The following is a 72,089-nucleotide window of genomic DNA, read 5'->3' as shown; positions in this document are numbered from 1 at the left end:
AGTAGACAATGACGCAAAGACCATTAAATACAATGACGTAATGACGCATATAAATACAATGACGCAATGAATCGAGTGATAGAAGAGGCAAGTCGAAAACTCAGAATTTTCAATCAAAAGATGTGAGCGCGAGTAGAAAAGAGCGTTACACACCATGGAAGCTACTTAGAGAGCTAGAGCTTTTACAGCACGGAGCAAAATTATTCAAATACAATATTTGTGGCTTTAAGAGATCTCTCTCTCATCCTCGCATAACTCAGCATAACTTCCTATATCTATATAGAGCTCTCCGTTTAAACACATATCCTCTGTTTCATTTTGTAGCTCCTCTGCATGCACCCCATATAGAGTAGTAGCATCTTGATGCTCGTCTAGCACCACCGCAGCGGCTTCTGATTGAGCATCTTCTCTGATCTCCTCCATTGATGTCGTTGTGATTGGCACATGGTAGCCTTCATACGTCCTTGCACTACGAGGGGCTACCTCTATGATGTACCACCAGTTTGATGTAGACTTTGTAGGATGAAATACTACCTGCCAGAGCCACATAACTTACATGAGAGCTTTCAAGCACATAACTTGTAAAAGGGGGATGTTAACTATTTATATACTTACTTGTTCACAATGCTCGGGTAGTACGAAAGTGTCTCTTAGGTCAGTCCATTTCTTAGTAGAATCCACCTCAAGAAAACCAGACTCTCCTCTACGCACAGTAGCGTTTCGACCCTCCATGATTATCTTGAACCATTGCACGTCGAACAAGTCGACAAAAAATCCTCTGTAATCGATCCTCAAAATCTCTTGCAGCGTGCCGAAGTAAGTGAGTTCCGCCACCACGGGATCTGCATCAGAGGAACGTCGTCGACTAGACTGTTCAAATTTTGCCATGATTCCACAATCTTGAGTAAAACGCTTTTTGTCGATTCGTTCCACCCTAAAATGTCGACCTTTACACCATGCTGCTGTGTATGACTTATACTACAACGAACAAAGATTATGAGTGGCCGTTCAAACGTTTATAAATAAAGTCACTTGCTAGTCGTACATTGCAAACTTACCTTGGTCGCGCAACCCCGAGAGTACTCCCACTCTTCTTCAGTCACTTCGTCACCGCATTGTTGTGCGCTTTTCAATTGGTTGTGCAACCATCTTAAGCTCATGAAGGTTGGTAGGCTCTCCAGAACCGCTGGATAGTGCATCGGTGGTCGTCTTCCCCGTCTCCACTCGATTCGTGCCCTTTGTCGCTCTTGCTTTGCATCCTCATATTGTGAAATCCACTTTTGCATCACTGGATTGTGAAGCATGCAAAATCGGTTGATTTTAGCCTCTAGATCTTCCGTCATCTTCTTCTCAACACCGAGATTGCACATGACAATCCCAGATATGCGCTCATCATCTATGGTTCGCCATAGCGTGTCCCGGGATTTATCAAATCCGTCTAGCCACTCTCCAATGTACACTAGGGACTCTGATACCAACCAACCTTCTGCCATGCTACCCTCCGGACGTGCCTTTTGACGCACATATCCCTTAAGCGTTTTCATGAAACGCTCTAAGAAGAACATCCATCTAGAATGAACTGTGCCAGCTATTTCCACCTCATCAACTATGTGAATAAGAAGATGCACCTGAATGGTTAGTATTGTAGTAGGAAAATGTTTCTCAAACATGCACACAAGCTCCGCAGCATTTAGTTTGGTGAATGGTATGGAGTCTACGTCGATCTCCTTTTGTGAGATCCATTGCACCAGCTTTGCAAGTTTGTAGATTGTGTTACGGATGTCGAGAGACAAACATCCCTCAATGGCAACCGGTAAAATAAACTGTAAAGTATGTGCAGCAATGATATTAAAGTCCACATTTTATGCAATGATATTAAAGTCCACTATGAACGTACCTGACACATTTTATGCCAATCGTGTGACTTCAAACCGGTAAGCTTTCCTTCTTTAGTAAAACACGTTCGGAGCGAGTGGATTACGCCAGTGGGGGTCCGCAAAGATCGAATGGCCTCTTTTACTTTGCGTTCTTGGGCTCCTGTGAAAATCCATGGTGCTTTAGGAAGTTTTATCGATCCATCAGACGCTGTTTGCGGCCAATATTGCTCCATACGATCCACATTTCTAAGGTCAACTCTGGCTCCCAAAGTATCTTTCTTGCCGGTCAAATGATCCCATAGTAGATTACCCACATTCTTGAATATGTGCATTGGATCGAGCAAGTGATTGATCACGAGTCGGGGCCAGTATGGTAACTCGTACCATAGAGATAGTCTCTTCATCCCTGGAGGCAATCCGTCATCGCACATCTCCTTCTGCTCTAACCATGCTTGTGCAGACATCCTTGGTGGCTCTCTTCCCAAAAAGCCGTCGCGTAACACATGATTCTCCGGAAGATACGCTTGATGACCTTCGTAGATTTGCTTCTTCAGTGAGGGTGCCCTACGTGCATTCAGTCTAGGTCCACATGTGACACATGCTCTGTATCCGCTTGTTTGAAGCCCTGCATGTATACACATGATAATAGATCAACTATGGGGAAAAACAAGATTTACAGTGTCTGAGAGAGGAGTGTCAATAGATCACCTGAGCATTCTGTTAGCCCGGGATAGTCATGCATGGTCCACATTAGAATACCTCTGATCAAAGCATTCCGTCGTCCTGTGTGTCGGCTCATATCCACCACCTCTATGCCAATCCACAATTGTTGTAGCTCTTCCAATAGTGGACGAAGATACACATCCATATTCCCCACTTTATATCGCCCTGGCACAATCAAGCTTAGCCATAGGTGCCCCTTCTTCGTAGTCAACCACGGGGGAATGTTGTAGTTAACGATGACAACGGGCCATACACTGTAAGATGTTGATCTTTGACCAAATGGATTTACGCCATCCATAGCCAGGCCTAAGCGCAAATTTCGAGCTTCCCTGGCAAAATCCGACCATGTTCCATCTATATGTTTCCAGGCTGCGCAATCTGCAGGAATTCGTAGCACACCATCCGAAGATTTATTCTCCTCATGCCATGATGCTAGGGCGGCCATGGACTTACATTCGAAGAAATGCTTGATGCGAGGAAGCAAAGGAAAATGTCGCAAAACCTTTTGTGGAATTTTTGTCCCGTGGAGATCTACTCGATATCTTTCGGAATCACATTTCGGACACTTCTCCATGTCTGTGTATTCCCCTCTGAAAAGAATGCAGTCATTAGGACAAGCGTGGATAGAATTGTAATCCATCCCCAAGTTTCGCAAAATCTTTCTTGCTTCATCTCGGGAATCTGGCATCACATTGTCAGCTGGTAGAATGTGCTCTTTCAGCAATCTACACAACATAAAAATATGATACAGTCGTGTAAAAATCTATCAGATCATTATACATTTAGAGTTCTATTAAAGTAAACTAATTGTAATAGATCACCTGAAAAGCGCTGTGACGCTAGTGTCACTCCATCCAAACTTTGCCTGCATGTTGAGAAGAACCAGGAGTGCTTTCAATCTAGACATACGTGCTCCATTATACAATGATGTATCGGCTTCACTTTTCATATCATCATAGATAAGCCTTTCTGAATCCATGATCGTCTCGATCATTTCATCAATCTCGGGCTCAAACATTGCCTCGTTGGGAATGTGCTCTGCATGATCATCCCCCGAGCTGTCAGAGGCTACATCTTGTGGCCTCACATATGCTGCTTGACCAAAGCGCCTGCGAATACGTCTATTGGGTTGCAAGATTGCTGCTTGTTGGCCAACGTCAGAGTCCGACGAGTTATAATTGGCAACAACTCGATCTATAATAGATGGATCGAACTCGCCAAATTCGCGGACGTGCTGCAAAGAAACACGTCTTGTCCGTCGCACAGCATGCTTGCATTGATTACAAGGACATAAGACCCTCGTTGAGAGATAGGTGTTTCGGTTGGACGGTCCCACATCCTCGTCGCTACTCATAATGAGGATAAAAAACTTATAACCTGGACAACAAATTTAATATTCTATTGGCATTCTTCGTCTTATCTCTCTCTCTCTCTCTCTCTCTCTCTCTCTCTCTCTCTTTACCTCACATTCTCTAGTCATGTCCAATCCCCGCACACCTCGGTCTAGAGGTGCACGGAGATCAGAACCACCGGGTTATAATCTCGTCTTTATTGGTCAATACCTATATTTGTGGGTACAAGAAATCTACACACCCACGTCTACATGATACTGCATGTAGTGGACAAAACCCCTTTGCCTCTTCTCTAGCTGTAGCACTTCACTTCATCTTAACATCTTTTCACAATAGATATTTTCACTGTTCGTCTAACTCTAAACCCTAAACCGTAAGTAATTCTTGCGTGGACTCGATCTAACGTAAATAAGCGTAAATCTAAATAAACGTAAATCTAACTAAAAATAAAGCTAAATCTAATTTAACGTAAGTCTAATGACTAGAGGTTGTCTAGATGGTCATTGTGTCGGGGATGTAGTGACTCTTGCCGCCCTGAAGATCCACCTTCTTCCCTATCTTCTGAAGACATTTCACCAGTACTTTTGGATCGACGGAGCCCACCATGAGTGAAGGCAGCAATACCCTATATTCCATTGAGGGCTGTCTTCACCCGCTTCATGCAGGCATCGCAGTCTATGGAGACCCGCATCTAATCTAATATAACGTAAATCTAAATCTAGCTTAAATAAACGTAAATCTAGTTAAAAATAAACCTAAATCTAATTTAATGTAAGTCTACATATAACCTAATCTTTAACGTCTTTTAAGATAGTTTCCTACGACGTTATAACTCTCTTCTTCCTGTGTGTGTGCGCGTGTGTGGATGTGTGTGCCAATAAAAAGAGATAAATGGTATAACCTTTCTATTACCCATGCCAAGTATGATAGATTGATTATGCCATTTCTCTCTTGAATAATAGGTCTTCAGTTCAACTCCTCGTCGGCTAGATCTTTAGGTCTTTTAATTTTAATTAGTTTCCTACGACGCTCCCTTAGTTTCTCTTTCTTTCTCTCTCAATGTGTGTGCGTTTTTTTGGATCGTATGCATGTTTTCTTTCTCTTTTCCTCTCTCAATGTGTGCGTTTTTTGTTTATGCATGTTCTCTCTCTCTTTTCCTCTCTCAATGCGTGCGTTTTTTGTTTATGCATGCTCTCTCTCTCTCTTTTTCTCTCTCAATGTGTGTGTGCATTCTTTGTTTATGTATGTGTGTGCGTTTTTGCACTCTCTCTCGCTCTCTCTCTCTCTCTCTCTCTCTCTCTCTCTCTCTCTCAAAAACACTATGTGTGTGTGTGTGTATGTGTGTGTGTGAGAGAGAGAGAGAGGGAGAGAGAAAGAGGGGAAGGGAACATGAGAATGAGGAGAGGGAAGGAGCATACCTGGCTCTCCTTCCTCTCCTCGTGTGTGTGTGTGTGTGTGTGTGTGTGTGTAAAAGAAAAAGAGAGAGAGAGAGAGAGAGAGAGAGAGAGAGAGAGTGAGGGAGAGCGTTACCTGCTCTTTGCTTGAGGGCGCCGAAAAACTCAGATCTGAGATCTGAGTTTTTGGGCGCGCTCGGTTATTTTTTTTACCCCAGCTGGCGTCGCTATGACCGTCGCTATAAGCGTCGCTATGAGCGTCGCAAATTTCTTTGTAAATTTGCGACGCTCATAGCGACGCTTATAGCGACGCTCATAGCGACGCCGGGATTTTTTTTTTTGAGCGTCGCTGTGTGAGCGTCGCTAATATGAAGAGCCTCTTGTAGTGTAATTGATGCTCTTTAAAAAGATACAAAAGAATATTTAACTTGTAAATTGTGTGCATTGAGATTTTTTACAGAGAATTTATGTAAATTAAGCATTAAAAAGCGATAATGCTTGAGAGTCCTTTAAAAAGATTAAAAAAGAATATTTAACATGCAATTTGTGTGCAAATACTTTTTTACATATAATTTATATAAATGGAACATTTAAAATAGCGATGATTGATGAATAAAGTATTATTTTGAATATGATTAGCTAGTATATAATTTCAAATGAGGACAATTAAAAACAACAAAATCAAACAATTCATACATTTTGTATATGAAATACTCTTCACAGCTGCGTTACCGACCAAGTATTTCATATACTTAATACTTAAAAAATTAACTGCACATGCACAAACAAATTTTATGACGTTCGTACGGCCGGGTTAACAACATGAATGCCACATTTATGCAAAAATAGATGCTTCTAACAAACGACACTCTATTAGCCGCGTTACTAACTGAATGCCACCTGAATCTAAGGAAAAAAAATGGCTTGTATATAAACATCATATAGCCGTGTTATCGATCGATGCCCATATGTTTTTTGGGAGAAGGGAAGGGAAGTTGACTTACCATAAGTATACTAGATTCGCCGCTGTGAGCGGGATGAAAACACACAGAGCGCCTCTATAACGACCCGACACACACTCTTGGGAAGATACACACACACACTATGGGGCACCACTCGGCTTACACAACACACCTGGCCGAGACAGGGAACACACCTCTGGAGTGAGAGGAGAGAGACTATCCACTTGCCCACTCCACGCAGACACACACACACACACACACCCAAAAAACTCAGCTCAAAAGAGGAGAATTTCTGATGTTTACATACAATTGAGCTTGGGCCAACACCAATGGGGCAAATACCTCACACAGTATGGGTAAAATAAGCCAGATATAATCACAAACTGGAGCAGAAACTTCGCTCATAGGAGAAACTTACACAAAAAAACAGCAGAAAAGAGTGAGGAATTTGGCAAAATGGACAGCGCCATCGCGTCCGGAACGGCCCAAAACCCCAGTCTACAATGTCAAAGTGCTCAAATCCGACCTCGGATGAGCAGTTTACGGCCAAAACAAGCTCCAAAATGAGCAAAAACACACCTGCGGCTCTTCCTCCTCTCTTCTCCACGTTTTTTCTGGTCTTCTCTCAGTTTTTTCAGTTCCCACACTTAGCTTTTTTAGTTGGGCACCCTTGGTCTTTTAGATGAGGAAGAGGACGTTGAGTAGGGTGACAAATGTTGCAAAAAGATGGTTACCATTTTATGCCACTCATATTAGCCCTCCCCCAAGCCTAGAGATATTCATATCTTTAGGAGGACGGTGTTGCTTCTTTTTCTTCTTTTTTTTTTCTCTTTTTTTGTCATTTTTTCTTTTTCACTTTTTTTTTTTCGATAGGAGGAGTGTCTTGCACTCTTTTACTCCATTAGACCTGCTTTTCATTACCTCAATCCCATAAATCGGAGATGTGAGGGTTGCCTTGGGTATGTTCAGATTCGAAGGCTGGTTCTTCTTTGCACATCAAAGCTTTAAAAATAGGTGGAGCATTTGCCAAGCCGAAGGGAGCCATGTCAATTTGGAGCTTAGACGATGTAGAAAGATGACTGCCTATCAACGGATTGATACGTTGAAAGTAGGGCTTTAATCTCCATCCATTGACTCTGGTCTTGTGGAGTTTTCCTGATAAATCTGCTAATCTGTAACTACCATTCCCAAACTTTGTTTTTATCATGAAAGGTCCCTCCCATCTTTGCAAAAACTTTTTGTCAAGTCGAGTATCAAGTCGGTTATCATAGCGAAGAACCAACATACCTTCCTTCAATCCTTTCCCCTTGAGCTTCTTGTTGATTTTATCCCTTTGGCTTGTCGCTTTGGTGATGTAGTGATCAATGGACTCTTCTCTATCTAGCTCAAGTCGTTGGAGATCTAAGATCCTTTCATGTAGAACCTCTTTTGGTTTTTTTGCCACTCTTGCAAGAACGCGCAAGCTTGAGAACTCTACCTCAATGGGGAGAAGTGCCTCCTGTCCATAAACTAGATGAAAAGGGGTGAATTGGGTAGATACCTTGAAAGATGTCCTATACGCCCAAAGAGCAGCCGTCAAATGGCGATCCCAATCATTAGGACGGTCCACAACCTGCTTAGAAATGATCTTACATATCATTCCATTCACTTTTTCCACCAATCCATTGCATTGAGGATAGTAGGGTGTGGAATGCAGGTGTTTCACTTTTAACCTCCTCAAGAGATCATTCAGAAGGTCAGACCTAAAACCCGGGCCTCGATCTGATAAGATTTCTAGGGGTGTTCCAAACCTACTACAAATATGATCAAAAATAAACTTTGATACCTCTTCAGCTGTGATTCGGGTTGTGCTTGTTGCTTCCGCCCATCGTGTCATGTAGTCAACACCCATGATGATGAAAACCTTCCTTGTAGAAGTACGAGGTAGGGGACCTATTGCATCCACACCCCACTTTTCAAAAGGGCCATAAGATATTATTGGGACTCGAGGCTCATATGTTAGTCGTCTATCCCCAACAATTTGGCATGGCTTACATGCTTTACACCAATATTGGACATCACGATGTAAGCTCGGCCAAATAAACCCTGCTTGTAAAATCTTCCTACTTGTAATATCTTGAGAAAAGTGACCACCACAGACATCATCATGACATGAAAGAAGAATTTTCTCTATCTTTTGCACACTTGGTACTCTCCTCAAGACCAAATCTTTCCCTTTGTGATATAAATCATCCCTGATCAATTGGTAAGGTGTGGCCTTCTTAACTAGTCTATGTCTTTGCACCTTGTCTAAGTGTTTGGGACACTCACCTGCTTGTAGAAAGAAGATAATGTCTTTTAGCTCCTCTTGACCTTGATATTTGGGTTCATATAGTTTCACACCTCCTACCGCCATTTGAAGCTTTTCATTTGCGAGTAAGTCTGCTTCCTTGTTATGAGTTCTCACAATGTGTTGTACCTGTGTTGCTTTAAAACCCTTCATCAAAGCTCTTACACTACTAAGACACTCAAACAATGTACGATTCTTGCACCTCCAAGTCCCTTGGATTTGCCTGACCACTAGCAAAGAATCACCTTTTATAATAAGTCTTTGTATGCCTAATTCTTTGCATTCTTCTAACCCAAGGGTTAGAGCAGCATACTCGGCCTCATTGTTAGAGTGAACATTGGGTAGAGTGATACCTTTTATAACCATTACCTCCTTTTGTGGGTTTAAAATGAGGATCCCCCCTGCTGCTTTGTCTTGTTGGCGTTGATAGGCTCCGTCAAAGCATAAAGTATGGGCATTATCAATCTCCTTCACTTTGAACTGTTTTGAGCCTTCCTCTCTTTGTAGTCGTGATCCTTCCCTTTCTCTCACTTTGTAGGTGAGAATGTCTGCAAGTCCTGCTCTTGTGCTATCTTCTACAAGGAAAGTGTATTCAAATTCTTGGAGTTCAAGCACCCACTTTGCTATTCTAGATGAGTGGCTCATGTGTTGTACTACATATGGTAGATTGTGCTCTAAGGTGAGAAAAACAAATGGCACAGGGAGAAGATACGATCGAAACTTCCTTACCGCAAACAAGATTGCAAAGACCACTTTCTCCATTTCAGTGTATCCCTTCTCGGCTGGAGTTATCACCTTGCTTGCAAAATAGATCGGCCTCATGTATGATGTTTTAGGATCTTTTTGCATCAAAACAACACCAATTGCTTCGAAACCTACACTTGGAGTGACATAGTAAGTCTCCTTTGGATCTTGTGGCATTAGGATTGGGAGAGAGCTAAGAATGCCCTTCACTTCCTCAAAACATTTTGCATGTTCCCTCCCCCATTCAAATGTAGATTGGCTTGCCAACCTATGCAAAGGGGCGATGGCTTCTGCTAGGAGATGGATGAAGCGAGACATGTACCTCACTTTGTGGTTGAAGGTCATTAGCTCCTTTGTTGTTGTTGGTGGAGATAATGACAAAAGGGCCTCTACTTTAGAGGGATCCACTTGAATTCCTTGTGAAGAAACCACATGGCCTAGCAAAACCACCTGAGATTCACCGATATGACACTTCTCTGGGTTGAGTTGTCCCCCAAATTGATGGAGCCTCTTAAGCCCCTCTTCAACCTTTTGGCAATGAAGTGATCTACAACTATAAATACAGAAATCATCCATAAAGACTCTTATAGATTTTCCAAAGAATGGTTGAAATACAAATATTGTGAATCTCATGAAGGTGCTAGGAGCATTGGTGAGCCCAAAAGGCATTACTCTGAATGCAAAACATCCCCAAGGTGTGATGAAGGTGGTTTTTGGTTGGTCCTCTTCTGCTATTCTAATTTGAAAATATCCTGAATACCCATCACACACAGTGTAGCATTCGTGACCTGCTACTTCATTCAAAATTTCATCTTGGAAAGGGAGAGGGAAGTGGTCCCTCTTTGTCGCAGCGTTGAGGGGTTTGTAATCCACGCAGACCCTCCACTTACCATTCTTCTTGGGAGTGACTACAATAGGTGATACCCATTCGGAGTTGGATACTGGATAGATGAAGCCAGCCTTCAAGAGTCGATTCACTTCCTGTAGGAGAGCCTTTTGTTGCACAGATCCTAGTCGCCTTAACTTTTGAGCCATGGGTTTGGTCCCTGGTTTCAATTCAATTCGATGCTCTATTACATCTACACCTCTTATTTGTGAGTAGTCAGTGATAAACAAATTGGGATACCTCCTTAACATATTGATGTAGGACCTCTTCTCCTCACAAGTAAGATCTTTTGCAAGCATCTTCTCAAATCCTTCTTCAAGGTGGTGGCATCTTTCATCCCCTCGTGTGTGATTGTCTGTTGGCTTTTCTTCTACTGGAACATCTTGAGTGTTGGCGTTGAATACAATTCCCATTACCTCCAAAGAAGACTCCTCTTCACTGGTTGATGCACTGGTTGATGCTTCCTCATCACTTGAGTAGGGACTCTCCTCCTTGCTCTCTTCATCTGCTGTGGTTTCATAGTTGATATCTAGTTGCTTTCCTTCTTGCCAATCATACACCACCGGTTGACCCTTCTTAAGAATCAAACGACCACTTCCCCATTTTTGATCTGCATTCACAGCAATGAGCCAAGGCCTCCCTAGGATGATGGGATAGCCCTCCCCCTTAGCTGGCATGACATACATATCCACTCGTGCATCTATGTTACATACAGAGACTTTTAAATTTTCAATGATCCCCAAACACTTCACACTTGAGTTGTTGGCTAGCCTAGCTTGACAATTAGAGGACTTTGTAATTTCAAGCCCTAACTTGTTCATTGATTTTTCCGTGATCACACACATTTGAGCTCCACCATCAACATATACATTAGACACCTTTTTACCCCTTATGTAAGCATCCACAATGGGTTCCACATCTTTTTGTAGCTTTGAGGCCACAACCTTAATGGAAAGATTTTCTTTCTTTTTTGGAATTCTTGTACTTACCAACTTTGGCCATTGCCTTCTTACTTTGGCTGATAGGTGTAGAAGTTGAGGCCATGAAATGTTTGGCTTTTGGGTTTGTAAATCCTCCAAGATGTTGTAGGGCTCTAGCTCCTTTCCCAATGGGAAGTCGTTGATACCAATTTCCCTTCGCCTTGATCTTTTCTTCCTGCTACTTTCAGCTTCTTCCATCTTTGACTTCTTCTTCTTATTCCTTCTGGCTGAATTTGTTCCTTCACTTCTCATTTCTTCATCCTTATCATGTGCTCTTGTGCGTTTTTCTGCCGACATAACATCAAAGTTTAGAGTATGCTCATCTATTACCTCTTCTAGCTTGATGATGTTGACTCCTCTTTCTTCCTCCTCATGTGGGACGGGAGGTATATTTGCTGGTGGTGGTGGTTGTCGAAGGATTTGTGGGCCTTGAGCTTGTTCTTGTTGCACAGTGAGAGGAGGCGGTCTAGGGGGATATATGTCTCCCGGAAGTCGCCTTGGATGTGGACAATTGTACATGCCATGGCCCATTTCATTGCAATTCCAACATCGCAACTCTTGAGCTTGTCTTCGTTGATTGCGATTCCCTTCTCTTGGTTGTCGTTGTTGAGGTAGGCCTTGTACTAGATTCAGAGTGAGGTTCTCAAGCTGTTGAGTTAGCCTTTGTAAAACCTCTTGTTGAGAGTTATCTCCTATTTGTGAATATTGTGCAAGAGGGGCCCTAATTGGTGCTTCCATGGTTTGTGAAAACTCCCTCTCACTCACTTCATTCAAACCCCTTGCTCTATGTGCTTGGAAGTGTAGTTTTCTAAACTTGATGATGGCTACCTCACGTGCTTCTTCGAAAGTGGATGGGAATTTTAGCTCTACTTTAGCCTTTAAAAGTGGATACAAGCCAACCATGAATCTCTCTTTTTTTAGAAAGTTAGGTGCACCACCATGATTTTCTAATGTAGCCTCCCACCTACCCCATAGATTGACAAAGGTTGCTTCATAAGAGGGATAGTCTTCAAGTGATACCTGCTTATGCCCAATAAGACATTTCCATAGTCCTTCAGAAGTATCACCTTGCCCGAACTTGGAGAGGAAGCTTGCTCGCAGTCTCTCCCAATTGGACTTGATTTGGGGTTGCAAGGTCTCATACCATGCTTTAGCTTTTGCTTTTAGAACCAACGGGAAGGCTCGTAGCTTTACTTCCTCTTCATCTCTCCCGGATATGAGATGTGCCATCTCCAAGTTGTCAAGAAACTCTTGCGCATCTTCCCCACTTCTTGCATAGAACGTGGGAAAAGAAGTTGACATTTTGTTTAGACTTTTTTAAATCTCTTTTTTTAAAGAACTTTTTTCCGCACAAGATTATTGACACTATAAATCTTATTACATTAAAATGAAGATGTACACATCCATTGTTAATTCGTACTTTATCATAGGTAGAATAAATGGATTAATTGAAGCATTGATTTCATTGAGGCGAGTGGATCCAAATATCCTCCTTATGATAGACTGAAACCTAAACTTAGTTGCAATGATTATATGAATGGATTGCCGAGCAATAGGCCTAAAAGGTTCATTATTTTGATCGTGATTCATGTGCTACTCCTCGTTGTTGGTTTGAAGACCTCGTTCCTTCATATGGCCCTTGAGCACCCTTTCACCACTCCTTGTTCCTGTCTTTAAAACAAAATGAAAACGTGAACATCAAAAGAAGTTTCATAATTGATGATTGGAAGTATAATTGGATAGGGTGATGCCAGTATTTCTCTAAGTCTTTCTGCACCAAACATAAAAACAATGCGTTGCTGGAAAAAGACTTTTCTATCTATGTGAACATTTACTCTAATGTGTTGTGCAAAATGAAATGGATAGATGGGAACTCCATTGTTCATCACTAAAGAATTTGAAGGTAACTTGGAAATATGTTCCTCCGTGGGGGCACCACTTTATGAGGGCGAGCTTTTTGAAATGGGGCCTCTAAACCCAAACCAATGGGCCTACCCTCACAAAATGTTCGTAAAGAGGTATGCACACTACTTAGGGCACCACCTTCTTTTGGGAGTGGAGAAGGAAACCAATCAAAAAAAAAAAAAAACACTTGCGCTCACCCACCCAAGCAACACACTTTGAAAACCCCCTTACTCTATATACACTTTGGACACTTGAACACCATCAACGATTATGCAACCCAATGCCGTGTATCAAAATGAAATATGCAATTTGTGGAATAGCATTCACCTTCTCCCCATAAGAATACCCATAATACATCCAAACTCTTCCTCTCTCAAGCACTCATAAAAAAAAATCATGCGCGCAAAACTTGCCTCTCAAACACACAAGAGAATCACTTACATCAAACTAACACACTTTGCATAGAGAGCTCATCTCCATCTATGCAATGCCGTGACACAAATAAAATCATCATGAGAGGTAGCCACATGCATATGTAATGAAGAGAAAGAGATTTGGAGTGAGAAATTTCTTTAGACAAATTGAATAAGTGTGGAGAAACAAACCAATAGTAAATTGAGAATAGAACACTTACTTGATTTCTCGCACACCTTTTAAGGGGAGGATAGACGCAGGCTAACCATCACGAATTGCGACACTTGAAAGTTTTGGAAGATGATTTCATGATCATTAACATAACCATGAGAGAGATCATGATGTATTTGCAAGTTATTGAGGTGCTACAAATGATTTATTGGGTTGATGGAGTAAGAGATTGTAGAATGGAGAGAGTGGAGAATAGAGTGGCACTTCCTCCAAAGAGGAGGGTTAGGAGGGAGGATGTGAAAGAGGGAGAGTTGGGGTTTTCTCTACTATTGATCAAGAAACAACATGAAGTTGAAAATATAGGTGTGTGTGTCCTTGAGTCTCTCCAAGGGGGGCTATTTATAGTTGTGTAGGAGTGGGATTATGCTACACTTAATTAGAGTAAGTGATTAGACCTAATTAAGTGTCCTTTGACCACTCATTGAATATTGGACATAAAAGGGACTATTTATTCACCAAAAATATCATTTTAGACCGTGAAGTCTCCATAGGGGTGCATAATGTAGGTGGGCCCCACCATGAGGCCCTACGGGTGGCTCCTGCGGGGTATCTCAACTTGTCTGTCTTGGCATTTAGAAAGCATCTTTAGGTTGGTCCCATCACATGAAAGTGACCTTGAACACTCATTGCTCTTCTAGAAGATGAGTAGGGGAAAAATAAGATCTCACTCTCTTGATTTACTTGATTTACAGTTCCCTTTTGCTGCGAATCTGACAGATTTACACTATTTTGACCATAACATTTTACCTGTAGCTCGGAATGACATGCTTCAAAAGGCAAAATTGACCTTCTCAACATGTTTGATATGAATTTGGACTATTCTTCACGCCCATGCACCAAGGAATTCGGTTTGGAAGGTCCACACTAGGCTAGGGAACCTTTTGCTTCAAAGTCTTCTTGTATGGGCCCTTTGCTTGTGTGCATCCAAGGGGAATCATGCTTTTTCAAAAGGCTATGATGCTTAAACAAATAGAGGAGGGCCCAATATTATTTGCTTGTGAAAAGAATATACAATTGGAGTCTTTTTTGAAAGGAGAGAAACTATATGTATATTCTTAAGAGATATTGGGCCACCTATGTAGGGGGCATAGAAGACTTGTAGAGAGGGACTATAATCTTTGGTAAAGACAAGTGGAGAGTTGATTTCCATGGGAATTTATCTATAAGGGGTGGAAGATGGATATATTATTTTCCTACTACTAATTCACAAGAGGTAAGAAAGTTTGGGGGTATATAATTGGTTATGTATGCTTATTCTATTTACAAAGCAAAAAAGAAAAGGGTGGTAATATAAATATATGACTAAGGTGACATTTTTGGGAAGAGTATAATGTATGTGTCGCCACAAAGGTTAAACGAAGAGGGGGAATTTACTCTAGATAACTTAATAGCATAGAAAATATATACACATATGAGGAAGAGGACGTTGAGTAGGGTGACAAATGTTGCAAAAAGATGGTTACCATTTTATGCCACTCAGCGCAAAACCAAGTCATGTTTCTTGATACCCTTACTTTTGACCTTTTCATTTATCTTTGTCAAAGCCTTATCCTGCATCTGCCGCTCCAATGCGCTCATCCTATCCAACTGGACCTCTTGTAACTGCAAGAGCCTCTCTTTGAATGCATCACTAGGCGGCCCAAGCAACTTCTCTAACATCTTGACCGCAGGCAACTCTACCTCCATAGGCAATAGTGCTTCCTTTCCATACAGCAAATGAAATGGAGTAAACCCAGTACCTGTCTTCACCGAAGTACGGTAAGCCCATAATGCACTAGGAAATTCCAAATCCCAATTCTTTCCTTGGTGCTCTGTCACTTTAGAAAGAATTTGTAGCAACTCACCATTGAATCTTTCATTTAAGCCATTACACTGCGGGTAATAAGGAGTGGTATGCTGGTGCCTAATCTTCATCTTTGTGCATAAGAAGTCTACCAGTTTAGCTCTAAATCCTGGCCCCTTATCTGAAAGTAGCTCTAATGGCACCCCAAACTTGCAACATATTTCATCATACACAAATTTTTCCACATCCTTTGCAGTGATCTGTTTTACTGCTATAGCCTCTGCCCATCTAGAAAGATAGTCCACTGCCGTCAAGATATAGCTTTTGCCCCTGCTTGTGATAGGTAACGGGCCTATTGCATCAATCCCCCACTTTTCAAACACATCAAATGCCATTATGTTTTTTCGTAGCTCTAGCTTCAACACTCTCTTCCCAAATGCTTGACATCTATTGCAAGACCTACACCAATGGTGAACATCCTTGTGCAAACTAGGCCATACATACCCCTCTTGCAAAATCTTATGCAAGGTGATCTTTAGAGCAAAATGGCCACCACATGCGCCTTCATGATTCTCTTCCAACACTCTGTAAAGCTCCTCTCGCCAAGGTACACGTCTCAACACGAGATCAGTCCCTTTCATGTATAAGACATCACCAATCAATTTGTACCTGTCTGCTCTACGCACAAAGCCATACTTCTTAGACTTCTGAATCTCCTTTGGAATGATTCCTGTTAGCAAAAACTCCTCTTCTTGAGCCAAACTTTCCCGGCCATGATAAAGAGGTAAAGTGGTCCTCAACACAAATAGCTCCCCAATCATGCTTTGGGCTGCTTCATGTGCCTCTCCATTTAGAGCACGTTCAATGTGTCTGATGCTCCATGCTTCGAACTTTTTTAACAGGCCTTTAATTCTGAAACACATTTCCTTCAATGAGGTGTTCTTGCTCTTCCACACACCCAGCACTTGCTTCACCACTAACAAGGCATCACCTTTTATGCTCAACCTTCTAACCCCATGGTTCAAACAAATGTGTAATCCGGCTTCCAATGTAGCCTATTCAGCCTCATTGTTACTATGCGCATCCAATTTGAACCCTCTCTTGCATACTAGCTTCGCTTCTGGATCATAAAGTGCTATACCCCCTGAAGCTGCATCGTGGCTCTTTCTGTATGAACCATCAAAGAACAACACATGTGCATTGCTGATTTGTGGCACTTCTTCAACTACCTTTCTCACCACCTCTTCCTTAACAATAAGGGGATTCTCCTTGTAGGTCAACAAATCAGCTAGGGTAGCCCTTGTACTATCTTCCACTAGAAAAGATAACTCAAACTCTTGCAGCTCAATTACCCATTTCTTCACCACATTTGACATGTTAATACCATTAATTAACTGTGGCAAAAAGGAATAACTCGTCAAGAAAACAAAAGGCCGTGGTAGCAAGTAATGCCGAAATCGTCGACAAGCAAATATTACACTGGCCATCACTAGCTCTACTTCCGATAACTTTCTCTCCGCTACCAACTTCACTCGGCTTGCACAATACACTGGCCTCATATAATAGCTGCCCTTCCCCTTTTGCAATAGCATGGCTCCAATGGCATCATCCCCTACTGATGGATTTACATAAAAAACTTTCTCCCAATCAAGAGCCTGCATGGCTGACAACCCCCCTAACACCTCTTTCACCTCTTGAAACACTTCTTCACACTTGTCATCCCATTGCAATGGATCATGCTTTGCCACTTGCTGTAATGGATAAAGAAGCTGCGAAGACAATGGAATAAACCGTGCCATGTACTTCACTTTGTGTATAAAGGTTGCCAATTGCTTCGTACTCATAGGTGATGGAAGAAGAATAATAGACTTCACCTTATCTGGATCAGCCTCAATGCCATTTTCTGACACCATATGGCCCAATAACTTCACCCTTGGCTGTGCTAGATGACATTTCTTTGGATTTAGTTGTCCTCCACATTCATCATATCGAGCCAATACCATCTGCAGCTTCTCATGGTGATCATCCCTACTGCTATAGACACAGAAGTCATCCATAAAAGCTTTAACACAACTACCAATGAATGGTTCCAACACCCAATTTGCTCTCTCTTGATAGAAGGAAGGTCCATTTGACAACCCAAATGGCAATACTGTGTAGCAATAGCAGCCCCATGGCGTAATAAAAGTTGTCTTTGTGCGGTCTTTAAGAGCCATCTTCAATTGAAAATAGCCTGAAAAACCATCACACACACTGTACCTCTCATAACCTGCCACTCAATCCAAGATCTGATCAATGAATGGAAGAGGATATGGGTTCTTCTTAGTGGCTGCGTTTAAGGGTTTAAAATCCACACAAATTCTCCACTTCCCATCCTTCTTTGGACTGACTACAACTGGACTCACCCATTCTATGGTCTCCACTGGAACTATGAACCCTGCCTTCAATAACTTGTCCACCTCTTCTCGCAAGGCTTCCATTGCTCTTGACCCATCCTTCTTAGCCTTTGCCGCACTGGCTTAGCACCTTCTTTCAGCTCTATATGCATCTCTTCACCCTTGAACCCTCTGATCTCTTCATATGAAGTAATGAACAAATCAGGAAAACTAGCCAGCATATGCAAAAATATATCCTTCTCCATAGCTGAGAGGTCTCCACTAATCATTTGCGTCATTAATTCCTGCTTCTTTGACAACTCAACTTTGGTTTGCATCAGCCCTTCAATCACTTCATAAGGCCCTTCACTTTCATCTTCAACCTCATTCGCAAATGCAACTAAACCAATCTCCTGGATTTCTTTGTCCATCAAAAGAAATGCAACATCAGCATCCTCATCACTGCTGGTAGTGCTATCACTGTCCTCATCTGTCACCGTGGAAGAGTCTTCATCACTAGACTCATCCTCATCTTCATAAAGCTCCTCTAATCGTTTCCTTGTGTCCATATTATAAAGCTTCTTGGTACCTGTCTTCCCATAGAGGCTAATCGTACCATGTCGGCAATCTTGAACAGCTCCCACGGCACGTAACCATGGTCTTCCCAGTATAATAGGATATGCTCCCAACCCTGCTGGCATCACATGAAAATCAACCACTGCCTTTGCATCATATGCCTCCACTTCTAAGCTCTTTACAACACCTAAGCATTTTACTTTTTGATGGTTTGCCAATCTGATCCGAAACCCTGACACCCCAGCCACTGTGAGACCCATCTTCTCAACGCATGAGTGTGTTATGACACATATTTGGGCTCCGCCATCCACATAACCTTGTCCCAAATTTTTCCTTTTATGCCACACATCTACTATTGGACAAATGTCTGGTAGCTCATCCATTGCCAACACCTTCACTGAACCTCTCTCTGGCTCTTTCTCCATTGGGTTAACCATCCTCTTCCACTGTCGCTTTAGCTTAGGCACCATCTCTATAAGCTGCCCAAAAGTAACATCTGCCTTCCTGCTCGTCAGATCCTCCCTCAAGTCATAGCTTAATTGCCCATCCCCTAGTGGAAAATCTGAAACATGAAACTTTCGACGAGCTCTCCTTTTTCTCTTGGCCTTGACATCCTCGCCTTCATGGCTCTTTCCTTTCTTCTTACTAGGACCTGGGGCACTTCTTCCTTCCTTATCCTCTGTGGTCCTCTTCCCAATAGGCATCACTAATGTATCCTCTAGCTTTGATGCCTTCTCCAAGGTGACTACACTTAGCACTTTTGTCTTTCCCTTTTCCTCTTGGGTCAGTCCACTGGTTCCTTCGTCTCCCTTAATTTCGCTGCCATAATCATTTGACCTAGTTAGCACCTGTCTTGGCAATGGATACATGTCTCCCCCGATCCTTGGTGGCTTATCACATTGCGGGCTGATGTGACCCAACTCTCCACAATTGTAACATGTGGGCGTCTGCCTCCAAAACCTACCATTGCTTTGTCCAACACCATTCCTAGGCCTTTCTTCACCTCCTGGCTGATTTGCAAACCTCCCTCGACCTCGATTATTTCCCACTTGACCTAGCATGTTTAGGCTGAGATTCTTCATCAAATCTACCATTTGCCTCATGTCTTGCCTTAGCCCATCATCTTGCACTGCTATAGTGACCACTGGTGGCATAACCTGAGTAGTAACAGGAACCACTGGTTCGTGATGAACCCCTGACATGCGCCCTTGTAAAGACTCTATAGGCTGAAATTCAGACCTCATTGGCAAAGACTCCACCCCTAACTGGCTCATTTTCCTCAGCTTCCACTCTTTGTTCCTTGCTACCTCTAGTGCATCCTCATATGTCCTAGGCTTCTTTAGCTCCACTCTCCAACGTATATTCTCCCAAAGACCAGCCAAGAACCTGTCCTTCTTCATCATGTCAGGCGGGGGTACCTGTGGTGCTAAAGCCTTGCACATTCGCTCCCATGCCAATGAAAACTTACGTATGTACGCATCTATTGGCTCACCTTCCTTTTGCACCAAATCCTGTACTTCTTGCCACACTTTGTCAGGATCTTCTATCTTCACAAACTCCACTTCCAATCCATGCCTTAGATTGTCCCAACTCAATCTTATAGGTGGATCTGCTGCACGCAACTCCTCTTCAAATTCCTTGGACCAAACTCGTGCATCACTCTTCAAACAAATTTGGAGAAGGCGTAACATTTGCGTAGGGTCATGAATCTGGTTGCTAATGCAGGCAACCTCCATCTTTTCCAGAAAGTCCTCCACATCTTCATCACTTCTTCCATGAAACTCCGGATAAGAGAAAGCCATGGCTAGAGAACCCCTTCAAACACACGTGCAAGAACCCAAAACTTTTCACTACCCAATCCCCAGAAACTTCAATGGAGCTCAGGTTTAGATGAGAACAAACACATGCACATCAAATGAGTTTTCATCGTTGATCATCGGAATGACAACAGGCAAAGGACATTCCAGGATCTCTCTCAATCTTCTTGGCCCAAACATAAAGACTATGCGCTGCTGGAAAAAGATCTTCCTGGACACATGAACATTAATCTAAATTCTTTGAGTTAAATGAAAAGGAGTGAACTGAGGGCCATTTTGATCATCCATTAAAGCCAACCATGAAGCTCCCAAGAAGGCACACCTGACTCAACCTCTGATTTTGCCAAAATTTCAGCAGCATTACATCATAAATGGCTCAAAATACCAAAAAACCAGCCATCATAACTTGGGAAAATTTCGACAGAGTTTCCCCAAAAGTAGAGCAGTAGGAACCCAAAATATAGACTGTCTATGTATGCATAAACTGTCAACAATAGAACCCGAGCATCAAGTAGGACTCACTAGTACATAGCCTATGGCGAGGTCACAAAAAGGGTGCTCCAGCTACCTGTATCACCGAAAGGATCTCCACATTTGAGAATCCCCCAGCTCAATAAAAACCTCACGCTATCGACCCTCACACGAAGGCTAATGCAAATCGCATATAGTCAAGTCTCAGAAATGACTATCTTCCAGACCAAGTCTCAGAAATGGTTGGGACTGCCAAATACAACCAAGTATGGATCCACAAATGCGTACAATGGCAGTTTCCACAAGTAACGTTCAATCCATGAGATAATGCGCTCAAATAGGCGCCAAGTGATGCATTCCCACAACAACTGCAAGTGACATCACTGCTAGTATATCACTGTACTCCAGCTACATGTACCTGTGTGAATCACCTGTACCTGTACCTATCCCTGTAACCTGTAACCTGTAATCTGTAGTCTGCAACCTGCAACCTGTAATCCCGAATCTTGAAGCTTGAAGCTCGAAGCAGAAGGTACTCCAAGAAGGTCCTCCGTGGGGGCGCCAAAAGAATGTGAGCGGGATGAAAACACACAGAGCGCCTCTATAACGACCCGACACACACTCTTGGGAAGATACACACACACACACTATGGGGCACCACTCGGCTTACACAACACACCTGGCCGAGACAGGGAACACACCTCTGGAGTGAGAGGAGAGAGACTATCCACTTGCCCACTCCACGCAGACACACACACACACACACACACACCCAAAAAACTCAGCTCAAAAGAGGAGAATTTGTGATGTTTACATACAATTGAGCTTGGGACAACACCAATGGGGCAAATAGCTCACACAGTATGGGTAAAATAAGCCAGATATAATCACAAACTGGAGTAGAAACTTCGCTCATAGGAGAAACTTACACAGAAAAACAGAAGAAAAAGAGTGAGAAATTTGGCAAAATGGACAGCGCCATCGCGTCCAGAACGGCCCAAAACCCCAGTCTACAATGTCAAAGTGCTCAAATCCGACCTCGGATGAGCAGTTTACGGCCAAAACAAGCTCCAAAATGAGCAAAAACACACCTACGGCTCTTCCTCCTCTCTTCTCCACGTTTTTTCTGGTCTTCTCTCAGTTTTTTCAGTTCCCACACTTAGCTTTTTTAGTTGGGCACCCTTGGTCTTTTAGATGACCTCAAACGGACCCCGAACAGGCCAAAAACTGACCTCGCAGTGCATAGTTGTCACCTTTTTGCATCATTCGCACACCTGGCACTCAGCTTTTTTCCAATAATGCATCTCGCCACCACGTGAAGTGGCCCCAGAAAGTGGTCCTAATGATGACCTTTCTGCATAACTCTCACAAGAAAACACCCACGTTGTGTCCGTCCTCATCCGCGTGCAAATATTGACCTCGCTCGCCCTCCTGACGCCACTAGATGCCATCTGACGCACTTGCTGACCTCATGTCGTCGGCCCGCGGATAGCTTCCTCGAGAAGTTTTACGCGCTACCAAATCCTCCTTATTGTATAAAAAACACACTGGTACTGGTAACGATGAAAATCGATGCACTATGTACATGCTGCCCTACCTGTACACACGTGGGCCCCACGTAACCACCTGGCTATGGAAATTAGGCAATCCTTTATTTGATGCACCATGCATGTATATGTACATATGCGCAATCCCTTGCTCCAGAAAACTCCTGACACCGCGTTACTGATGTAGTACCCAGACAGTAAGCCAATACTTACCACAAGGACACCATCTTCCCCGCGTCAAGGCGGTGATGCCCCTGTGATAAGCACTGTTTCGTAGAATAGCTTACATACACACTCCCATTGTGTGGTAAGGTACCTTATTATTGCCGTGCAATACGACAAAAGGTATGCTACCATACAACGCATACACACACACACACACAACACATACCCGGATCGTGTGGTCAGGTACTCTACTGTTGCCGCGCATTGTGACACAGAGCACGCTCCCACACCACCCCCTCTCACCCTCTCTCCTCTCTCCTCTCGACATACCTGCAAAGGTGGTCGACAAGCGCTCTGTGTGTGTGTGTGTGTGTGTGTGTGTGTGTGTGTGTGTGTGTGTGTGTGAAGATGAAAGCAAGAAGAAATAACACCTAGCGGGCCCAATTAGACCGACGTATATATAATTTTGCGAGCCTGCTGGGCTTTTCAATATTCTCGATGGGCCCGCAGGGATAATGAAAAATCCAGGTGGGCCCGTCGGGAATATTGAAAAGCGTGACGAGAATTTAGTGGGTTTGTAGGTCGCCCTTAACCGGATTTTGTGTGATTATGTTTAGTGTAATCATGTAAATGTGTCAATAAGACCTTGTGATCACACAAAATTTGTCATAATTACATAAATATTAAATCCCTACAGGCTCTGAGGAATAATGACACTACTAATGCCAGACCAAAGATTTTTGCTGCTAGGAAAAAAACAGTCCCTACCCATGTGGAAAAACTATTAGACCTCCCTATAACAGAGGGTGAGATTTTGCTCCTTGTATAAATATTTCTTGGCACCCTTTCTCATGCTGGTGTGGAAAAAATCCCTAGCTCTTGGAGCTTTAATTGTCCCCTTCAATCAATGATGGTGTCAAATTGGAGGCCAATTACATGTCTAACTTTTGTATATAATATTTTTTATTTGGCCTTAGCAAGAAGACTAAGTCCCCTCATGGATCAGTTTATCCTGAAAGAACAAAAAGGTTTTATCAAGGGAAGTTACATCTCGGATGCCATTATATCTATCTTGGAGGGTATTGAGTATGTTGAAGAGACAAATCAGGACTTCACTTTCTTCAAGATTGATTTTGACAAGGAATATGATAGATAGAGTGGGACTTCATTCTTCAACAACATGCAAGATATGGGGCTAGGCTAAAGATTCATCAAATTTGTTCATTTACTTTTTGGGAATGCTACTGCTAGAGTCTCTGCCAGTGGGACCTTGGCTAATATCATCCCTTTGCACAAGTCTATTAGACAGGCTTGTCCTTTGTCCCCATTTCTCTATGTAATTTCATATGATGCGTTAGGATGGTTAGTCAGGGCAAACATGTGCTACCTAAATTGACAAGTATGCACTCGTGCTGCCTAAATTGGTGAATCTGCACGGATAACTGGTGTTTCCTAGCTTGATGAATCTACACCAGGATGAGCATATACATATTGCCTAATTTAGCAAATATGTGTGCTTGTGACCAATGGACTAGGCAAGGCATAAAAGAGACAACATCTACTACATGTTTGACACCAAATTGGAGTATAGATGAGTAGCAAAGTGTTTTAAAAAAAATTGTTCACTAACCCAAAGCACTTGACCTTATGTGAGTAGTTATAGCTTAATGCCAAATGATCTCAAAGTGATGAGCTATTCCTTCAATAAAAATGCACTAATGAGAAATGACAGATAGTTAGTTGAAATCTTTTGGTAGTGCCTTGACCTCTTTTGTCTGGCAAGTGGATCAACCATTAACACTAGGTTGGTAACCTAATAGGACATAAAAGTGTCATTTCAGGGTTTTGAAAAAAACCTCCAAAACCATAGTAGATCCACTCATTTTGTAAAATCCTTTCATGAGGTTATAGTTCAAGGCCTACTACACATGGAAAAAATAAGAAATTTGTAAAATTTCTTATCTGTTGGTCACACCAATCCTCCAAAGTTGATGAACCAGTACATTTTCATCAAAACAGTCATTTCTTACGTTTTGTTGCATAACAATAAGATTAGGGATTTTTGTAGGACTTGAGATAAATTCCCTAGTTAACTTCAATGGGTTGGTGATCAGAGCATATGATTGCTTCTCACTCACTATTTTTTGTTTTGCCAAAAGAAATAGGTACAAAAAAGTTGAATTTTTACCATTCTGCAAACCTATCATCAAAGTTTCTATAGCCACGCTCAATACAAATAATATATGCATGTTTTCTTAGTTCCCTATTTTCCTTTAGGTTCATAAGGAGCCATGGAGCATGTCAAAAGAATAATACATCTCTTACCAAGGGAAATATTGGGGACAAAGATGAAGTGCTAAATACAGCAAACATGAAAAATCTGGGTTCAACATTACGAGTTGTAGAATTCCATAGAAAATATTCAATATCTAGCCAAATTTGATTCTTATGACTAGATATGGTTACTACCTACAAAATGCATGTAGTTGTCACAAGAAACTAACAATATTGAAAAAGCGATACTTGGTATACTAGAATGTTTTGTTTTCTTCTATAATTGAAAAAATCAACCATCGTTGTCTACTATGCAAAATAGGGTATTAGGTGCCCCAAAACTCAAGGAATATTAGCTTTATGTTACAATATGCGACATAGAAAATCAAAAGTGCATTTGGATATCATGAAAGCCACCAAAAAAATCATAGAAGAGCTCAAATTGGCTAAAACACAGGATTTGACAAATTTTGTAATTTTGTCATAACTTACAACTTTAACATTTATTTCTCCCTAGAAGCATCAGGACATGTTGAGGACTACTAAAGATAGTTCTCTAGCATTATAGACCTCACAAACATGAATTCTAGAGTGGTATAGTTGCAAAAAATTGAAAAAAGCAAAAAACAGGACCCGTTTTTTCACACAGTTTAGGTTGTGAAATGTTGTGCAAGGACAACGTTAAAGATGGAATTTCTATTCCAAAAAAATGTCGAGTTTTTTTCACCTCATGAGACAACTCTAGACATATAGCACCTCAAAATCCATTTTGAAACTCTTGACATAATTCAAGGAAAATGGTCACTTAACAGGACATAAAAGTGTCCCATTACCAACCTAGTGTTAACCATTCTAATATAACATATAAATAGAGTATTTAAAGGTACTTTTCCACTCATTGTTTCTCAAGATGGATGCAAACTTATTCTAGATGGGAAAATTTTCAGATTGCTTGGAATCCCCTTTGGGGTTTAATGCTTCCTTCAACCAAAGGTGGAACTCTCATGGAACTCGGTCTTGGAAAAATTCAAGAAAATATTATTTTCTTGGCAGAATCACAAGTCTAGCCTTTCAACAAGGGTATTTGTCTTAAATCGTTGCTTAATTTATTCCCTTGTCTATTTTTTAGCTTGTTGGCACCCCTCACATTACAAGTTGAACAAAATCTATACTATGGAAAGAAGGTTTCTTTCCAGGTGCACTGAATTTGTTAGAACTCATCAATTCAAGTTGCATGGCAGAGTTGCTACAAGGATAAAGAGTTTGGAGGTTTGGGCATTTTGACCATTCAACACTTATCTAAGAAGTTGTCAAGAAAATGGATCCTTAGAGCCTCCACTTCCTCAAATTTTTGGGCATTATTGATTAAAAGAAATATCCAAAACTTCCATCTGAAGGAATATAAAGCTTGGAATGAACTAACTTTTGAGGAATTGGTGTTTTCAAATGCAAACATTACCCCTAGGTTTTTTGACCTTGTGTGCAGGTTTTGGAAACCTTGGAGCAACAAAAAAGTTGAATGGACTCCTCCCATTGAATGGTCTTCCTTGGGGTCATTTTGGATGCAAGATTCTATATGGTTTGGTTGGCAAGATAAGGTCAATGGATGGTGTTTAACCAAAAGGGCCCACAAGTGTTTTAAAGTAGGATTGAGGTACTGGAAGGATGTGTTCAAGGAGGGTTCTTGGCTCTCCAAAACCTAGCTCTTACACCAGGTTGTGATTTCTCAAGGTTGTGTGGACCTGGTCTGTAGCATAACTAAGACTATGCAAAAGGCTTCACTATGTTTCTTTTGGGGTAGTGCTTTTTCTCTATTCAAGGTCCCCAGAAACATCTATGAATGCAAAGATAACTTAGGAAAAATGGACTGTAAGCTGGCCTCAAAGATTAACAAAAGGTGGGGTATCTCTTGGAAATGACAAACAATGGAGCTACAGATTTCAATGCATATGGGTATTTCCTCTCTCCATTAATCACATCTACTTGTTGTGGCTCATACTACACTACGGGGTCTCGACAGGTTCAAAGACAAAATCTATTGGTGTATGTGATGGCATATGCAAAAAATGTAAGATGCATGAGGAAATTTTGTATCATCTGTTCATCAACTGTAAATACAACACCCTCTCCAAAAGAGAATTCTAAGTGGCATGCACTCTTAATAGCTCAAAGTTATCTTGGAAGTCTCTCTTAATTGCTAAATATAGATTCATAGATATCCCTCTGTGGACTTGTATGAGAGGAACTCTTCTGTCGCAGATCTGGATTGAGAGGAACAATGCTTTGTTTGGATATTCTTTTTCACACTCACCAAACCCTGTGGCTGCTGGTTTTAGAGTTGTAATGGAGGAATTGGCTAGCCATACTTCTTATGTAGTCTAATTTGACCTCAAAAATTTGCAAAAGGTTGTCAGATGTAAAAAATGGAGATCTACTATATTATCTTTTTATAATCCCAAGAGACTTAGTGCTATATTCAATTATCTTTCTTTCCCTCATGTTCCCTTTTTGCTTAGGCCTTCCCTCTTTTGATAGGGTTACCCCTATCCTACCTTAGGGACTTTGTACTTTTTCTTTTTTTAAATTAATTTAGTTCTTAAAAAATAAATTACAATGGTCACTAACCTAGGTGCTTTGAAGGTGTCTCATTAGTGTTGGGATTCACTCTCATGGAATATGGGATGTTCATGGAAGTCGTTGATACCATGATGTGGAAGGAGTTCAATGGCTTAATGGTATAGATACCTAAGTTGTTTTGGGAGTGTAAAAAAGTATGTTCAGGACTCTATGTTAATAATTTTCTATAAATAGAGATCCTAGGGCAAGGCCATGCCTATTTAAGGAGATAGTTGGTTGAAGATTTGGAGCTAGTTTCCCCTTAGTCCTTTCACAAGTATCAAAGCAAGTGAGATACTTTGGGAAAGGTGAGTTCATGGAGTTTTGTGCATGAAGTTTCCATGGTTGCATGTGCATGGCATGCACAAGCTCATGGCAAGCTCCCAAATGGAAAGGAGACGGGCCATGTGTACTACCTTCCATCCTTCACCTACACCAAATGCATTGAGGATAGGCTCATCAATTTTGCATGGGAGGGGGCACCATTATACGTTTCTACACCCACCTCCATCAGCCACATGAACGCCTTGGTTCTCTCTCTCTATCACTTGTCTGAGTGCTATCTGCCATTATTCTAGGTGGGTGGCCTTGAGCTCATACTCAAGGGCCACCAAACCCCTAAAATTCAAGTCTTTTGATGTCCAAGGGACCATTCCCCCACAAATATCTCAAGCACCATCATCGCAAGCTTCGCAAGAAAAGCAATCTCACCGGCAAGTCCTTTGGTCTGGGAGATACCTTCCGGACAAGCAATAACTACACATAAAATTCTAGTGAGACAAGGTTTTGTTGATCTGTGGTCATGTTTGAGACTTTCTATTCAGTGAATCTTTTGAAGGGGAAAAACACACATAATAGTCAAGCCACCAAGGCTCGGCTTAAACATACACAACACAAGGCCTTGTATTAATAATGGATTTCATCAATGCTTTTATGTTTGGAAAATTAAAGATATTATAACATCTAATTTCTCTATGGAAAGGAGCTTTTGGCACAAAATTTACAATAGCTTTTTTGCAGTACTCATAGTGTGCCCATAATTATTGGATCCATGTAATGCCAAGGGCAAACCCATGGAAGTCACAGACCTAGGCCAAGGGCCGGCTGCTCCAAGCTTGAAGGAGCACCATACGAGCAAAGAGAAGGAAATTTTTCCATATTTATTTCACACAGGGAAACCAGGGCTGATGGTGATATGCATGTCGATGTCAACAAGTGAGATTCAAAGACATGGTAACCAAAGACTAGGCAATCAATTTTGAAACTCGCTAGAAGTAACTATGGCTAAGAAGCCACCTTGATTTTGGAGAAAACTATTGGAATTAGTGTTACAGTGTAACACACACAACCTGGAGACGATTAATAAGCTCAAGGCACACAACAGAGAGTACATTTCTTATTGCACAATGGAAAGATAAGTTAGCCCTAGAATTATGGACGTATATACAATGCATGGGGGAAACAACCTCCTAATGAAGGAAAAAATGCCTCGCCGGTCCTAAGTGCATTCACACACATCACTACCTCATATATGGTGACAAATCCCCCCTTGGGAGTGATGCAATGAACAAGAGTTGGCATGTAGTGTATAGGGGAGTGCCATGCATTGAGGACATGATCAATCCACAAAGAGGAGCAAGCCAAACGCTTTGTGGAAAGCTTCAAACTCCTCAAGAGGCAATGCCTTTGTGAAAAGATCTGCAACATTGTCCTATGTGGGTACATAATCCAAGTTGTTCTCTCCTACTGACAGTCTCTCTCTTACATAGTGACAATGCACCTCAATATTCTTTGTGCGAGCATGAAAAATTGGTTCCTTGCAACTGCCAATGTACTCTAACTTTCAATGTAGATGATGTTGCTAGTGTCATGTCCAACACCCATATCAACCATAAGATGTTTGAGCCATACACTCAATCATAGATGTGAAGAATGCCCTATACTCTCAGCATTAAAACTGGAAGTTTCTAGAGTAGGTTGCTTCTTGCTCAACCATGATATGCATGAATTGCCGAGCATGAAACAAAAACCACTTGTTGGCACTCATGTTTCATAACAACTAGCGCAATTTGAGTTCCAAAAAGCATGTAAATCTGGTGGCAATGATGTAAATCCTTGGGTGACTACACCTGGAATCCTCCTCCCAACCTCTCAATATAAAGGTAGGCTCCTAGCCTTATGCCCTAACAAGATCCCCTTGTCCACATTTCCTAGTCTGGCCCTTGGCCCAACCCGTGACTCCATAGCCTTGCCCTTGTCCTGGCATTACTCCCCCCTTAAGGAATATTTTTCGTCCTTGAAAACAAAAGTGGAAAACTTCTTTTTAAGAGCACTAATGTTTTCCCAAGTGGCACCTTCCTCAGGTCAATCTTTCCACTTGATTAAAGCTTGTGGACGTACATGATGACGTGTACGTAAATCATGATAGTCAAGAATTAGTTCACGTTCATGCGGTAAGGTAGGAGGCTCAACGAAATCAACCAGAATCTGTTGGTCAATGACATTGTCATCCCCATGTAATCGCTTATGTAAACGGCTTACATGAAACACCGGATGGATACGAGAATGTGTAGGTAACGATAGTTTGTAGGCACGATCACCCACTCACTTGAATATTTTGAAAGTCCCACAATATCGTGGAGATAATCTAGGTGTTGGCCCAGTTTTCAGACTTTCTGAATGCTCTGGCACACGTAAAAATACTTCCTCCCCTTCCTCAAAGGTAACTTGCCAACTTTTTTCATCAGCGTACTTCTTATACCATCCTGCGCTTGTCGGACGTTCTGACGAGCGAGTTTCAGCATATCCATGTGGTCTTGGAGAAAATCCTTAACCTGTTGGATTTTTTTAGTTGCCAACCCCATTGTAACTAGTGACCTAGGTTGAAAACCATACATGAGCATGAAAGGACTAAATCCAGTCGTGACATGCTTAGCACTATTGTAAGAAAACTCAAGAAGAGGTAGATATTCTTCCCAGTCTATTTGTTTCTTGCTAACGTATGCATGTAGCATATCCTCTAGCACTTGGTTAACTCGTTCAGTTTGACCATCTGTTTCTGGATGATGGGTTGTACTCAGGTTGAGTTGTGTACCCAATCATTTAAACACAGCCCTCCAAAAATGACTGTTAAACTTGGGATCACGATCACTCACAATGTTACTTGGCAAGCCATACAACTTATATAGATTTTCCACAAATAACTTGGCTAATTCTAGAGTTTTAATCATTGATTTTGTTGGAATAAACTTACATAGTTTAGTCAATAGCTCTATGACCACCCATACTGAGTCATGACCTCGTACAGTGGTTGGTAAACCCACAATAAGATCCATAGATACTTTTCCATTTACCATTGGGAATGTCTAAATGATGTAAGAGTCCTCCTGCTTTTAGGTGCTCTACTTTGTTAAGTTGACATTTGCAAGATATAATCTTGAACAAAGCCATGTAAACTTGGCTAGTAAAACTATCGTCGGACGAGAGCATAAGTCTTTTAATACACGGGCGCCCTGCACTTGGACTGTCATGACATTCATAAAGAATTTGGCGCTGAATGTCTGTGTCCGTCGGTACACAAATTCTCCCCTTATGGAGTAGGTACCCATTGTCGATGGTAAAATTATTCCATCGTTGTAGTTCATCACTCGATAGAGGAGAATTGTGTGTGGAGGTTAACGATACACTACCAGCATTGGAGTGAGAAGGATCCCTCATTTGCACATGGCTCCACACTTTGGAATATGCGTCATCCTCCTCAAATTTTCCCCTTAGAGAATCCAAAAATTCACTACGAAGTTCCGTGAATAGGAGAGAATTGATCTCAGGCATACGACTAAGAGCGTCAGCCACCACATTGTATCTTCCTTTACGATACCGGAGCTTCGCGTCATATTCCTAAAGAATCTCAACCCACCTAGCTTTTTGACTCTTTAAATCGGTTTGTTGTGTAAACCATTTAATGCTTTCATGGTCAAAGAATTGAGCGCCATACAAATAATGTCTCCATGTTTTCAAGGCAGACACTATTGCATAGAGTTTGCGTTCATAAGCATAATAATTCTGCTATGCTGAATCAAGCTTCTTGCTTTCAAATGCAATTGGCCACCCTTCTTGTAGTAGGATTGCTCCAATAGCACGGTCACTCGCATCCATTTCCAAAACGAATGGTTTCAAAGGATTTACAATAGCTAGAATTGGTGTTGTAGCTAATGCATCCTTGAGCGTATCAAAACTATGGTGCTGAGTGGGTCCCCACTGAAAGGCCTTGCTGTTAGGCACACATTGCCATAACAAACAACCAATGCAGTTAACATACAGTACATATCAAACAGGAAGCAGGAAACTGCATACTTCAAACACCATACTGCAAAGAAGACAGGTATGTAACATCAGAGATAAAGAGAAGATAGTGTGCCATTCATCATCATCATTCAGTAATACAGAGAGTAAACATTAGTACGAGATTAGGAGAGAGAGAACTGCATCGACAGGAATAGACATAACTGCTCCTCGTTCTGAGAATTCACGATACACACAACTAACTTCCCCAAAATATAAAATACCCATGTTCACTTATCCCTAAGGTTCAAAGAGAAAGGTTTTAGTTATAGTTCAAAAAGTAATAGCCTAACTGCCCTGAAAGCCCTGATAAATCAGGCACTAACACTTGTCTTTGCCTCTCAATTGGTCCGTCAAGGAACAACAATGTTACCATAGTTTTAACGAACCTTCGATAAAAACTTGCAACTCCTAAGAAAATATGTAGCTCTTCCAGATTTTGAGGAGAAGGCCACTGCCAAATGGTATCCACTTTGGATCGATCCATTAGCTGAAATAACATGCCCAAGGTAGTGAATTTTCTCTTTCAGGAAATCACACTTAAACTCCTTGACATATAATTGATTTGTTCGTAACAATTTGAACACCTGCCTCAGATGTTGTAAGTGTTCTTCCTCAAAAGCACTGTATACTAGAATCTCATCGAGAGAAACGATGACTAATTTGCCCAAGTACGGTTTCAAGACACTATCCATAAGTGTCATGAATGTTGCGGGCGCATTGGTTAACCCAAAAGGCATAACCAAAAACTCGTAGTGTCCAAACCTTCTTTGGAATGCAGTTTTGGGTATATCAGCAAGTCGAATAGGTACTTGGTGATAACCTGACCGTAAGTCTATTTTTGTAAAGATACGAGCATGAGTGAGCTTGTTGAACAACTCATCGACGTGTGGTAATGGTTATTTGTTCTTAACAATAACCATGTTTCAGCCACGGTAGTCTACGCACATGCACGTACTACCATCTTTTTTCTTCCACCTAGCAGCTTCAGAGTAACTCATGTGGTAGGGTGGTTTACTTATTGGTTTACTGCCTACAACCACATCACTGCTATGTTACACCGATCGTGTCGATGGTAATCTTGATGGCAAATCATTAGGAAAAACATCGTTAAATTTCTTTAATAAATTTTTTAAAGCACTAGCAACCTTTGCTTGTTGAGAACTAGACGTTGGTGGAGGAGATGAGAGAGAAGCATGCGGCGTTGAGGAATGTTCAATAAATTCAATATTAGATAGAAAATGAGAGAATGAGGAACACAAGAAAACTTGATCTATTTTATTATCAGATATGAGCTACATAAGCTCAGTTGTACATATCAATGGAGGATGTCACATCCTGCTCTCCTAACAACAACACATGTGCGCCATGGGATTCAAACATCAAGTTGTTGTGCTCATAGCTACGCTTCAGTGATGGTCCTAGGCTATGCAACCATTCCCTACCAAGTACCATGTCGGCCCTCTCCATGTTCATAACTTGAAAATCCAAGGATGTGAAGTATCCTTGTACTTCCAATGATATAGCCTAGACTTGAGTATACCAGATCTCGGCATCATAACCATTCATCATTGCTACCTTGTAGCGGTGGGAACTCGGAGTTTGAGGCAATTTGAGTTTTTTCACCAATGCATAATTAATGAAATTGTGAGTAGCACAGTCATCTACCAAGATGCGCACCTTGTGCCCTTGCAGAGATCCATGCATATGCACTAACTCATGTCGTCCAAAGGTCTATTGCCACATGGAAGCTGTGATACAATATTCATGCACCACCTCGGTGTGTGTTACTTCCACTATAGAGAATCGTGAGGAAGACTCAAGAGGCAGTAGTTGCACCGTGTGTACTTCTTTCTCCTTGCCATGAGCAGCAGATTTCCCCTCGGGACAATCCTTTTTTCCATGGCCGCTTCCCAAGCATTGAAAACATAACTTCTCTTTTTTAGCCTTATCAAAGTCCTTAGAAGAGAGAGGACTCCCCGGGACCCCTTGGGTTTTTTAGATGCTTCAGAATTGGCTACTATAAATTTCCTTTTGTTGTGACCATAGTGTGTACGTGTATTACCATGTGTATTAGCAGGCACATGATTATTATGTGATTTCTTTTCATCTGGATCATCATGAATGTGTGCTTTCACTATGGCCTCCTCAAGTGTTTACGGTCCTAAGTCTTGACATGCTTCTTAAGCTCTGGCGTCAGACCGCGAATAAACCCACGTATTTGTTTAAAGTTGTCTAGTCCTTCCAACTTGAGTATAACATCTCGATAGTCAGAGATATATTCAAGTAATGATGGGTATTGGTGCATGTAACACGTGTCCCAAGCTTGAGGAATTCACCATGGAAAACTTCCCACAACACGTAAGCGCAAGGGAGGGGATTTTTTTTACAAGTTACATAAGCGTATAAGTTAGGGGTAGGCCCCCAATAATTTATCTCCCAAGCTTGAAAAAAGGGAGGGGGGTATCATATTTATGGGGGAGGCAGGGGTGACCTGATCCGGGTTGATCACTTGTAATGATTGGCCACCGGTGTGCACTAGAACTCGGATGAATTTAGGGGAAGTTTTTTATCAGGTGACACATCAAATTTTGCATCAAGCCGATCATAGATAAGGGTTGATTTGGAACAAGTCAAGGGTTGATTTGCACCATTGTTGGATGGGTCAGATCTGGCAAGTAGCCAGAGTGCAAGATGATCGGGCACATAGCTTGAAAGTCAAACTAAGACACATTAAGGATACATCTAGTTATCAACAGAAGTGGTTCTTTAGTACGTTGCCAGTCACTATGCTACACACTCTTTGACTAGTTTTATCAATTAGATAATGTGACATCTAAATTTTATATGTAAGATAGGGATATGATAGTTTCCTTCATTGATTGTCATATAAGCGTAGAAAGGGGGGTCATATTTCCTAATATGGGTCGTATATAGGGTTTTTATCAAAGTTTCCTGCTCGCAGGTGGCGTCCCATTTTGTATATAGAGTGAATTCCCTGGGGTCCCAAACCATTCAATTTCGATTTGCCTCATTTGTAGGCAAGAATTTTGTGTGAAACATAGCCTCAAAGGTTTCCCAGCTTTGTGGTATGATATTCTTCTCCTTGAGAGACATCCACCATTTGTAGGCCTTGCCTTCTAGAGTTGAACTTGTTTGTGAAGGAGTACGAGCGGAAGTGTGACGTGAGAGAGAGTGCGAGAAGAAGAGCACGACGATATGGTGAACTCGCTCTACTGTAATTTGTAGAGCATAGTGAGTTCTTATTAGGTTTTTACAAAAGAATATGTGTACATACCTGGCGGCCCGCCCACTTACCTGGGCGACCACATTGGGCTTTATACCCCAACAACCTCCCACTTAAAGTCCAATGTGGTACTTTAAGTGTGAGAGAAGCTACTATACAAGCTAATATACAAGAGATGTAGAGAAGTGATGTACTACCCTACACCTAACTGCTTGTGAAAATGCGCAAAGCTCTCTGAGGGAAGTCCTTTTGTAAGTAGATCAGCAGGATTTTCTGTGGTGTGAACTTTGACAAGCCGAAGCTGCTTATCCTCGAGCATTTCCCTGATGAAATGATACTTCACATCCACATGCTTTGTCTTTGAGTGATAAACTGGATTGCGAGCCAATTGTATAGCACTTTAACTATCACAATATAACACAGGCATCTCTTCTTTGATTCCCAAATCTGTTACTAGTCGATTAAGCCAAATTGATTCTTTGCATGCCTCTGATGCTGCAACATATTCAGCCTCTGTAGTAGACTGAGTAACACAATATTGTAATCTAGAACGCCATGATATTGCTCCACCAGCCAATGTAAAGACATACCCTGACGTAGACCTTCGGTTGTCTAAGTCACCTGCATAATCTGAGTCTGTAAAACCCTTTACACTTAGCTCCTGACTCTCATAGCATATACGCATACTCTTTGTAGCTTTCAGGTATCTCAATATTCCTTTCACTGCCTCCCAATGTTTCTTGCCTGGGTTTGACATGTATCGACTTACTACTCCCACTGCAAATGCAATGTCTGGGCGAGTAGCAATCATTGCATACATCAAACTACCCACTGCAGACGCATATGGAATCTTATCCATTTCAGCCTGTTCTTCCTCAGACACAGGACAATCTTGTTTGCTAAGTTTCACATATGGTGGCAATGGAACACTCAATGCCTTTCCTTCTCCATATTGAAACGTTGCAAAACCTTGTCAATATACTCTTTTTGAGATAACCAAATCAACTTCTTTGATCTGTCTCTCTCAATGCGCATACCAAGTATATGACTTGCCTCACCCATGTCTTTCGTGTCAAACGATTTTGCCATCTTTGACTTCAAAGCTGAAATTTCTTCCAAGTGCTTGCCAGCAATCAACATGTCATCCACATACAAAATAAGGATCAGCCAACTGCCATCCTTAGCCTTCTTTGTATATAGACAGTGATCGAACTCACTACGTTTGTAGCCTTGAGAAAGCATAAACTTGTGGAATTTATGGTACCATGCCCTCGGTGATTGTTTTAAGCCATAAAGACTCTTTAACAACTGGCATACCCAATCTTCCTTGCCTTTCTCAACAAACCCTTTTGGCTGCTGCATGTAAATTTCCACATCTAAATCACCATGCAAGAACGTTGTCTTGACATCCATTTGGTGCAACACCAAATCTAATATGGCAACCAATGCAAGAAAGCATCTCAATGTAGTCATCTTGACCACCGGAGAGAAGACTTCATCAAAGTCAATGCCTTGTTCTTGCTTAAAGCCCTTGGCAACAAGCCTTGCTTTGTACTTTGGCTGACTATCATGAGCGGTGATCTTATACCTGTAAACCCATTTACAGGGTAGAGCCTTTTTGCCCCGTGGTAATTTAACTAGCTTCCATGTCTTGTTTTTATGCAGAGCTATCATCTCTGACTGCATGGCCACTTGCCAATTCCCGGAGTCCTTCATTTGCAATGCTTCCTTGTAACATGAAGGCTCATTGCAATCAGTTAACATGACATAGTTCATAGATGGAACAAACCTATCAGGAGGTCACGTGATATGTCCAGATCTACGCACAATAGGTGGCTCAGGCTCAGCCACAACCTGTGGTTCCACTCTATCCTGTCCTTGCTCCTCTTGAGCCCTGACATTTTGTCTTGCACATGCAGGTCCATCTTCTTGGAAGACAACTCTTCTAATCTCCTCAACCCTCTATGGTTTAGAATGATATTTGGATTCATTAAAGTGAACATCATTGCTGCGGACAACCTTTCTGGATTCGGGATCCCAAATTCTGTACCCCATCTCACTAGAATTACCATAGCTTAGAAAGATGCACTTTCTACTCTTTGGCTCAAGTTTGTTCCTAAATTCTTTTGGAACGTGAGTATATGCCTCACAGCCAAAGACTCTAAGATACTTGTATGAGGGCATTTTGCCTGACCATACCATCTCTGACACTGAATCCTTCTGCAAAACCTTTCTAGGAGATCTATTTACAAGATGAACAGCCGTTGATACAGCTTCATCCCAAAACCCATTTGGCAGCTGTGCATTAGACAACATACTTCTGACCTTCTCTTGTATGGTCCTATTCATCCTCTCAGCAACACCATTTTGAGGAGGATTGTAAGGAGCAGTAAGTTCACGTTTTATAGCTTTTGACTCACAAAAGTTCTGAAAGGCCTTTGAAACATACTCTCCACCATTGTCAGTGCGTAAGCATTTAAGCTTCTTGCCACTTTGATTCTCCACAATTGTCACAAACGTTTTGAAAACACTAAACGCTTCATCCTTGTGCTTGAGAAAGTAAACCCATACTTTCCTCGAGTAATCATCTATAAATGTCATAAAGTAAGAAGCTCCCCCTAGAGATAGGTTAGGCATAGGTCCACACAAATCACTATGAACAAGTGCCAACTGTGTATCTCTTCTACTGCTTCTATGCTTATGTGGCTGCTGTGTTTGCTTACCATACAGACAATGTTCACAGAATTCAAAATCATTAAATGAAAAGCCAGGCAAATAACCAGAACGAGACAAGATTTCCGTTCCCTTCTTGGACATATGTCCTAACCGGCTATGCCACAAAGAAACATTCGGCTGCTCGGTTACATTGATTACATTTTTAGAGACATTTGATACATAAATCATGTAAAGTCCTCCAGACTTTACTCCATGTGCTACTGTCATAGAACCCTTGGATATCTTCCACATGTTCTGTCCAAAAATGGTGATGTAGCCAGCATCATCAAGTAAACCTGTGCTGATCAAGCTCTTTGTAATTGCGGGAACATGTCTCACATTCTTCAGCGTGAAAGAAGAGCCATTCTGAAACTTCAATTGAACATCTCCAACACCTAAAATCTCACATGTCTGCCCATTGCCTAGCCGAACATGATCTTTAGTGGTCACATAAGAGGTAAACCACTCCTTGTTTGGAGACACATGAAGTGATGCCCCTGAGTCTATAATCCAGTCACTCAGTGCATTTCCATCAGATGTTGTAAGAAGAGTTGAGTCCATTGTATTCTTCAAGAAGTAGATGTCTCCTGACACTAGACTGTCATCCTCCGCAACAGTGTTTGTCACATTTATTTCTTGAATCTTAACTGAGGACTTGTTCTTCTCACCATGGTCTTCAACTTTCTCTTTGCCTTTTTCTGCTTTCCATTCTCTGCAGTCTCTTTTCATGTGACCCTTCTTGCCACAATGGTAGCATTCTATGTCACTCTTGCCTTTAGCACTGCGGGACTTTCTACGAGACTGATTCCTCTTTCCACCTTTGTACTTTTCTTTGGTCCTTCCCCTGACAACTAAGGCTGTTCCTTTGCCTTTGTCCATTGTATTTCTATTGGTTTCTTCAGTAGTCAGACTTCCTTCTACACCTGCTATGTTCAAACCATCTGGAGGTGAAGAATTACTAAAAGCTGTGCGAAAAGTGTCCCAACTTTCCAGCAATGTGATCAACAGGAACATAGCTCTAACAAGTTCATCAAACTTGACACCTTGAGCTGACAACTGACTATAGATTGTGTTGAATTCATTCAGATGATTGGACATAGGTGTCCCTTCTTTCATCTTCAAGTCAACAAGCTTCTTAAGCTAGTATACCTGTGAAGCTGCACTCTGCTTCTCATAAAGATCACTCAGCTTTAACCATGCTTGATAAGCCGACATCTTGTCTGCTAATTAAGTAAACGCTTTCTGCCAAAGTCAGCATAATGGTAGAAAGTGCCAATTCATCCATTTCGCTCCATTCATCTTCGTCCATATCTTCTGGTTTTATCCCCTTGAGCTTTATAGGTTTTATCTGCTTCTTTTGTACCAACACGTACCAAATCTGCTGCTTCCACAATGGGAAATTGGTTCTATCCAGCTTCTTGATATTGTAAAGAGCAGTGTCCTGTGATCTAGCCATAGCTACGCTTCACAGTAGTTTACTTTCCTGGGAAAAATTGGGCAGAGTTTCCCCTGTAAACTGACCTCTGAACCAATATCAACCTGTCAAATGAACCAAGAAAGCTTCAGATTCTGAATAAATTTCGGCAGAGTCTCCTTTGTAAAATGGCTCTAGTGTACTAAAAAACAGACCAAAAACAGCTCAAAAACACTGTCTCTCTGACACTGTAAGCTGTGGGTAAACCTGTCCTGCACCTGTACTGTCTCTGACTGTCCTGTCACTGTCGTGTAAGCATAGTCTGCGACAATGCCTCAACGGAAGTAAAGCAAAGATGCAATCCCAACTGTCTAACTCACAATCAATACATCCTAGCTGCCTATCTAAGGGTGCTCGAGGGATCGCTCCAAGACCTGTATCACCGAAAGGATCTCAACATTCGAGAATCCCCCAGCTCAGAATTCCCACAAAGTCATACATCCACAAATTTCCCACTATATGCTGTAACCGCTGCGGCAGTTGTTTGCTGCGTGACTCACAGCCAGCAAACCCTCAACAGACATACATCATCTCTGACAATACATCCCATGTGGAAGTACCTGCAATGTCAGGATGAAATCTGGAATATCAAGCAACAAACACAAGCTACCTGATGAACTAGTGGATGTCGCCTACAGTCTGTGTGTAGATGTGCCCGTGTCGTATGTGACACGCCTCCAAGAACTGTGAGCCATCCTTCGATGTGTAGATAGCCACAAATCAACACTCTGGGAGTGTCGATATCCTCAACACCTGCAGTCGTAGGCCGAAAACCCCAAATTTGCAGAGTCGGATCTGCACCCGTCGAGACCACGTAGTCGAAAATGGCCTATGCAGACCTTTGTCGAAGCCGAACGGTGGCCGAGATGACCTCAGAATGAAATTCTGACAACACCAAGCCCTTCGTTCTCTCCCACGAGATTTGGGGCCGTGTCTTCGCCTGTCGAATTTCACTCCAATCTGAGTTGGTGACTCTAGCCTCCTGCAGTGCTGCCCCGAGCCTCGATCTGAGCTCTGATACCAGTTGAAGGAGTACGAGCGGAAGTGCAACGCGAGAGAGAGTGCGAGAAGAAGAGCACGACGATATGGTGAACTTGCTCTACTGTAATGTGTAGAGCATAGTGAGTTCTTATTAGGTTTTTACAAAAGAATATGTGTACTTACCTGGAGGCCCGCCCACTTACCTGGGCGACCACATTGGGCTTTATACCCCAACAGTTTGCAATGCTCTGTCTGCATCTGGAGTACGCTGTAAGGCATGAATTCCATCCCACTTGCTGAGAAAGATATTCACTGCATCCTTATTGTGATCTCGGTCTTCTCCCTTAAAAGTCGGTGGTTTGGTGCTTTTCAATAACTCATCCACATTCTTTGCAGTGAGAGTGTGCAAGGAATCTAAAGATGGACCTTCTCCATGATCAGAAGGGCCTTGCTCTTGAGTAGTAGTGTGCTCATGCATGTGTGTCAACAGGGCCCTTGGCTTGCTGCTGCGTAAGTTGTATCACTAACGTAGATAATTTAGTGATGTTTTTATTTAAAGATTCATAATTTCCTTCCATTACTTATATGCGTGCCTGAAGTGCACAAAATTATTGAATATCAAGCAACTCATAAGCGTCATCACCTCCCGTAGCGTCACGGGCACCCTCCATGAGAGCATCCAGCCGCAATCCACGCAAGCCATCATGGGCAGTATCAGGTGTATGATGCTCATAATCAAAAGTCATATTGATATCTAAATCCATGGTAACAATGTGCAGTGGAAGGAATAGAAAGAAAAATACCTTGAGTCGAAAAATAATCCCATAGTGGTAGTTGGCACCGCAGACGATAATTAGCCTTGCTAATTATGTTGGATACTGATACGCCATCAATGAAGATTGATGCAATTCTATAATTTCTGCAATTTGGAAGAAGAATGAGAAATTGACTCCTTATGCAGAAGTTTGCGGCCGGTTGGAGAGATTATGTTGGCCTTGCTGTACAGTGATTAAATTGCAAAATTTTGCATCTTATTGATTCTTGGCTTGTTGAATGATATGCCGTGAATCGAGTTTTGTGCCCTTGTTATATGCCGAGATGCCTTTCGTTGTAAGGGTGTGTTCCGAGGTGGGCATGCACCCTAGGTCAAAACATTTTGCCCAAAGTTTGTGGGCCTTATGCAAATATGAAAAGCCGTCTTGTAAACGGAGATGGAAGCTACTACAGGTCACCGAGTAGGTGAGGGAGCTCCCAGTGCTGCCTGTGGTGCTCAAATGGGGTGTGCGAAGAGACGAGATCTCTCAGCAACATCGCACGCACTGTTCAAGGACAAAATCGAGCAATTACGAGCAGGTGATACTGTCGTCGTCCTCCCTTGCAAGCAGGGTTGCCCACGGGAGCACTCTCGTCGAGGCTACGGTGGGGAGAAGGCACGCCCTCATGCACATGCAAGAGAAGCTCTAAAAACGTGGGGCTCTCCATGCTTGTGTCCCAGAAAAGCAATTTGGCTCTTGATACAAGTGTAAAGCCTTCGGTGACTAGACCTGGAATCGTCCTCCCAACCTCCCAATATAAAGGCATGCTCCTAGCCTTATGCCCTAGCCGGATCCCCTTGTCCACATTGCCTAGTCTGGCCCCTGGACCAGTCCGTGACTCCCTGGCCTTGTCCTTGTCCTTGCAAATGATCCCCCTTTGGGATAGGTCCCTCAAGTAGGGAAATATCCTTTTGACAGCTTGCCAATGCTTAGACATTGGGCTATTCATAAATCTGCTAGCGTGTGAGACTGCAAACTGAATATCTAGCTTTGTATTGCATACATGAATAAGGCATCCAACAATAGTCTGGTAGTACAGAGTGACATCAGCAGGATCACCATCATCACAAAGACTCAATTTCAAACTTGTTTCCTTTAGAGTAGCAGTAGGTTTGCAGTCCTCAAGGCCAAACTTACCAAGTTGAATGTCTCTATGTATCTTGTTTGACACAAGGCAATACCACCATCACACTGCTTAAATTGTATGCCCAAGTAATGATGCAAAATCCCCAAGTCTCCATCTTGAAAGTAGCATTCAAATCAGGCTTAAATTCAGTAATATGTACCTCACTGGGCCAGTAATTATAAAATCATCTACATATAGAACGATGATGAGAGATACATCACCCTCACATTTGACATACAAAGTGATTTCTATTGGACTATTACAAAATCCTCATTTAATCAAATGAGTGTCAACTTTCTCATACCAAGCATGAAGAGGCTCTTTAACCTATACAAGGATTTCTTACATTTGTACACTTTATCTTCTTGTCTTTTCTTGAGTCTTGACAAAACCACATGCGTTACATAAACTTCCTCAAATATAACACCGTTCAACAAAGTAGTAACAAGTTCTAATTGATGTATATCCCATCCAAAGTGAATTTCCAATGCACATAGAAAATGAACAGTAGTCATATAACAAGTGGGAGCAACTCTCTTCATAATCTATGCCTTTCTATTGTGGATAATCTTTTGCAATAAATTGAGCCTTGTAGCAATCAATTTCATCGTTAGGCTTACGCTTCAACTTGTAAATTCACTTCGTACCAATGGCCTTTTTTCAAGGAGGCATATCACATAAAGTCCACACACATCATATGTTGATTGCATGGCAACCATCCAATTATTTTCATTTTGTGCCTTATCAAAAGAAAGAGGTTCCTCCACATTGCATAAGCTACTAGACATAGGTGCATCCAATTTACTGTCACACAAAGTTTGCACTAGCCATTTTGGCATACCTCTAGCATCCTCATTCTCAGCCCTTTCCACATCAACTACATCACGTGCATTTTCACTTGTAATAGGCCGATCTGTAGCATTTTCAAAAACCCTCATAGGCTGTACATTCTTTTTATTGGAATTTACATGAAAGTTTCTACCATTAAAAAGAGACACAGAATGTCATAAATGTCATGTGAGCTTATATTATTGTCTCTAGTACATGATAACAAAGGCTGAATATAATCTTCCACAAACACATCTCTTGAAACCAAGATACGTTTTGTTTGTAGATGGTATAGCTTGTAACCTTTGCTTTCAGTACTGTAACAAAAAAAAATTCATTTAACAACCTTATCATCCAATTTTCAGTGCTACATGTGTGGCACCAAATCATAAGCTAAATAACCAAAAACGTACATGTGATCAATATATGGATTTTTATCATGCCGTGCTTCATAAGGATCCATAGACTGGTTTGTAGGACACTTGTTAAGTAAATAAGTAGCAATGATAGCCTCAAGCCAAAACTAATGTGGAAAAGATTGACTCTTGACTATACATCGTGCCATCTCCATTAGCGACTTGTGTTTTATGTCAACAACACCATTTTGTTGAGGTGTATATGGAATTGTACAATAGTGTTTTATCCCACGATTAGTGAGAAATACATTAAACTCATGAGACATATACTCTCCCCTCAAATGGAGGGTGCCCATATTACATTTAGGGGCATTTTCAGTTATAGCCAAAAATTTCTTGAAGCACATGAGCACTTCGGCCTTAGCTTGAAGAGGATACACCCATGTATGCTTGGATTAATCTCAATGAAAGTCACAAAGTATAGGTAATTGCCTAGGGATGGAGTTTTCCTAGGCCCACAAACATCACTAAGCACAAGTTGCAACCATGTAGCCCTTATTGAACAATCCTTTGGAAATTTTGAACAGTTACCCAAAATACAACCTTCACAAACATGCTTCATCGGTGCTTCAAGTGCTCTTCAAGTGGCAGCAAAGAAGCAATCATATTGGATGTTTGAAAACACAACAAACTGGAAAAATTCAAATGCCCAAAACGTGCATGCCAAAGTTTTGCATCTGAAATAGCCTCTGAATCCACAACTTCATTTGAAAAATTCTACCCACACTTTTCATACAAAGTGAGCTTATACAACCCAGGACACAAAATTTTCATGTGAGCTAGTTGTTAGCCAACTTTTTGAAAAGCTTTGAAATGTTAAATTTGGCTTTGAAGAGCCACTTCACTTCATAAAGTTGCATTATTTTCAGCTCTTGGCTTGTTTTAAATTCCATATTTCATTGAGCTACAAGTTAATCAAAGTTTTGAATCATGCATGAGAGATGGTAAACATTGCAAAATTTGCTTATGTAGAAGCTCATTATCTCTCATGGTTGATATGTATGCATAAATTTGCTATCAAAGAGCATCATGTGCATAACCAAAGGAATTTTTTTTCCCTTGGGTTTTTTCCCTTTGGCAAATTGGGGTATGCAAGACCCTAGCTTTAGGTTTTCATTAATGTTTTTGTGTGCTTTTGTGACTTTCAATAATTGGCTTTTGGGGATTGTGTTCACACTTAGCTTCAAATCAGCTTCTTTTGCAAATAAAAAGATCAAGAGGCTTCTCTACACAAAGGGAGATTCTTGCTCAAGGATACTCAAAGAGCATGAATAGGTGTAATCCTTCCATGATTTTTCTCTTTTGTTAATCTTCTCATTCTTTTGCTTGGCTTAAGTGAAATTTTGCTTCTAAGCTATGGTTTTTTCATGTTCGAAAGCTAGGCATCCTAAAGTTTCAACACTTTGCTTTGTGAAAATTAACTCATCAAAAAATTTGGTTTTATGTGTGCTAATCATAGGTAATTGGCCTTGACCTTAGGTTAATATAGGTTCATTTCTTGCTAGTCCTAGATTCTTAGTGATAGTCTTAATATTCCATTCATTTTTGTCTCTTTAGTCCAATTGCCATTAGCATCTCAAGTTGGAAGCAATAAAATAGTGCTAAAAAATGAATCATGAAGCAAAGAAGTGTCCAAAAAAGTAGCAAAAATGCTACTAAGGCACATGAAAATAAAAATTCTATGTGTCTTTGTGAGGCGTAGCGCCTTATTGGCACTTGGAAGGCAAGGGGAATCACCTTGGCTCTCTTGTTCAAGATCCTAAACCGATGCCCTGGGTTGATAGGGGTTAGCCGTCGCCTTGGTAGGCTAGTATGCTTTTGGAACACCTTCTTGAGTGTTCAAGGAGCCGAGAGTCGCACCTAGACTTGCCTTGGTTGGTAGCCTTGTGATTGTGCCTTAATTTTTCAATGAATGACTAAATCAAAACTTCCATGGGCTTCGAAAAACTTTGACAATGTACTAATAGATTAGGAGCTTTTTTATAGCCCATAGACATGATAGACTTGAATGATTTATTAAGATTGTTCACATATTTTTTAGGATAGTAGGTTTATTAACTTTCATTAGCTTAGGGTCATGATTGATTGCTTGTGTTTCATGCATAAAACTGAAATTTCAAGTGGTTGCTTTACGTTGTCTAGTTTTTGACTATGATTGACCCATCTTTTAGAAGCAAAAAATCACTTTGCATGATTGTTCATTTATGCTTCATGTTTTATTCATTCTTGGTGGCATTTGATGCTCATTACTTGTTCTTATGTTTTGCAGCTCAACATTTCTTCCATGGACTTGCTTTCTACCATGTCACCGTGTCTTGCTTCACCAGCACATGAGGACGTGCACCAAATTAGGAAGGGGGGAATGTTAGCAACGGGCTAACATAGGCTACACCAAATATGCACCAAGCTGTGGATGTGGTATAGTGCACAATATTTTCTATTCACATTGTATAAGGTCTTGGGCTCATTTGGGAGTTCCAAAGTTGTATATGCTAGCTAGAAAGCTCAACTTAATCCCATAGTAGGAGGGTTTGTGGTGCATGCCCTTATAAGGAACCCTTTTATTCAAAGAGGTCATTCTGGAGTGGTCCTTTTGAGAACTCTCTCCCTAGAGTAGGTCTTGATGGCCTAGCCTTTGAGCTTAATGCCCATGCTTAGAAGGCTAGTGCTAATCACATGTAATTAGTGTAATCCTCTCTTAATTAATCTAGTTTTCATTATGTTGTCAATCATGTTTCTCTACTTTCTGTCATTGTTTTGAAGTGTTGATCTTTTCTAACTTAACTCTTACTTATGCTAAGCTACTCCGATTAGTGGAGTACTTATCTAACTCTCTCGATTAAGTGGAGTGGGCGTACTCGTGATTGAGGGATTAGAGCTTTCCTCTAATGGTGTGTAGGTTTAAGAAGCCTTGAGCTTATTTTGATTATGTGTGACTTGATTTGGACACCATGATTGGCATGGTTGGGGTGGCCGACTTGAATGCGATCTTGTGTGCTTAATCGTCAATGCATGTAATTAGAGTTGTGCTTGAGAGACTCCAAGATTAGTGTGTTTCATTTCGTTGCTTGATGTGTGTAGATGATTGCTTGTATTGATGCTTGATGTGCGATTAGCATTAGATGAATTGGGATGATTTCTATTTGCATTGGAGGATGCATGCTCTTGAATCCTCTCAATCTTTGCATCCGATGATGCTCTCGCACATTCTTTGTGTGATGTCTCCAAGCCCTAGCCGGGTCATCCTCTCTCTCTCTGGATTGATAGATTTTGTGGGAGATTGCCTATGCTATGGAGAGCCTCCAACATTGGCGCCGTGTCTTGCTTCACCGGCACACGAGGACGTGCGCCAAATTAGGAAGGGGGGAATGTTAACACAGGCTACACCAATTATGCACCAAGTTGTGGATGTGCTATAGTGCACAATATTTTCTATTCACATTGTATAAGGTCTTGGGATCATTTGGGAGTTCCAAAGATGTATATGATAGCTAGAAAGATCAACTTAATCCCATAGTAGGAGGGTTTGTGGTGCATGACCTATAAGGAACCCTTTTGTGCAAAGAGGTCATTCTGGAGTGGTCCTTTTGAGAACTCTCTCCCTAGAGTACGTCTTGATGGCCTAGCCTTTGAGCTTAATGCCCATGCTTAGAAGGCTAGTGTTAATCACATGTAATTAGTGTAATCTTCTCTTAATTAATCTAGTTTTCAGTATGTTGTCAATCATGTTTCTCTACTTTCTGTCATTGTTTTGAAGTGTTGATCTTTTCTAATCTAACTCTTACTTATGCTAAGATACTCTAATTAGTGGAGTCCTTATCTAACTCTCTCGATTAAGTGGAGTGGGCGTACTCGTGATTGAGGGATAAGAGTTGTCCTCTAATGGTGTGCTTGTGTGTGTGTAGGTTTAAGAAGCCTTGAGCTTAATTTGATTATGTGTGACTTGATTTGGACACCATGATTGGCATGGTTGGGGTGGCCGACTTGAATGCGATCTTGTGTGCTTAATCGCCAATGCATGTAATTAGAGTTGTGCTTGAGAGACTCCAAGATTAGTGTGTTTCACTTCATTGCTTGATGTGTGTAGATGATTGCTTGTATTGAAGTGCGATGTGCGATTAGCATTAGTTGAATTCGAATGATTTCTATTTTCATTGGAGGGTGCACGCTCTTGAATCCTTTGAATATTTGCATCCGATGACTCTCTCACACATTCTTTGTGTGATGCCTCCAAGCCCTAGCCGGGTCATGCTCTCTCTCTCTCCGGATTGATAGATTTTGTGGGAGATTGCCTATGTTATGGCGAGCCTCCAACAGAATGAAGTGTGCCATTTTTGTAAAACCGATCCACGACTACTAAAATGGAGTCAAATCCTTGTGATAAGGGTAGCTCTACAATGAAATCCATGGAGATGGATGACCATGGTTTGGTTGGAATGGGCAAGGGATGGAGTAACCCATGAGGATGATGACGAGGGGCCTTTGATCTATTGCAAGTGTCACAAGTGCCTAGATACTCCTTGACAAGCTTCCACATTTGAGGCCACCAAAAGTCAAGGGAGAGAAGCTCAGTTGTCTTATTAACCCCAAAATGCCCTGCTTTGCTAATGGAAGATCATGCCATTGCTGAAGTACCTCCAAGCGTGTTGGTCCTGGCGGAATATAGAGAAGACCCTTATAGTAAATTAGTCCATCAATTTCTTGAAATTTCTCATTAACCTCTTGTCCTTGTAGTTGTTGTCTAATATTCTGAGCAAGTGGGTCTTTGGCGATTTGCGTCTTCACCTTAGAAAGAAAAATAGAATCTTTAGGAGCTTGGCTCATGGTGGCATTTAGCTTAAGCTACTCAGGTTTCAAAATCACTGACTCTTGTTGATCAAATGTTGTGTCGCCTTCTCTAGGTGCAAGGTAGGATCTTCTTGATAAGGCATTTGGCTTAGCTTGTTGACGGCCAGGTCTATAACAGATAAGAAAATCAAACCTTGATAGGATACAACTCCACCTAGCTTGGCGACGATTCAAGAGGTGGGATGTCATGAAGTATTCCAAATTCTGGTGATCTGTATAGACAGTAATCTTATGAGGAGCTCCTTCAAGTAGGTGACGCCAAGTGTTGAAGGAGTTAATGATTGCTAAGAGCTCTTTGTCATGGATTTCATAATTGATTTCTGCAGCTGAGAACTTGCGGGAATGAAAAGCCACTATATGTACTCGATCACCCTCTCCTACTTGGGATAGAATAGCGCTAAGGGAAAAATCTAAAGTGTCTATTTCTAGGATGAAAGGCTTTGTAGGATCTGCGTGAATTAGAATGGGTGCGGTCGTGAAAGCTTGCTTGAGAGTCCGAAATGCTTTCACGGCTGTGAGTCCCAGACAAAATTATTATGGCCTGTCAACCTTGTGAGTGCTGTAACCACCTTGGAGTATCCCTGTATAAAGATACGATAAAAATTTGCAAATCCGAGGAAACATTGTACATATCTTACCAAGGTGGATGTCTCCCAATCAAGGATGGTTTGAACCTTCTTTAGATCCATGGAGATTCCCTTTTTAGAAATTACATAACCAAGAAATTCCACCTTAGATTGATGAAAAGAGCACTTCTCCAACATTGCATGTAACCCTGATGCATGAAGCTTTTCAAGCACTAATCGTACATGGTGCGCATGCTCTTCTTGATCCTTGAAAAATATCAAGATATCATCCAAATATATTACCACAAAATAATCCAAATACTCCCGAAAGATATCGTTCATTAAATGTTGAAAAACAGCAAGGGCATTTGTGAGACCAAATGGCATGACGGTATATTCAAAGTGGCCATACCTTGTCCAAAAGGCTATCTTCCATTCATCACCTTCTTTGATTCTGACTAGGTTGTAAGCACCACAAAGATCTATTTTTGTAAATATTCTTGCCTTGCCAAGGCGCTCAAGAAGCTCTGGGATCAAGGGAAGGGGATAGCAATTCTTATTGGTGGTGATCTTGTTTAGGCCCCTATAATCCATGCACATCCGAAGAGTTCCAACCTTCTTTTTTACAAAGAGTATTGGAGCTCCTGCTGGGGACTTTGAATGGCTCAGGAACCCCTTAGCAAGGTTCTCATCAATATTTTTCCGTAATTCTACCAATTCATCTTGAGATAACTTGTATATTGGGCCAAAAGGGGGTTGGGTTCCCTCCTGAAGCTCTATAGCACAATCATAGGGTCGATGCTCCGGTAAGAGGTCTACATTCTTCTTATCAAAAACATCATTGTAATCTTGATATTGACGTGGCAATGCCTCCATGATTTTTGTTGTCAACGTGTCGGTTGGTGTTGCAAATATCAGGAAAGTTGGATACTTTTTGGTTGCACGCATAAAGACCTTGGCTCCAAGATATATAGGCCTATTATGCCTTATCTTCTTCTTTTCGTGGTTCAATTCTCTGAGCCCTCCAATCGATGTCAAGGTTATGTTATTCAAGCCATGGTAGCCCAATAACGATTGGATTGCTTGGGCTTTGTATAATATTGAACGCTATTCTTGAAACATGCTCTTGCAATGTTACTTCTGTGGGGCGAGTTTCATACCTGACATCCCCTGAAGCGAGGGGAAGACCATCAATGACTTCTACAGTTGCTGGATTAGACTTCTCCACAAGTGGTATGCCTTGTTCTTTTGCAAATTCTTTGTCCATGAAGCACGCCGTTGCGCCTGAATCTAGTAATGCTTCACAATCCATGTGCCTACCCGACATATGGATCTTGACTGGTAGCATAAAACTTGAAGTGGAATCAGCGGGAAGAAAGAGACCTTTTTTTGCTTGTCTTTTGTCCAACCAATCGGTCTCTATTGGGGTTGGACGTCCATGTTTTCCAAACACATTGAGGCCATTGCACCATGAACCTTCATCCTTCTCTTCCTTGGACACTGCTGAACTATGTGCCCCTGATCTCCACAATACATAAATAAGCCATTAATGCGTCGCCTTTGCTTCTCTTGGGCTGAGAGAGGTTGAAACCGTGCTGAATCAATTTGCATGGGCTCAATGCTTGATTCATGGCCCTGTTGAGGTGTGTAGCCATTATGTGTCACTTCTATTTGGGGTCGCACTGGTGCCCCAAGATGCCTCTCTTGTATCCTCTCAAATAGTCGAGTATCACATTCTATTGCTTGAGAGATGAACTCGCTTAGAGTGTGAACCTTTGGCATAGTCCGTAAAAGATCTTTTACTTCATCCTTTAATCCCCACCGAAATTGGCTAATGAAATATTCCTCATGCCAAGTCAGATCACAAGTGAGCTGTTGAAATTTGGATGCATAGACGGATGCCGGTCTTGATCCTTGGTGGAGATTTCTAAGTTTGGTTTCAACAACCCTTGCTCTATCAGTATCCCCAATTAAGGTTGCAGAGAACTCCCGCACAAAAGCTTCAAAGTCATGAAGAAGAGGAGATTATTTTTCATCATCTGGATAATGCTCTCATTGCATTCGAATGAAGAGACACACTTGTTGGAGAAAACCTCTAAACTTTGATCTAGTCCCATCAATTTTTTCAAACATGCTGACCTTTTTCTCCTTCTTATGTTGTTGAGAATAGCTAGATCTTGCCGCTTGTGCTTGGTGTGTGCTTGTCTCTTGAAGCTCTTGAATTTGACGTTGAAGATCTTGCAATGCTGGTCCCAAGATTAGAGGTTTCCCTTCTTGAAGTTGAGCGTTACTCTCATGAAGTTCTTGTAACTGAGCTTGGATTATTTGCAATGCGTTGATGACACCTTCCATCGTCGGCTCCATGATGGCTTGAGAAGATTAAGAGATGGTAGTCTTGCCAAACTGTTATGAGCGCGTATAGAGCTATAAGAGAGCAAGAGGAGGCACTCAGAATTTAAAAGAACTTGGATTTGATGATAAGCTTAATATTGAATACAAGACTTAATACTTTATTAAGAGAGATAGATACAAGACTTGGATTACATGACTTGAGTACAGGACAAGGCTTGATTGCAAGGACAAGACTTGAACATAAGAACTAGAAGAGCGATTTCCTCATACGAGGCCGCACAACTGGTGTTGGCAAGACTGAGGGGCTTGTGGCCCAAGACCCCTATTTATACTAGTGCTTGAGGAGGTTAGAACTTTCTAGGCTCTTCTTGAGGAGGTTAGAATCTTCTAGAACCTTCTTGATCCTTCTAGTTCTTCTAGAACCTTCTGGATCCTTCTTCAACTTTCTAGAGCTTTCCAAAAACTTCTAGATTCTTCTAGAATCTTCTCCAAGCTTCTAGAAACTTCTAGAATCTCCTTGATACTTTTAGAACTTCTAGAATCTTTTAGATCCTTCTAAATTCTTCTAGAGCCTTCTAGCGATGATGTAGGCGATGACATAGGTGATGGTGCAGGCATCGACTAACTCTCAAGCATCCATGACAACTAATCGTGTGAGTGTTTCCATGCCCTAGATGGGTAGCTCATCCCTCCGTCTTGATAATTTTGTTGGTCATTGGAGCTATGCAACGATGGAACCCCCAACATCATCTCTCTCTCTCTCTCTCTCTTTTTGTGTGTGTGTGCGTGCATGCGTGTGTGCCATTTTCTTGAAGGAGCCCAGGTTGGACAAAGCAACAAGAGGCCGGCATGGTAGGCGACATAAAAAAACCTCTTAAATTCAAAGAGACATAATGTGGGAGCATGTGAGCGGCATTGTAGAATACTTCTATAGATGTGCATGCTCCTCTAAAGCAGGGCAACATAATAAAGAATATCAGAGAAGATGCTAACTATCAATCTCACTACCTCAAGCTCAATAGATTTACATAGGTTTTTGTTGGGACACATGCACAAAAATTCATCGTCATTTCACTGCTTGTGGTCACCCTACTAGATGTGGAAACTTTTGCTTCGCTATTTGCAGACTATTGGGGCAGCGAGTCATGGTGGGTGTCAGCAAGGGCAAGCCATGGAGACCTTGAGAGCATGCAACAAAGCAGAGATAGAAGATGATAGAGGGAGATAACAAAATTTGTCTCACAAAGTAAAAAGCAACATTATATTTTGATTAAAATATATTACATATTTATAAGTAAAATTTGCCATGCAAGTTTTCCCGTCCAAACTCCAGACTAAGGAGTGGTTCTCCTCAATTAACTAGCATGGATTGATCCCATGTGGAGAAGACAACCCCCTACCCCCCCCTCAAGCTGAAACCACAGACAATGGACTTGGCATAGACCATGTTAGATTTCAACAACATCACTTGAAACTAGAGTACAAGCTCCCCCTTGACAACAACATAGGGGTGTGTGTGCACTTACCTTTCAGAGTGAGGCAACAAGAACTCAAAACCAAATAGAAATGGGAGGTCCTACCTATCATAAAATCTAATATCTAGCCAATCCGAATGATTTTCTCATATTAAATTGATCATTTAATGTGGGATAATAAACGAGAACAAGGGCTAGAATATAGATATGTGCTTACAGGTCCATCTCAACATGGGGCCAATGGTAAAGGGGTCCAAATGGGAGATGATCTGTCAAAGAGAAAAGATAGATAATGGAGCTTAAAGACCTTAGGATTAGCTTCATTAATGACCTCCAATGGTTGGTGTTAAAAGTCCTTTGACCTTATGCAAGGCTAGGGCTGTGCTTGAGGTGGGAACCCGGCCCAAGCTTGAGATGCTTGTTGTGCCTAATGATCGAGATGCTTGAGGTGCTCGATGACTGACATGCTTGAGGTTCTTTTCATGCTTGAGATTCTAGCAAGAGAGCTACACAAGACAAGCACAAAGCACACAGAGATGGAAAGCTTCTTCTTCTTCTTCTTCATAGAAAAGAGAGTACAAAATGACTAAGTGCTAAAGCTGAAAAGTAGCACATATGTACATGCGGTCACTAAGTGTGAACTCGCTAGAAGCGTACTAGGCTGGCACTATAAGTGTAGTCCAGCTGTAGAATCACTGGCAGAGATCCTCCGTGTCGGTCACCTAACGCGCCAGTGAGTAAATGCCGTAAGCGGCCAAGACCCGTAGTGGATGCCAGCTCAAGGTGTAGAGCTCGACATCTCAACACTCCCCCTCGAGCTCTGCATGTCGCAGAGTCCAAGCATAGTCCGGAAACGTCGAAGCTTCTCAGCTCCGAGGGCCTTGGTAAAGATATCCGCTATCTGCTCCTCTGTGCTGACGTAGACCAAGTCGATGTCGCCCGCCAACACTCGCTCTCGAACGTAGTGGTAATGGACCTCTATGTGTTTGGTCCTGGCATGGAACACTGGGTTCCTAGCCAACTGCATGCTGCTGAGGTTGTCACAATGGATGAAAATCTGCTGGTCCACCTGCACTCCCAAGTCCTCAAGTAATGTGCGTAGCCAAGCTACCTCACACGCCGCAACTGCTGCACCTCTGTACTCGGCCTCTATGCTCGATAAAGCAACCGTAGGCTGCTTTTTGCTGCTCCAAGTAACAGCAGCACTCCCAAAAGAGAACATGAAGCCACTCGTAGATCTTCTATCAACAATGCTACCTGCCCAATCTGCATCTGTATACCCATACAATGCTAATGGTGCATCTGCTGCATAGAACAATGCGTAGTCAAGAGTACCTTGCACATACCTAAGTGTGCGTCGTACTCCATCCAAATGTGGCTTCCTCGGAAGTTGCATGAACTGACTCTCCAAGCCTACTGTGTAGCTCAAGTCTGGCCTCGTGATAGTCAAGTAGATTAGACTACCCACAATCTTCCTATACATGTTGACATCCTCAACAACATCACCCTTCTCTGCACTCAGCTTTGCATTCACATCCAAGGGAATAGAAATTGGCTTACAATCAGCCATACCATACTTTGACAACATGTCCAAAGCATACTGTCTCTGTGATAGCCATACACCCTCTGGAGTCCTGATCACCTCAATGCCAAGAAAGTAGCGCAACTCGCCCAAATCTTTCATTTCAAACTCCTGTTTGAGAAGACCCTTCACATGGTCAATCTCCATAGCATTGTCACCCACAATAATAAGGTCATCTACATATATGGTAATGACCACAATCCCCACATCACTCTCACGTACATAGAGTGAATGATCAGCATGAGCTCTCCTAAAACTAATACTGACAAGATACTTGGCAATCCTGTCATACCATGCTCTAGAGCCCTGCTTCAAACCATACAAAGCTTTGAGAAGTCTGCATACATAATCTGGGTAACCTGGATCGACATAACCAGGTGGCTGATCCATATACACTTCCTCTTGCAACTCACCATTCAAGAAGGCATTCTTTACATCCATTTGATGCATAATCCATCCTCTAGATGCAGCCACTGCTATGACAGCTCTCACTGTCGTCATCTTTGCCACTGGAGCAAAGGTCTCCTCATAGTCTATGCCATACGTCTGTGCATAACCCTTTGCAACCAGCCTTGCCTTGTGACGCTCAATGCTACCATCAGCCTTATGCTTGGTTTTATACACCCATTTACAGCCAATAGCTTTCTTGCCACTTGGCAATGGCACCAACTCCCATGTGTCATTTGCTTCCAATGCAGCCATCTCTTCATTCATTGCATCATCCCAATGCACATTTCCAACTGCATCCTCAAAACAAGTGGGCTCCACATCCTGTATCACCTTAGCCATGTAGGCTTGGTGATGCGCTAGATACCCATCATAAGTCAATTTCTGAACTGGATTTCTGACTCTATTAGATCTGCGCGGTCCTGGGTCACTCCTTTGCCCTCTAGCATCTTCTTGTACTTTCCTTACACCAGGTGTCCTGACAGCCGGAATTCCAAATTCCTCATCAAGACTTTGTTCAGAACCATCTGAATCCATGTCTACATGTGAAAAACCTGATGATGCATCAACCATAAAGGGAGGTTCATCAACCTTTTCCTTTCCTTTTCGTGATACATTCCCTGTACCTGTTGGTGGAGTAACCTGCGTACGTAGTCTACCATTCCATGGTTTCTCAACAGAGCCACGAGAAGAGGACTCTTGTGGTCCACTCAAAACCTGTGACTGTGGCCTCACATTTTGTACAACCACATCATCTTTTACATCAGCCCCAATAGTGCCATGTGCATTATTGTACCAGCTGCTCATCTCATCAAAGACTACATCTCTGCTCACTCGTAATTCTCGTGTAGTAGGATTGTAGCACCTGTACCCCTTTTGTTCAAGGGAATATCCCACAAGAATACATTTCTCTGCTTTAGGATCCAATTTCCTACGCAACTCATTTGGTACATGCACGTAAGCTATGCAGCCAAACACGTTCAAGTGTGCCAAATCAGGCTTTGTACCTGTAAACTTTTCCTCAGGTGTTACATCATGCACCGCAGCTGTAGGTGTCCTGTTCATAATGTACACAGCTGTAGTTACAGCTTCAGCCCAGAAATGATGAGGCATGTTCTTCTCATTCATCAATGCACGTGCAACCTCTGCAATGTGCCTGTTTTTCCTTTCTGCGACCCCATTCTGCTGTGGACTATATCTGCATGTAAACTGCCTGTGTATACCATGCATTCGCAAAAAATCTGAAAAATCATTGGAGAAGTACTCTCCCCCTCCATATGACCTCAATGTCTTGATTTGCATATCTGTCTCCTTCTCAATCATGACTTTGAAGTCTTGAAAGTGACCAAACACTTCACTTTTGTTACGCATGAAGTAGACCCATACTTTCCTTGTATGGTCATCAATGAAAGAGACATAATACCTGCAACCATGTATACTTGCAGTATCGGTTGGACCCCAAACATCTGTGTGCACCACCTCAAGTGGCTTTTTACATACATTGCGCTCATGTGGAAATGAGCCCTTTGACTGTTTTCCAAACTGGCATGCTGCACACACTTTATGCATACCATCCACCTTGAATTTAGGCAAACCTTTTACAATCTGTTTTGATTGCATGCTGCGCAATCTCTGCTCATTGACATGGCCAATGCGTTTGTGCCAAATGTCAACATCAGCCACAACACCTGTGCCCTGTGCAAATAATGCAGCTTTTACCTCAGGCATGTCTACATTCAGCGTAAACATTCTGCCCACACATTTGCCCTCTGTGATCAGCTTACAGCCATTCTGGAAATCTTCTACATAATAGCCATTTGGATTGAAGCGAACCTGCAAACCCTGCTCAACCATTTGTCCAACAAAAACAAGATTCTTTGTAATGTTTGGGACATGAAGTACATCTGCTAAGTACTTTGATTTCCCACTCTTCGTATTTAGAGGTATGTCCCCTACATGAGCAATGGGGTGAGTTGTGTCATCTCCTGTTTGCACATAGCCTGACACATCTGGTTTGCGCATATCTCTAAACCACTCTCCACGAGACGTCATGTGATTAGAGGCACCTGAATCCACATACCAAACATCATCTTGGGTAGAATTATCTGCAGTCATTGTATTCATTACATGTTGCATAACAAACATGCGCTCGTTTTTGCTGTCATCTGCATCTCTGCTAGTAGATGCATAGTTGCCTTGTTCTCTCTTTCTACTTGCTTTTCCCTTTGGACAGTCACGTGACATGTGACCTCTTTCACCACAAGTCCAACATTCTCTACTATCTGGAGTATGTTGCTGCCTGCTTGATCCTGCACCACGACCTCTTTGACTCCCCCTGCCTTGAGACTGGTTTCCCCTGCCACCTGTATTGTTTTGATTTGATTGACCTTCCAGAAATTGGCCCCTGCAACCCCTTGGGCCTCGACCACGACCTCTACCTCTACCTCTGTTGGAGTTAGAATAGAAGGCCTGTTTAGAATTATTTCTGCCATGAGAAGAAGATGTGTCAAGGTTCTTCTCCTCAAGAATAAGCATAGAAATCAAATCTTGGAACACGGGGATGTCGTCTCTTGTATTCATGGAAGACCTAAAATGTACATACTCATCTCCTAGACCATCCAAGCATGCACGGACAATGTCATCGTCTTCCACTGAGACTTTAATAGATCCAAGAGCCTCAATGATACTCTTGATCTTCAAAGCATAATCATTGATGGAGAGGTTGTTCCTCTTAACCTGATTTAGCTCCGACTTTAGTTGAAGCTTCCTGGCCTTGGTGTTCACCTCGAACACTCTGCCTAAGTTTTTCCATGCAATGGCGGGGGTTTCAGCATCCTATAGATAGCCCATCATGCCATCTGTGATGCTCATAGAAAGCCAATACATCACTTTGCTCTGGCCTTGTTGCCAGTCCCTCAAAGCTTTCCTTTGTTCTGCTGTAGCATTTGCCTCGGGAATCTCTGGTTCCTTTTCATTGTCTCCTTCTACATAGTCCCAATAACCTTTTCCTTTTAGGAAATTTGTTATTCTGAACTTCCATGCAGGGTAGTTATTTTTCTCAAGCTTCTCAGTAACAATCTGACTGAAACCGTCAGACATCTTGAAGCACTAAGACAAAATAGCTGCAATCTGCAAAAACCTGCAAATCTGCTGAACCTGCTATCGTGGTTCTTGTAACGCTTTCTACACTGAATGAGTGTCCACAATCAAGCGTACATACAACCACTGTACTTGTATAGTAAATCTCTTAGCCTCTCTTGCCTGCACCAGGCTCTGATACCATGTAAAGAATGAGGATGCAAGAGAGCTACACAAGACAAGCACAAAGCACACAGAGATGGAAAGCTTCTTCTTCTTCTTCTTCACAGAAAAGAGAGTACAAAATGACTAAGTGCTAAAGCTGAAAAGTAGCACATATGTACATGCGGTCACTAAGTGTGAACTCGCTAGAAGCGTACTAGGCTGGCACTATAAGTGTAGTCCAGCTGTAGAATCACTGGCAGAGATCCTCCGTGTCGGTCACCTAACGCGCCAGTGAGTAAATGCCGTAAGCGGCCAAGACCCGTAGTGGATGCCAGCTCAAGGTGTAGAGCTCGACATCTCAACATACTTGAGGTGGTGGTGAGCCCTACAAGAAGGGGTATGAAAAAGAACACACAGAACCTCACACAAGGCAAGCCTAGACCAAGGATGCAACAAGGACACATGTCAAGCTCCCCTTCATGTTGTCCTCATGTTGTGCCTAACACCTATTGGTTGGAATCCCAAGGGGTCCAGTGATAATTTAGTTAATTTGATTAATTTTTTATGAATTTATCAAGTCCTGTCTCTCAAAGGGGAAAGGGGGACACTTGTCCCAAGGCTACCCTTGGTGCTTGATATGCGCCCTAGGCTTGGGAAGGCCAATGAGCTTTCATCTTGAGCTAGAAGAGGGGGTTAGACCCAAGCAAAGAGGGGACTTGATTGAAGGATATACTCCCCCCCCCCAACACACACACACACACACACTCTCTCTCTCTCTCATTGTGTGAAGTGCAAAGTGCAACAGCTCCATCTCCTTCTCCAAGCTAGTAGAGAAGCTGAGAGCCTACACCAACACTCTTGGCTATAGAATGAAAATCTAAACAAGATCCATGCTTCAATTCTTAAGCTTGCCATCTTCTCCATCTTCATTACTATTCTATTATGTATGCTAGCAAGAAGAGTGATAATAAGTGAGAAACTTTTTTTTTCTCCTATGAATGTTTCTTGTTCCTCTTCCCTACCCTCATTCCCTGCTAGCTCTCTCCACCTTTGAAGGTGTTTGAGACGTTGGGATTGAGGCTGGGGATGGTTAATGATTTATACAAATTCTATTTATGCTTATGATGCATGAAGTTTTCCATCTTCACTGAATCACCTAGGTCACAAGGAACACAAAGATTGTATTGTACCAAGTCTCTCTTGATGGGAGAATCTATAATACAAAAGCCTATTGGAGGGGGGACCGGCTCCACATGAATCCGGTCCTCAATTGTTGTGAAGCTCTCTAAACTCTCTCTCTTGCAAAAGTATTGTTCATGCCAAGTTAAGTAAGTATTATGATTAAGTTGCTACTGCTAAATAAGTTCAACCTCTATGTTCTCAAAGTAGTCTCACAAAAATGCTCTCTTTAATTCTCCTAATTCCTCTATTCTAAAAGTTCATAGGCAATTTCTAGTACATTGGTATGAGAGCTATTGGTTTCTCTTTTCTTGCTTTAACAAGAGAGTTTTTTAAGTTGTCCATGAAAGGTTGGGCCTGTTTATTTTAATAGGGTAAGTGGGACAGGATATATTATCTTGGTTGAGAAGGACTTAGTTCGAGGTACATCGTTGGGAACTATAGTCTTAATAATGGAGCCTCTTGGGGATTGCCTTTGGCTTACCCATTATTGAGCTACGAGCAAGCTCAACAAGAACCATAATCAACCGAGCGATGTTAGACCCTCTCCACTAGTCTTTGCAATCAACAGTGTTCAAACCACAGCTATGGATGCTTGAGAAGTCATTTTCAAAGGTAAAGAGCGACTAAGATTTTTGAGGGTACCAAAGTGCAAAGTAATCCTATAGACAAGTTTAATTAGCATGCCTGACAATAACCAAGAGAGTAGAATGAACATTGAAAACTTTGATTTTTCACATGAAGATGCTAATGATGATGCCCCCATGTTTGTCAATTATCTTGTTACTAGGTTGCAACAAACTATGGGCAGCCCTGCTTTGCAAGCCAAAGTTACTCAACAACTTTGCACTTATGGGATTTCCCTTCCTCTCCAAGAGGAGAGAGAGCTTAGGAGGCCTCTTGATGCGACCCCCAAAAGAAGACTCTCTCCCATACGAGAAGAGGAATGCAAAGAGCAAGAAAGTAATGAATCCTTAAGTTCCTCTCAAGATGTGGCTCCACGAAGACGACAGCTTGGACGATCGCCAACTCCTCCCAAGAGGACATGGTCAACCCAGAGTCCTTCTCCTCGCCAGTCCAAAAGGGAAGAGAGGAATAAGGGTAAGAAAGAGGTTACCCTCTTCTCCTTCTTCTTCACCTTCCTCCTCTTCCGACAAAAGCTACAACTATTCTCCTAGAGAATACAAGAGGGGAGGAAATCACAAATCTTACCCTGCATAGCAAAGGTCACAAAAGCTCAAGAATTTCAAAAAGGGAGGAAAGAGTATCTATTTTCTTACCTATGATGGCACCTTTGGTGCTACCAACAAAGTATTGGCCTCATCCAGCAATTTGATGTGGCCTTTGGAGATGAGGGCTTCACACAGTTCTCTAAGATACACCATGTAGCTATGCACTTCCAAAAATCGGCTCATCAATGGTGGGTTAGCCTTCGTGGAAACGGAGAATCCCCAAAGATATGAAAAACTCTACGAGTTTCCATCATGAGGCAATTCCTTGCAAGCAATGGAAAGGATAAATTGGTTACCGAATGGAGGATTTTGAAGCTTCTCTCCCATGATTCTATCCACAAATACCTGGACACGTTTTGGGATTTACATATCAAGGCTACTAACTTTCAAAAGATAGACTTTGCCGAGAAACAATTTTGTGCGGGATTACCAGAAGAGATGGCCGAGTACGTCAACTCCCAACGATGTGGTTCTATCATGGAAGTAATCCACCACACTATGGTTTCTTCACGCATCAGTTTCCAACAAGGGGCTAGAAGTAATGTCAAGGCCATGGAAAGGAAAGAAAAAAGTGATGCAAAGGGAAAAACCAATGTCCAAAATTCTTCCCAAGGCAATTTTAACAACAACAACAACAATCGGTTCAAGGAGAAGGGAGTTTACAAAGGTAAAAATTAACTCTCTTCTAAAGATCTTGGGGCTTTTTTCAAGGACCACTAATGTTTGAAGTGTGCGGAGCAAGTACATGGCTATTGTTCTTGCCCCAAGAGAAATGCCCGCAATGAGACTCCTAGATCTTTGACTATCAAAGCTCCAAAATAGAATGCTCATTGCAAAGGATCACCTCTCTCCTATGCTTGGAGAAAGGTAAGGGAGCATGATGCCTTCATATTGTTTGACCCTTGCTCTACTCACAATTTCATTTCAACAAAAGTTGGCCACCGAGTTGGGTATTCAATCTTTCGACATGGGAGATACTACAACGGCCAACACATCTTTCAAGGGATATCAAGCCTTTGTTACTCCCTTAATTGAGAAATTGAGTCTTCACGTCCAAAGCTATGTCGACAAAGAAGACTTTCATCTCTCCTCTCCAACATAAGGATGCTGTCCTCGGGGCACCATGGTTCAACCACATGGTTGTCAACATGAAGTTCCCTGAAAGGAGAATCCACTTCACCTACAAGGAAAAGAGCATGTATATAGATGTTAGTGAGTTTGATCTTACTATACCACTTGTAAATACTCTTGCTATTGATAAATCAATGAAAAGCTCAGTTTTTGCTTTCATGATTTTTGTCAAAGAATCCCTAAAAGGTCCCAATGTTTCATCAAATGTAAATGGTAGAAATCAAGAAGAGTTAGACTTGTCTAATTTTCTAAATGGATTCCAAGATTTTCTCATCGATGTTATCCCTATGGACTTACCTCCAAGGACCAAAACAAGGGGATGATGACCATCAAATTGAACTCCTACCACAAGAAGCTCGCCGCCTAACAAGATTCCTTCTCGAGTTTCCCAAGCTCAACAAGAGGAGATCATGAGGCAAGTACAAGAATTGGTAGACAAAGGGATGGTGAGGCCTAGCTCCTCTCCCTTTTGTTCTCCAATACTTTTAGTGTAAAAGAAAGCTGGTACATACCACATGTATGTGGACTATCGAGCACTAAACCATATCACTATCAAAAAGAGATTTCTTGTACCTCAGGTAGAAGATCTGTTTGATAAGCTACAAGGCTCTACCTACTTTAGTAGGTAGAGCCCATTGAAGTAGGATTGACTTTAAAAGTAGCTACCATCAAATAAGGAATAGTTAATGAAGATATCTTAAAGACTGTGTTTCGTACAACGTTTGGCCTTTATGAATATCTAGTCATGTCTTTTGGCTTGACTAATGCACCAGACACGTTCGATCGTTTAATGGATAAAACCTTTAGACCCTACCACATATTCACTGGAGTGTTCTTTGATGATATTATCATCTACTCCAAGTCCTTGGAGGAGCACAAGCAACATCTCTAGGTGATTTTTCAAGCATTGAGGGAGAGCAAGCTTTTTATCAATCAAAAGAAAAATGAATTTTTCCTTCAAGAGATTCAATACTTAGGTCATAATATCTCTCAAGATGGTATCCGTATGGATCCATCAAAGTTAGAGGTAATTAAACCATGGCCTAATCCAGGGAATCTACATGAGCTAAGAAGCTTTATTAGTATGTGTGCATACTATAGATGCTTCATAGAAAAATTCTATCAAATAGCAGGACCATTACATGACTTAACAAAGAGGAATGTTAAGTACTCATGGACTACTAAGGAGCAAAATGCTTTTGACAAACTCAAAGAGAAGCTTACCTCCCAAGTAGTCCTTATGCTTCCGGATCTCTCAAAGCCATTTGAGGTCCAATGTGATGCTTGTGGTAATTGCCTTGGAGTAGTCTTTCTTCAAGAAGGGCACGCCATAGCATATGAGAGCCGAAGGCTCAATACGGAATAATAAGTCTTAGGCATTTATGAGAAAGAGCTTTTAGATGCTCTATATGCCCTAGAAAAATGGAATAACTATCTATTGGGGACTCCATTTATTTTACAAACAGACCACAAAGTCTCAAGTACTTCATGACGCAAACCAAGATTTCTGACAAACAAATGAGGTGGGAAAATTTTCTTTTGCAATTTTATTTTCATATTGCTCACATTGCTAGTTAGCACAATCAAGTGGCTGATGCACTTTCACAACGACCAAAAGTTAACACGGTGTCTATAGCAACTCACAATGATATATCTTCTATGATAGATGAGTATGCTACTGACCTTGACTTCAAAGACATAATGTAATTCCTTGATTTGGGGAAGAAAGAAGAACCATTCACCTTGTAGGATGGTTAGCTTCTCCCTGGAAATAGGCTATGTCTTACCCACTCCTTTCGTGGGAAAGTCATGTATGATTCCCATGCTCCTCCCTATGTGGGGAATAGAGTCATTCAACCTATTGGAGTAGAGACGTACTTCTATTGTCCTACCATGAAAGTGGACATACAAGAGTATGTTTTAAAATGTGTGATATGCCAAAAGACTAAGTATGATATAGGGAAGCAACCTGGATTACTCTAGCCATTACCAATCTCTAATTCACCATGGGAGAGTATATCCATGGATTGAATCTTTGGATGATCCAAGTTTATCCATGGGAATACAGGAATATGGACAATAGTCGACAAGTTTAGCAAGCAAGAGACTTTATTCTAGTCAAAAAGACTATTAAGGCACACCAAATGGCAATTCCCTTTATATCCCAGATTTTCAAACACCATGGATTGCCAACCATCATGTTAGATAGAGATCCAAGAATGACCAGTTATTTTTGGAAAGGTCTCTTTGAAAATCTAGGTACAGGATTCAGTTTCTCTTCGGCCTATCACCCACAAATGGATGGCCAAAGTGAGATAGCCAATCTTACAATTTTTGATCTACTAAAGACCTATGTTACAGAAGTAGATCAATACTCACAATGGGAAAAGTACCTACCTTTGTAGAGTATGCATACAATAATACCATTGATACTTTTATGGGAAAAGCACCTTTTGAAATCATTGAGGGAAGACTTAAAGTCCCTTACTACCTACGATACAAGGAGGATATAATTCACTCATGGTAGTTGTCGGCCTACTCACCAAAGGTTGTCCATCTCATACCAATCAAAACAACCTTTACCGCCTCTGATATTGCAGGACTATTTGTTAAAGATATTTTTAGATTGCATGATTGCCCAAACGTATTGTAAGTGATCGAGATGTGAAGTTTACTTCAAACTTTTGGACCTCACTCTTCAAGGAAATTGGAACAGAGTTAAATTTTAGTACCACATACCATCCTCAATTAGATGGTCAAACAGGACGAGTTAACCAAGTCATCAAAGATATTCTTAGAGCTTATTGCAGTAGAGAACCTAAGCGATGGATTCAATTTTTACCTCTAGTGGAGTATGCTTACAATGCTTCTCATCATCAAAGCATTGGTATGACCCCATTTTTTGCCTTGTATGGTCAAGAATGTGTCTCTCCACTCAAAGTTTTTGACCCTACCATTCAGAGTTGAAGCGTCTAAGAAGATTGCTAGAAGAAATAGAAAATCAAACAAAACCCATGGATATTCAGGAATCTCAGGATCGTCAAAAGTAGTATGCGGATAGTAAGAGATCCAAAAGATTCATCCAAAGAGAAGTACCTTATCACTTGGAAAGTACAAGAAGCTTAATCCACGTTATTATGGCCCTTATGAAGTGACCAAGTGTATAGGAACCCAAGCTTACAAGTTGAAGTTGCTAGCCCACATCAAAGTCCATGATGTATTTCATGTAAGCTTATTAAAACCCTATATTCCCAATGATGATCAACTCCTCAATGATGAACAAATTGTCATGCCTACTCAAAACATCTTGGAGCTCCAACCTTCTAAAATTTTAGAGTCTCGAGAGAAGATCCTTTGAAATAGAGTTCTCAGAGAACACCTTGTTCAATGGCAAGACTATCTTGAAGAAGATGCAACATGGGAAGATGAAGCCACCCTAAAGAAGGACTATCCTCACTTTTTCTCGTGATGAGGGCATCTCGAATTCCTAAGTTAGGGAGATTGTAATGTACCCAATATTTTTCAATAAAAGTATTTCATTTACTTTGCAAATATTTGAGGTTTTGCACTTTATTAAGTCAAAGAGCATTCTAATGGAACGATCGGATAAAAAATCGGACTTTAGAACTATTAATTATGAACCTTATTCACTTGAAAACAATAAGGTTGATGGGAAACTTAATCCTCAAGATTGTTTCTAAAGATAAGAGTTGACTCTTTTGGAAAGGAAGAGCAATTTTAGGAAAGGAGGAGTAATTTTAGAGGAGAAGGAGTAGGAGGAGTACTTTTAGGAAAGAAAGAGACGAAGAGCTTAGTTTAGAGCTCTTTTCTTGGAAGCCAAGTTTCATCTAAGAGGTTCGAAATCGCACATCGGAATCCATGTCCATATTAAAAAAAATTATTATTATTATTGTTATTCATTTATGTTTTAATAGCCCGCAAACGTGCACGAGATTATCTCTCCTTGCTTCCCTCTATTCTTAGCTGGCCTTGAGAGCCTATATAAAGACCCCTCTTCCTTCAGTTTGAGGACACAAACACACACTCTTAGAAGCGGAATCTCTCTTGCCGTGATGTTGGAGTAACCTCTCTCCCTCAAGCTCTTACCCCCAAGCCATCTCCATCTCCAACTTCTTTCTCCACCATCATCATGTTGTCACTCAAATTCTTGACTTCTCTTTCTCACCTTCTATTTCTCTTTTGCAATACGATGGCCCCAAAGCGAGTGATTTGAAGCTCAAAGGATGCTCATGTCACTCCACCTCCAAGAAAGGTGCAAAGAAAGGCATCAACTACTCCAAATGTTTCTCAAGCGGAGGTATTGGTTGCGGAAGAAGTCAAAGCCGTCCAACCTCAACCACGAGAGGTAGTCAAATGTGTAGCTAATCCGGTAAGATGAATTTATAATTTTGCATCATTATTCATGATGACCGGTAAGCCAAGCCTAAGATTCGCTTAAACTATCTATAAAACGTGATTATATCACAAGAAACAAGCATATGATTTCATAGAGTAGAGAAGAAATTGTTTGATTTATGATTAGTGTGTGGTAATGTGTCTCTTTTTTATATTAGAATTTAGCTAATCTTGTTTGAGAAATCACATAAAGAAAACAATTGCTGAAAGAATATCTTGTTTCCAGATGGAACTCGCGGTGAACACGGGGGATTGGGTAGTGAAACGTTTTGGGTTCTTGCACGTGTGTTTGAAGGGGTTCTCTAGCCATGGCTTTCTCTTATCCGGAGTTTCATGGAAGAAGTGATGAAGATGTGGAGGACTTTCTGGAAAAGATGGAGGTTGCCTGCATTAGCAACCAGATTCATGACCCTACGCAAATGTTACGCCTTCTCCAAATTTGTTTGAAGAGTGATGCATGAGTTTGGTCCAAGGCATTTGAAGAGGAGTTGCGTGCAGCAGATCCACCTATAAGATTGAGTTGGGACAATCTAAGGCATGGATTGGAAGTGGAGTTTGTGAAGATAGAAGATCCTGACAAAGTGTGGCAAGAAGTACAGGCTTTGGTGCAAAAGGAAGGTGAGCCAGTAGATGCGTACATACGTAAGTTTTCATTGGCATGGGAGCGAATGTGCAAGGCTTTAGCACCACAGGTACCCCCGCCTGACATGATGAAGAAGGACAGGTTCTTGGCTGGTCTTTGGGAGAATATACGTTGGAGAGTGGAGCTAAAGAAGCCTAGGACATATGAGGATGCACTAGAGGTAGCAAGGAACAAAGAGTGGAAGCTGAGGAAAATGAGCCAGTTAGGGGTGGAGTCTTTGCCAATGAGGTCTGAATTTCAGCCTATAGAGTCTTTACAAGGGCGCATGTCAGGGGTTCATCACGAACCAGTGGTTCCTGTTACTACTCAGGTTATGCCACCAGTGGTCAATACAGCAGTGCAAGATGATGGGCTAAGGCAAGACTTGAGGCAAATGGTAGATTTGATGAAGAATCTCAGCCTAAACATGCTAGGTCAAGTGGGAAATAATCAAGGTCGAGGGAGGTTTGCAAATCAGCCAGGAGGTGAAGAAAGGCCTAGGAATGGTGTTGGACAAAGAAATGGTAGGTTTTGGAGGCAGACACCCACATGTTACAATGGTGGAGAGTTGGGTCACATCAGCCCGCAATATGATAAGCCACCAAGGATGGGGGGAGACATGTATCCATTGCCAAGACAGGTGCTAACTAGGTCAAATGATTATGGCATCGAAATTAAGGGAGACGAAGGAACCAGTGGACTGACCCAAGAGGAAAAGGGAAAGACAAAAGTGCTAAGTGTAGTCACCTTGGAGAAGGCATCAAAGCTAGAGGATACATTAGTGATGCCTATTGGGAAGAGGACCACAGAGGATAAGGAAGGAAGAAGTGCCCCAGGTCCTAGTAAGAAGAAAGGAAAGAGCCATGAAGGCGAGGATGTCAAGGCCAAGAGGAAAAGGAGAGCTTGTCGAAAGTTTCATGTTTCAGATTTTCCACTAGGGGATGGGCAATTAAGCTATGACTTGAGGGAGGATCTGACGAGCAGGAAGGCAGATGTTACTTTTGGGCAGCTTATAGAGATGGTGCCTAAGCTAAAGCGACAGTGGAAGAGGATGGTTAAGCCAATGGAGAAAGAGCCAAAGAGAGGTTCAGTGAAGGTGTTGGCAATGGATGAGCTACCAGACATTTGTCCAATAGTAGATGTGTGGCATAAAAGGAAAAATTTGGGACAAGGTTATGTGGATGGCGGAGCCCAAATATGCGTCATAACACACTCATGCGTTGAGAAGATGGATCTCACAGTGGCTGGGGTGTCAGGTTATCGGATCAGATTGGCAAACCATCAAAAAGTAAAATGCTTAGGTGTTGTAAAGAGCTTAGAAGTGGAGGCATATGATGCAAAGGCAGTGGTTGATTTTCATGTGATGCCAGCAGGGTTGGGAGCATATCCTATTATACTGGGAAGACCATGGTTACGTGCAGTTGGAGCTGTTCAAGATTGGCGACGTGGTACGATTAGCCTCTATGGAAAGACAGGTACCAAGAAGCTTTATAATATGGACACAAGGAAACGATTAGAGGAGGTTTATGAAGATGAGGATGAGTCTAGTGATGAAGACTCTTCCACGGTGAAAGATGAGGACAGTGATAGCACTACCAGCAGTGATGAGGATGCTGATGTTGCATTTCTTTTGATGGACAAAGAAATCCAGGAGATTGGTTTAGTTGCATTTGCGAATGAGGTTGAAGATGAAAGTGAAGGGCCTTATGAAGTGATTGAAGGGCTGATGCAAACCAAAGTTGAGTTGTCAAAGAAGCAGGAATTAATGACGCAAATGATTAGTGGAGACCTCTCAGCTATGGAGAAGGATATATTTTTGCATATGTTGGCTAGTTTTCCTGATTTGTTCATTACTTCATATGAAGAGATCAGAGGGTTCAAGGGTGAAGAGATGCATATAGAGCTGAAAGAAGGTGCTAAGCCAGTGTGGCAAAGGCTAAGAAGGATGGGTCAAGAGCAAATGGAAGCCTTGCGAGAAGAGGTGGACAAGTTATTGAAGGCAGGGTTCATAGTTCTAGTGGAGACCACAAAATGGGTGAGTCCGGTTGTAGTCAGTCCAAAGAAGGATGGGAAGTGGAGAATTTGTGTGGATTTTAAACCCTTAAACGCATCCACTAAGAAGAACCCATATCCTCTTCCATTCATTGATCAGATCTTGGATTCAGTGGCAGGTTATGAGAGGTACAGTGTGTGTGATGGTTTTTCAGGCTATTTTCAATTGAAGATTGCTCTTAAAGACCGCACAAAGACAACTTTTATTACACCATGGGGCTGCTATTGCTACACAGTATTGCCATTTGGGTTGTCAAATGGACCTTCCTTCTATCAAGAGAGAGAAAATTGGGTGTTGGAACCATTCATTGGTAGTTGTGTTAAAGCTTTTATGGATGACTTCTGTGTCTATAGCAGTAGGGCTGATCACCATGAGAAGCTGCAGATGGTATTGGCTCGATATGATGAATGTAGAGGACAACTAAATCCAAAGAAATGTCATCTAGCACAGCCAAGGGTGAAGTTATTGGGCCATATGGTGTCAGAAAATGGCATTGAGGCTGATCCAGATAAGGTGAAGTCTATTATTCTTCTTCCATCACCTATGAGTACGAAGCAATTGGCAACCTTTATACACAAAGTGAAGTACATGGCACGGTTTATTCCATTGTCTTCGCAGCTTCTTTATCCATTACAGCAAGTGGAAAAGCATGATCCATTGCAATGGGATGACAAGTGTGAAGAAGTGTCTCAAGAGGTGAAAGAGGTGTTAGGGGGGTTGTCAGCCATGCAGGCTCCTGATTGGGAGAAAGTTTTTTATGTAAATCCATCAGTACGGGATGATGCCATTGGAGCCATGCTATTGCAAAAGGGGAAGGGCAGCTATTATATGAGGCCAGTGTATTGTGCAAGCCGAGTGAAGTTGGTAGCGGAGAGAAAGTTATCGGAAGTAGAGCTAGTGATGGCCAGTGTAATATTTGCTTGTCGACGATTTCGGCATTACTTGCTACCACGGCCTTTTGTTTTCTTGACGAATTATGCCTTTTTGCCACAGTTAATTAATGGTATTAACATGTCAAATGTGGTGAAGAAATGGGTAATTGAGCTGCAAGAGTTTGAGTTCTCTTTTCTAGTGGAAGATAGTACAAGGGCTACCCTAGCTGATTTGTTGACCTACAAGGAGAATCCCCTTATTGTTAAGGAAGAGGTGGTGAGAAAGGTAGTTGAAGAAGTGCCACAAATCAGCAATGCACATGTGTTGTTCTTTGATGGTTCATACAGAAAGAGCCACAATGCAGCTTCAGGGGGTATAGCACTTTATGATCCAGAAGGGAAGCTAGTATGCAAGAGAGGGTTCAAATTGGATGCGCATAGTAACAATGAGGCTGAATACGCTACATTGGAAGCCGGATTACACATTTGTTTGAAGCATGGGGTTCGAAGGTTGAGCATAAAAGGTGATGCCTTGTTAGTGGTGAAGCAAGTGCTGGGTGTGTGGAAGAGCAAGAACACCTCATTGAAGGAAATGTGTTTCAGAATTAAAGGCCTGTTAAAAAAGTACAAAGCATGGAGCATCAGACACATTGAACGTGCTCTAAATGGAGAGGCATATGAAGCAGCCCAAAGCATGATTGGGGAGCTATTTGTGTTGAGGACCACTTTACCTCTTTATCATGGCCGGGAAAGTTTGGCTCAAGAAGAGGAGTTTTTGCTAACAGGAATCATTCAGAAGTCTAAGAAGTATGGCTTTGTGCGTAGAGCATACAGGTACAAATTGATTGGTGATGTCTTATACATGAAAGGGACTGATCTCGTGTTGAGACGTGTACCTTGGCGAGAGGAGCTTTACAGAGTGTTGGAAGAGAATCATGAAGGCGCATGTGGTGGCCATTTTGCTCTAAAGATCACCTTGCATAAGATTGTGCAAGAGGGGTATGTATGGCCTAGTTTGCACAAGGATGTTCACCATTGGTGTTGGTCTTGCAATAGATGTCAAGCATTTGGGAAGAGAGTGTTGAAGCCAGAGCTACGAAAAACCATTATGGCGTTTGATGTGTTTGAAAAGTGGGGGATTGATGCAATAGGCCCGTTACCTATCACAAGCAGGGGCAAAAGCTATATCTTGACGACAGTGGACTATCTTTCTAGATGGGCAGAGGCTATAGCAGTAAAACAGATCACTGCAAAGGATGTGGCAAAATTTGTGTATGATGAAATATGTTGCAAGTTTGGGGTGCCATTAGAGCTACTTTTAGATAAGGGGCCAGGATTTAGAGCTAAACTGCTAGACTTCTTATGCACAAAGATGAAGATTAGGCACCAGCATACCACTCCTTATTACCCGCAGTGTAATGGCTTAAATGAAAGATTCAATGGTGAGTTGGTACAAATTCTTTCTAAAGTGACAGAGCACCAAGGAAAGAATTGGGATTTGGAATTGCCTAGCGCATTATGGGCTTACCGTACTTCGGTGAAGACAGGTACTAGGTTTACTCTATTTCATTTGGTGTATGGAAAGGAAGCACTATTGCCTGTGGAGGTAGAGTTGCCTGCGGTCAAGATGTTAGAGAAGTTGCTTGGGCCGCCTAGTGGTGCATTCAAAGAGAGGCTCTTGCAGTTACAAGAGGTCCAGTTGGATAGGATGAGCGCATTGGAGCATTATGGGCAGATGCAGGATAAGGATTTGACAAAGATAAATGAAAAGGTCAAAAGTAAGGGTATCAAGAAACATGACTTGGTTTTGCGCTTCAACAGTAAGCTGGAAAACACCTTCCAAAAGAAGTTTCAAATTAAGTGGGAAGGCCCTTTCAAGGTAGTAGAGTGTTTTCCAAATGGCACATATCAGCTGGCTAACCTTGATGGTGTTCTACATAAGTCAAGGGTAAATGGATTGCGTCTTAAATTGTATCATGCTAGATTGATGATGGTGAAGCAAGATGAGCTATCTGTGGAGCAAGCAAAGTTGGTGAAGGATGAGGAGACCTGTGATGCGGCGAGTCTCATATCTCTCTTTGCTGCTGCTGATCATGAATGATCTAGCAGGCTAGGGGATGGGCAAATTATGTCAGGAGTTTTTTGGAGCAAGGGATTGCGCATATGTACATATACATGCATGGTGCATCAAATAAAGGATTGCCCAATTTCCATAGCCAGGTGGTTACGTGGGGCCCACGTGTGTACAGGTAGGGCAACATGTACATAGTGCATCAATTTTCATCGTTACCAATACTAGTGTGTTTTTTATACAATAAGGAGGATTTGGGAGTGCGTAAAACTTCTCGAGGAAGCTATCCGTGGGCCGACGACATGAGGTCAGCAGGTGCGTCAGATGGCATCCAGTGGCGTCAGGAGTGCGAGCGAGGTCAATATTTGCACGCAGATGAGGACGGACACAACGTGGGTGTTTTCTTGTGAGAGTTATGCAGAAAGGTCATCATTAGGACCACTTTTTGGGGCCACTTCACGTGGTGGCGAGATGCATTATTGGAAAAAAGTTGAGTGCCAGGTGTGCGAATGATGCAAAAAGGTGACAACTATGCACTGCGAGGTCAGTTTTTGGCCTGTTCGGGATGTGTTTGAGGTCATCTAAAAGACCAAGGGTGCCCAACTAAAAAAGCTAAGTGTGGGAACTGAAAAAACT

The sequence above is a fragment of the Adiantum capillus-veneris genome, chromosome 4, assembly GCF_014529385.1.
Source record: "Adiantum capillus-veneris isolate H3 chromosome 4, ASM1452938v2, whole genome shotgun sequence".
Taxonomy (NCBI): domain Eukaryota; kingdom Viridiplantae; phylum Streptophyta; class Polypodiopsida; order Polypodiales; family Pteridaceae; genus Adiantum; species Adiantum capillus-veneris.
This window is presented reverse-complemented; position numbering follows the sequence as displayed.